The following is a 72,089-nucleotide window of genomic DNA, read 5'->3' as shown; positions in this document are numbered from 1 at the left end:
TCAGGCCCAAAAGCTCTAATATTTGTACTGTGGGCCACGTTTAAATGTGCTTGTCTCATTTACTTAGTGCCAGCTGTCATGATGTAGGACTGAAAAGATGGCATAGCTGTGCAAGGTATACATGTATTTCCTAGGTGCATATTCTGTAGTATTGCTCACAGCAAATTAGGAGAATGTAATGCCATTCTATTTAGATAACTTTTCTTGCCAGGGGCAGGGGGGGTGGTCCCAGGCCATACACTTTAAATAGGCTGTAAACTTAATTTAGAAAACACATGAAAATATATAGAGCTAACAAGGCATCCATAGAGCAAGAGCGTTCTTCCTTTCTAGGTTTGGAATGATCTTTGCAAAACCTCATGTGTTTCCCAGCGGACTTGTACATCCTTTGCATAACATGCAAAACAATTGCATTTCAAGGGAAGTGCTCTGTTATGGCCTTGTTACTACGCAGATCTTATTGTTTCTTCCACCATATGTAGAGATGCCTTTACAATTCAGTAGATCTTAAAAGATCATTCAGAGGAATAACATCAAAGCATGCCTTGCATAGCAGTGGAGACCCTTGTCTTTGAGACGTACTTAGCATCTCCTAAGAAGTGACAGCTCCGCACTCCACAAGAACACACAGAATCGCTTATCTGACCTCCTGGAAACAACATGTCCCGCCACCAGGCTCACTTTACTTTCCTCAATAAATATAGGAGGGCCCTGCCTGCCAAGCCACGGTGATGAACCCTGGGCAGCACCTGAATCACAGAATCACAGAATCACAAGGTTGGAAAAGACCCCCAGGATCATCGAGTCCAAACACTCCCATCAATCACTAAACCATGCCCCTCAGCACCTCATCTACCCATCCTTTAAACACTCAACCCCCTCCCTAGGCAGCCTGTTCCAGTGCCCAATGACCCTTTCTGTGAAAAAATTTTTCCTGATGTCAAGCCTGAACTTCCCCTGACGGAGCTTCCCAGCAAGGCACAGCAGACACCTACACGTTCACTACACAACGGAATGATACTGCGTTTATCAAGGTATAGTTCCTGTAATGTATTCCTAAAATCTGTCAAGAAATCCATGCATTTTGATGAAGCATACATATAAAACGAATTAATGCATGGGGGATCATAACAGCATATCCAGTCATATCTAGTCTCACCTGTATAATTTTAAGTGAAAAGTTGTGTTTATTTAAAAGTGATGCAAATTTTCATGAAACTTCTTTATGCCTTTAATGAAATTTGTAATTTCAACATGGACTAAATTTCACAGCAACATTTGTAACATTATATTTGTTTTAGTTGTGACATTATTAGCTACAATCTATTAAATCACAGAATCACAGAATAACCAGGTTGGAAGAGACCCACCGGATCATCGAGTCCAACTGTTCCCATCAAACACTAAACCATATCCCTCAGCACCTCATCCACCCGTGCCTTAAACACCTGCAGGGAAGGTGACTCAACCACCTCCCTGGGCAGCCTGTTCCAGTGCCCAATGACCCTTTCTGTAAAGAATATTTTCCTAACGTCTAGCCTGAACCTCCCCTGGCGGAGCTTGAGGCCATTCCCTCTTGTCCTGTCCCCTGTCACTTGGAAGAAGAGGCCAGCACCCTCCTCTCTACAACCTCCTTTCAGGTAGTTGTAGAGAGCAATGAGGTCTCCCCTCAGCCTCCTCTTCTCCAGGCTAAACACCCCCAACTCTCTCAGCCGCTCCTCATAAGGCCTGTTCTCCAGCCCCTTCACCAGCTTTGTTGCTCTTCTCTGGACTCTTTCCAGAGCCTCAACATCCTTCTTGTGGTGAGGGGCCCAGAACTGAACACAGGATTCAAGGAGCGGTCTGACCAGTGCTGAGTACAGAGGGAGAAGAACCTCCCTGGACCTGCTGGTCACGCCGTTTCTGATACAAGCCAAATTGCAATCACAAGTTAAATTTAACTTGATAAAATGGAGCCTACCATATATAAAAACAACTTTTACAACTGAATGTATTGTCAGATTTCACAGTTACCACGAACAGCTACTCCTATAAACTGGAAGGCAGAAATGCAATCCAAACCAAGTAAGGGAAAATAAAACCCAAGTAGTGCCTGTTCTCAGAGTAGCAACACAAAGCACCTAAAAATACTCCTCCATATGAGCATATTTTCTCAGTTTGGAAAAAAACCACCTCCCTCTTTCCTCATAGAACATGGAGAGGTCTCTGCACTTCTAGCTTACTCTACAGCTTTTCACCAGCTGCTGTAGCCTTAGGGAAGTAGTTTTGTTGTATTATCACAAGAAAACACTGTATTTTGTTGAAGCCTTTCCCTCGGGCACTATTCAGCTGCTGGGGCAAGAGCTGTAGCCAAGCTGATGCCTCAGACCAGACTGCAGGGAAAGCTACTTGTGGAGGGCAGGGCTATGCCAGGCTTTTCTGCTGCCAAGGCAGAGCTGTAGGGGTGGGTGATGGTTCTTGGTGTGGCTAACGATGAGGTGGGGCTGGCCAGTTCAGGATGCTGGACCATGACTGTAGATGGGTGATAGTTCTTGTTGCAGCTGACTACGAGACTACTGCTGGATCGTGGCCGTGGATTCCCACTGTAGCAAGGGGAGGTTCCAGAAGGTTCTGTGCCTCCTGGAGTGAGGGGCTGTGGGGGCACAGCCACTGCCCTGGCAGTGCTGCAAGGTCAGGGCCACCTGGCTGCCTTCTGTAAGAAAGGGATCAGGCTGCCTTGGGTGTGCCCTGGGGAGCCCTGCAGTGGCAAGGGCATGCCAGCCAGCCTGTGGGCAGCTCTGCCCCAGATCACTGCCCCTGTGGCTAGGGAAAGCTTCTGGCCAGGGTGGCCTCACAGTGCTTCTCTTCACCTGCTGTCTGCACCCAGAACCAGCGGGGAAAACCTGCCTTTTGCCTGTCCTGGTCCTTCCTATGCTGGAAGTGTCATCCCTGCAGTGGGTGCATGCTTTGTGCACAGATGCAGCTACAGTGAGGATGCTCAACCTGGAATCTGCCTTCAGGTCAGTTATTTTCCCAAATAACCACATGGGTTACAACCAGAAGAGCAGAATAGCACGTGTTCAGTACCCCACCAGCACCGGTAAGCAAGAAAAGTGGTGTGTGTATATAGGGTAACTGGAAAGGAGGGACAGGAGAGCCGTGTTTTCTTCAACGGGGGAATTCTGTTTTTTCCAAGTGTGAAGGCAGAAGCAGGGTTCTGTGGCAGAGCCTGGGGGCTTCACGCGGCGGTGCCTGGAGCAAAGTGCCCAGGCGTCGGGGCTCAGTGGGCTGAGCAGGTGCCTGACACCCGATCAGTCACAGGGGTTCAGCAAGGCAGACAGCGACAGAAGTGGTGAGCTGTTCCAGTGTAGTTAAAAGAAACCCCTGTAGAGCCTGTATTCTCTGATTGCAAGATATATCATCTTATACCTGCATCTGCTTTTGCTTTTTAAAAGAATGTACTGAGTGGTTATATGTCTACATAGAAACTAGACACAGCCTGACAACTGATATTTTCATGATGATACAAGGCTGTCAAACCTGTTAAAATAAATCTATAATCTGATCCCCTTAATAAGTTATGTTAAAAGTACACGATGCAAACATTGTAGTTGTTTTCCCTGTTTATAGCAATCTTACAGCTGTTCCTTTGCTGGGATTAATTTGCCTCAAAGGGGTTTCAACACTATCCTCCCCAGTGCATTATGAGAGCCTGTAATGTCATGTAATAAGGGCTATATTATTTTTGTTGAAATCTCTGGGAGTGATGTAAGAGGAAAAAGGAAACCAGCTAACTCCCAACCATATGACCAAAGGTTAAATTAGTCTTGGCCTTCTCCCAGCTGGACCTGAAGCTTTTCGGTCAAACATTTGTTCTGCCCTGTTAAAAAAAAAATTGATGTCTTTTCTTGTCTTTTCTTCCTCCCATGTTTATTCATTTGTTTGTTTTTCTTTACCAATGTCACATGTTTTCTTTAGTGTTATGCCCTAATTTGTTGTGGAACCCATCACCAGGACAACAGATGTCACCTGCTGGAAGGTCTGACCTTTGATTCATAGTACCTATAGATGCCATGGAATGTCATGGGCATTAAGACTAAATTTTAAGTAGGTCCTATTACACTGTGCAAGAAAACTTGCTATTGTGTATGGTAGTTGCAAAATTTCAGTCCAATTCAGTACAGGTTACTCCAAGCATGACCCTTTGGAACATTGCAGAAGCTGTTTATCTGCTTGAAGGACGCTAGACAATCTTGCATCAGCGATATTTTGTAGGTGGTATGAAAGTCTCCCTGCAGACTATTCCTGACCATGTACAGTCTGAGAACCTTCCGGTAGTACAGAATAACTAGCATCTGTTGTGTGTGTATTCTCATGACTATTTCTTTGTGCAGTGATGTACTCTGGTTTGGACTTTTTTTTTCACATTTGTGTATAAACATTTCAGACAAAAGATAATAAGGATTTTGAGGTTCTTTAGGCTGTTAGGTTAGAATCTTGATTTAATTGCAAAAGGCTGATATTAAAGTGTTTTATTCTATGTTATGAGCAAGTAATGTCTGAAAAGATCAGAAAGATCATTGGTCTTGCTTTTAGAAGTCAGGTTGCTTATCACCATTCTTTGGTGTGGAGAACAGTCTGGGCCGCCACAAGAAAAGATTTCTAAGCAGGGTCAGCTGGACTGAGACAGTCTTGACAAGAAAAAATTATCTGATGCAATGAACTATGAAACAGATTCAGAATGGGAATGAAGCAGGGGAAAGAAGAGGAACAGAGGTGCATTTGAATATTAAGTCTTGATGACAGTTCAGAAGTGTTCAACACTTTGTGAAGTTTCAAACTATTTCTTAATGCATCTGACTTGTATGCCTTCTTTTAAATGCTTTTCACTTATGCCAAGTTATTTACTTGAAATACAGATCGATTTTTATTTGTGTGACCTATTATTGAAATCCTCCCTATTTTGAAAAACCACTAGAAGTCCACATCCCATCAGGGACCAACTCAGAGATACATATTTTGAGTACTTAAAGAAGAGAATCATAATAAAAAAATGCTATTTATTTACATCAGAATAACAAATGTAGATATTAGGTGGCCAAACAATGATAATCATGTGATGAAACCAAATTAATAGCTAAAAAGTTGTTATAGTACTAATCATGTCACATCCTTTGTTATACTAATGAATATATTTGAGCATATGCAATGTTTTAAAAAGCAAAAGTTATAGAATTTATAATTATTTAGATGATTATGTTTTTCCTCTAGTTAAACCAATTTCTGAATGATAGGTTTGAATGGGAATCACCAGTGATTCTTATAGAAACAGTAAAAAAATGATTGAGGTCCATGCATTTGGAAATCATACATGACTTATACACTTATATGCTAATAAAGTCACAAGAATTACTAGTAATCATGTACCTTCCAGATCATTTAAGAGAATTTTTCAGTCTTCGCAAGTGAACCTGCAATTTATTTGTGTTCTGTATTGTTGTTTGCTAGTTCATGTCCTCTGTATATGAGCAAAGATAATTCAGAGGTTAATTTTCTTTTCCCTTAGCTCTATTGGGTGGACTGCGGCCACCCCATGGGAAGTGAGGATTCAAAAGTGACCTTGCAAATTGTTCTTCTTGGGAAGAAACAAGTTGAGAGTCTGGCTGGGGGATGCTCTCCACCCTTGGGATGAACATAGCTTGCATTGCATCACTTGTTTGCACTGGCTGGAGTGTGTTGTTGTAGTTGTGAAGGCAGCTGAATTGTCTGTAGTACTTGGTACCTTCTAGGAGGGTCTTGCATTTTGACTGTGCTTTAAAAAGAAAATACCAGGAGCTAGGAGCAAGCAGCTAGTGTGATTCTACACAGTTTGTGCTCACTGGACCTCTGTCAGAAATCTCATGTAGTGTTCCATCCCCAGACTCAACTTTTCAAAGGTTTTTTAGTCAGGCAACTGCAAATAAGAGTTAAGCATAGCCATCCACAAACTGATGCCTGGTTGCTTCCATGAGTTGAAGCCTCGCAGATACCTAAATCCCTGTGTACTCTAGGTTTTCAGAGCTGCTGAATACTCTCAGTGCCCAATTAACCCAGCAGGGATGAACAGTGCTTAGGTCCTCTGCAAGCTCACCTCCTGCTGTGGGAAGCAAAGGCAGGGTTGGGGAAAGAAAGGGAGTGTGTGTGTGTGTGTGTGTGTGTGTGTGTGTGTGTGTGTGTGTGTAAAAAGTAACTAATTAACTTACAGGCATATCCAAGCATGGAGCTTGCCGCTTGGCTGTGGAGAAACAGGAAACAACACACCAAAACTGCAGTAAAATGATACAATTGCTCGTTTGTCTACAATCAAGACCTGGTGAAAGTTGATGGTATTATTTATTAGCTGAGAGATCATGCACTGAGTCTAAATATGTAGAAATGAATGGCTGGTGTGGTTGGTTGAAACAAGAAAAATCAGACCCCCCTACCTAAAGACTTAAAAGATCATTAGTTCCAATGCATTCCAAGGGCTTTCGCCAGCTCAGTTTGTCGGAAGTGAAAAGTATTTAAATTCTACTCCCACAGATCTTTAGATAAACAGAATTCCTCCGTAAAAGTCTCATCAGGGCTCCGGGTATATGTTTGCATGTATTAAATTTTCCTTTACAGTAGTATAATTACAGTGTTTATATGCAAGAAACATGGCTCGGGAAGAAGCCAGTACTGAGCAGGACACTGCTAGGAGTCCAGAAATCTATGCTTGGTCCTAGACTTTGTGGCTGATTTTCCTCTGCAATCTTAAGAAGAGTTGCTGCATTTGTTTCTCTCAATCAGCTCCTTGTCAGTAAAATGGTAATAGTTTTTTTCTTTTTTTTTTTCCTGGCTTTTCCTTTTACTTCTAAAACTTTTGAGACCTAGACCAAGTCTGTGATGTCTGTAGAGGACAGTGGGGCTGTGGTTTTGATCGACTGCACACAAATAATCATGTGATCAATTAACACCTTTTTCTTTGTGCCATGAAGGGGGGTCGACAAAGATGATGTAAAAGAAAGCAAATATTGTTGTCCCTGCAGGCCAGCACAGCTGAAATAACTTGATTTTATTAGAAGAGTTTCAAAATTGATGCTTACCTTGTAACTGTAACTCCCTCAGTTCCTGTAACATTGGTTTGCAGGCTGTCCAAAGCCTATTTGTGTTGTAAATATATTCCATAGGAACCGCCTCTATCTGCAGTCTCATGACGAGAGGTCAAGTTTCTTTCCAGGTCTGAACTTCTTGAACATCCCTGAAGTAAATAAGCAACTACAGCAAATTCATGGGTTTGGGTTCTGTATGGACTCCGGAAATTCTGAATATTGTGTGGCATTTATGTAGCTTGATTTCTTATAGGCAGAAGAACCTTTCCATTGAGATTTCTGAAGTAATGTCACTCAAAGGACAATTGCAGTAGGTTGTAGAAGAGGAGCCGTGCAGGAGATGCAATCAAGTGCATGACTGAGAGTGAGGGGAAGAGACAGTGAAAGCCCATTTAAGCCACCCACTCCACTGCCCCGTCCCTTCATCCCCATTTATCAATTTTTCTCTCTGCTCAGCATCATCGGGAGTTGCTCAGATAGTAATTTGCCTGTGATTGCAACAGGAGATGGTTTGTGACTCAAACTAAAGTAAGCAAACGTGTCTTCCAGAGCTTTAGTAACATCCAAATGAGGGAAAGACTCGACTATGCGTAGAAGCCTAGCAAGTCTTTGCGGCTGTTTATTTTTGTATTTTAAAGGTTGGAAAACATGTCTGAACAATGAGTTCTGAACATATAGTACCTTTCCTGCTGCTTAATTTCCTGATAGAAATGGGTAGAAACTGGAGAGAGGCAGGTTTAGATTAGACATAAGGAGGAATTGCTTCATGATGAGAGTGATGAGGCCCTGGCACAGGTTGCCCAGGGAAGCTGTGGCTGCCCCATCCCTGGAGGTGTTCAAGGCCAGGTTGGATGGGGCCTTGGGCAGCCTGATCTAGTGGAAGGTTGGAACTGGATGTTCTTTAAGGTCCCTTCCAACCCAAACTATTCTATGATTCTATGCTATGATTCTATGATTCGGTGCTTTGCTTCTGCCAGAACATTTAGAGAGACATAATTTACTCCAAGAGGAGCAGGAATTAAGAAGGGAGAAAGAAGTCTGTTAGAAGGAAAAGTTGATTGTCCTGAGACTTCGTATAAGAAGAGAAACTGGAAGAAACCCATCATTTTGGTTTCTTTTGTCAGGCAGAATCTGCTGGTGGCTCAACTCACCACACTGCTCTGTGCGATGTGGGTCTTGTTGCTGAACACAGCATTCACAATTAATGGATAAAAACTACCTTTGTTCTTCTGAGCTTTTTGTACAAAACAGCTGAGAACAGCATTTGCAGGGACTTTGGTTTGGTGACTGCATTACTGCCCCAAAAAGGGAAACAGTAATGCAGAGAAAAGCATGGGTTTTTCATACTTAATTTTTCAAAATTTTAGAAGTGTCATGAAATCTCTTGGCCAGCCCATAATCCTAAAGCTTAAAGAAACTTCCAGCAAAATTTCCTCATCCAGGCAGATTCTGTAGTCTGTAGTATGAATTTTGCCTGAAAAATAATGAGGCCCCAAATGTTTGAAAGTGCACACTAGAAGGCTGGCTGGTAATTAGTCTTCCCAGAGAGGACATTGTAAAAACAAATCATTGAGCCATTTGTTGCTGTTCTACCTAAGAACACAGTTAGTTAAAAGAGCCTCTTTGCCAAATCCCTGAGAAAAAGTTAAGGATGTTCTAAGTATTTTTAAAATAGAAATCAACCAGCAACCCCATCTTTTAGCAGAGCTTTGCACCTGGCCTTTTTTAATACATGTGCAGTTCACTGTAGGGAAGAAAAGAAATTTGGCATTTTCATAAGAAAGAGCCGCAAGGTGGCTTGAAACACTGAGAAACACCACCTGCGGTGATTTTGTCACTGTATTTTTCGTATCTATTATAATGGAATATGAAACTGAAAACCTTTGTCGCAGAGCCTTGGCTGTAAAGTTGCCACAGATACAGGAGTTGAGAGCATCTTCCTGGGTCTTTTTGAAAGCCATCAGGCAGCTTTGCTGGAGCAACCTGAAATGGTGGCATTAGGGAGGTCCACCTATAGGAATCCAATAGGAATTGTGGAGAGGGTCAAATGTTCTGCATTCCCTAAGGAAAAGTCTGTTGTACTGGTGGCATTTCCTGGGCATTTCTTTCCATAAATGTATGGCAAATTGTGTATTTCCTTGGGAGGCAAACGCTGCAGGTGAAGACTGCTGGGAAGGCAGGGCTGGAGCAAAGGCACAACAGGAATAGCTCTGGGTTTTGCTGCAGTTTCAGTTATGGGAGTAGCTGGTTCTGTGTATATTGATGTGATCAGAGGTCTGGCCAACTCATCGGTCCCCAGGATCTCTCTAGCAATGGCTTCCTGTGGCTTAAGGTGTGCAATATGCATTGTAGAGAAACATGGGATAGATTCTCAGGACAGAGTCTGTTGTTCCTGTTTAGTTTCATGCCAGAAGGGGCAGAGTGCTCTCACCAACCTTACCAGACTTGCCTCCTCCCCTGCGTCCCACGTGGGATCCATTGAGATAAGGCAATCCTGGGGCAATACAACATTGTAATGTAGGAGCTTTCCTTGTACTACTCAGGAGCTCCAAGCTATTCAGGAACCGCAGGCTGGTACTTCTACAAATGCACATTTTTTTTGGAAACAACATGTGTTTCTCCTTAATTTCACAGCCAGGTTGTATTTAAAAGAGATTATGTACATGATGCTGGACGAATAAGGCTGAAGAGCATTTGGTGAATTTTCTGGACTTTTTGGATGCTTTGTTGGAATCAAGGTCATCTGCTCAACCACTGCAGCTGTACAACCTGGGGATGGGGCATCTCACTAGCCAGCTCTGAGTGAGGGCCACACTCATGGTGAGTGAACAACCTGGGAGTTCTGACTCATGGCAGGACTATCAGATGCAAGGGGGAAGCTTTAGGCATCGTCCTTAAGCTGCACTTTCTTGGTGGTAGTGAGGATTACCTTTCCATTCAGTATCCTTCTCAGAAACCTGAATGTTTGTGAAGTTTGAAATTGAAAACTAAAGGGAGGACTCTCTTGCCAGGCATTGACTGTGCTTTGAGGTTGTATGTCAAGTGCCAAAGACCGTAGGAGAGGTTTTGGACCAACAGAGAGCAGGAAGCAGCAGAAACTTCACACGAAGTCCCAGGAGAGTCTGAGAAAATCAGTGGACCAGCCATGAGCTGGAGCCTTTTTGCCAGGGTAAGCAGTGCAAACACGTTTTCTTTTTGTTCAGCAGCAGGAGTGAGCTGCACACAAATGTCTCGTTAATTAAGCTGCTGTAGGAAATGGGAACTCAGCCAGATGTATGAAGAGCAGGGAAAAACCCCAAAATGAAACGAGTTAATATCAGCACAAGCTACACCAACCTCATCATGAGGAACCATAAGGGAGAAGGAGATGGCTAAGCAAGGTCATGAAGAATGATCACATGGTGCATGAGTTCATATACACAAATGCATGAATACTTCAGCAAAAGCTAGTGGTAGATTGTTGAGAGGCCAATGCAGCTAAGTTCCTGCTTTGTTACATAGATAAATTGCCAAAGGAAACATTATCCAAACAGTTGTACTTCAAAGGCAAAATGACAAGCTTTGGGGAACTTGCGGTACTTTCAATCTGGCCAATAACAAAGTGTAAAGTGTAAAATATACATGTTTAGGAAGTAGGACACATGCCGTTCAAGACAGGCCTTTCCCATGCTCTTAGACCAGTGCAGCTTCATTTGATGTGCAAATGCATGATGTGTGATCTGTCCTGGCAGCATGTTGCCTGCCAGCAGCACAAACATTTCACAAGCACCCTTTTGGGTTACTTCAGCCTGCTGCGTGCACAGCCTCTTTGGCAACCTCTGCAGCTGGAGCTTTTCTTACAGGCCATTGCTGTTGTGGCTGCACAGTCCAGGCTTATTAGAAGGTCTCATCGAGAGATTCCAGGCAGATAAATTCACCTGAGAACCATCCTGGAACTGCAGGATTTGATGTGAGATAGATTTGGTGTTAGATAGTAGTATTAAATAACGGGAAAGGATTGGTTTCAGTAATGCACTGAGGAACTTATCACTCATAGACTTCACAGATGCTTCAGGCAAGCTGTCCTGGTGTGTGTCCCACCTGAAATTGGGTGAAGCAACGTTCCATGGCACTGTGGGCACAACCAAAAATGTATGTGCTGTGCGCAGTGCAGGGCAGGTTCTGTTGTTCAATGAAGCACATCCTATAAACCCATGAAAAGTAACAGTGCATATGCTCACCATGGATAAGCAGTGGATCATGGATACGGTCCCTCTTTTCAGGAGTGGCTTGAGTGGATTTAAATTTGCTGATATCAGAAAAAAGTTGTGGTCATTACAGTGCAACTGAGCTCTAGAAGGCCTGTGCTAGGGGTATGAGGTTGGCTTTTTTAGCTCAGGATTTAAACTCAGCTGGCTAGACTGTTTTAGAATTAACCATACTTACAATCCTGGGGGATGGAGATGTGCTTTTTCTTCCCCTCTGCCAGCAAGCTAAGGGGATTGGGGACCTTATACAACAACTCTGGTGTACTGAGAGGCAAGTCACCTTTGTGCCTCTACTCACTGTCTTTGGGACAGATTCTCAGTCGTGCGTGTGTGTGCAGCCTCTCGATAGAGAAAACCAAGCACTTGGCACTGAGCGCCATCCTGGTGTAGCAACTGTGGCTGCACAGACAGCTTAACCTGCTCTTCACCACTACAATGACTGAACTTGCGCCACAGCCAGCTGTAATAATCTGTTGCTCATGTTAACCTTGAATTCCAGTGTGTCAGTTCTGGTCCTCTGAGAAAAATTAGGCAAGTGCTTGTTGAAACCAGCATCCCAGCATTGTGCTGTGGGGAAGAGGAAAGTGGGACCCCAAGCCCTAGTAGTAGCATATTCTAGCCACACTTTAGTCACGTGAAATGGCACCACTATTCTCACAAATTAGCCTAATCTGTCTTTACAAATGGCCCAACTTCATGCTGAAGTCTCCAGCTTTGTTTCAGAAGATCCTGAGCTTTCTGGCAGAGCCACGCCCAGTTCCCTGATATCTGTGCACTCAGAGGACACAGACGATACAGTGAAGATAGAAAATGAATCAACTATGTGTTTAATGAGGACAAGGAAGAAAGATGCTCTTTATGCAGCTGTAGTCTAACGTGCTGACAAAAGTCTGTTTGAATGGATTGAGAATGCTGATGCCATCTCGTAGCCACAGAGGCTTTTCCTGCTTCCTGATTGATGTTGTATGAAGTTGTTACGAGAAAAATGCCTTCCTATGTTCATGGAGTTGGCATGCAGTAAACAGAGATGTATGGATACGAATGTAAGGTGGTTGTAAATGTAGCCCTGCAGCGTTTTCAGAGTGATTATGTGGAGAGACAGAAGTAAACAGCATGGTGTATTGCTTGCCTGCGACTTCCTCTCTAGCTAAGTTGGTGCCCTGGATTTGGAGTTATTATGGGTTCTCTTTTCCCAGAGCAGAACCGAGGAATAAGAGGGCACCGTAACACAGTGCCTCTGCGTATGCAAGGCAAGCTTTTTCCTCCTGGCCTCTGTGGGGGCGAAGAGAAAGTGCGATCTTTGTAACAGGGCAAGTAGTATCAATATCCACCACTTTGTCTGAAAGCCACAGAACCGAAATTTTTTTTGCCTTTCTTCACATCCTTTTCATAGAAGAAATGCACAATTATTTCCAAACTCTCCCTTTACTACACGTATATACACATTTATGGATAGATTTACTTTCACTGGCTGGGGCTCCAGAGAGTGCGTATTTACTATGGACTGAACTTTGCTTATGTCATTAGATCACAACTCTCCTTGTTTTCAGTAGGTTCCAGAACAGCCTGCCTTAATTTTTTTTGCTTTCAGAAAAGCACTCCATTGCTGTGCCTCTGTGACTGCTTGGAGTGGTGAGACAGGCTGCAAACAGGAGAGAGAGATGAAGAGTGCGGAAAGTGCTGACTGTCCACTCGCAGTGCCATGACAGAGTGTCCATGCCACCAGGTAAATGGAAATGAAGCTCTGTGTGATGTATTCCTAATACTTTCAGGAACAGTACTCTTTTCTGAGAATGCAATTTCACTCCTGTTATTAAGTTTTATTCTCTTTTATGCCATCTGTTTTAGTCAAGTTACTTTATCTATTGTGACTGCCTGCAGTGTTGATTAAACCACCAGTATTATTCTGTGACACTGAGGTATAACCATTGCTTGCTGCCATGCAATGGAGTAACTTGGCCTTATTAACTGACCAGTTACTTGATCTACATAGGCACCATTTGAAAAGAGGTGTGCTGTTCCTGACAATGAAAGTAACCCAGGAATAAAGGGATTGCTTGAGGGAGAGCTGTACAGTCCCTGGCCACGTGAATTCTACTGGCTGTCCAATAACATTCAGTCTGTCCTTTCCCCCTGTTTTAGCATTTTGAAATTAAAGGTAAGTGGAGTATCACTCCATAAAAGATCAGTGTTAATGTAATCATCTCTGTGAATCATCTACTAGAGAAAGAAAAGGCATCGTGATTGTTTTAAACATTATCCAAGACTCAAGCTGTGATGCAGCAGTTTGCAAGGGTGCCCCACTGGTTCTGATGATTTCAGACCTTCCCCAATAGCTAAACTTTATGACCACGAGGGTGAGGATGAACTTTGGCTATGACCTAGATCTGCAATTCACAAGTGTTTTTCATACAGCTGCAATAATATTCCAGAAAATGTAATTGGCCTTTTACTTCATTCACTTTTGCAAATGAAAATAAAGCTACTGTGAGAGCAGATCTTTTGCTAAGAAAATATTTTTTTTAATATTTTTGTAGCTCTGTCAACAATAAAGGAGACTCACAGTCTAAAGTCTTTCTCTAAACCTTTTTAATGGAAAAAACTTCATAGAAAATATCCTTTTGCTTTTTTAATAACATATAACTATATACATGATTAAGAATTGTAATGAAAAGCTGCAGGGACTGGAAAAATGTTCTGTCGGGTCCATGCAGATGATACATTTAAAAAAAAGGATTTCACAAATCCATGTACATCAAATGGAGCTGCAGTGACAGGGTTGAAAGAAATGGCAACCCTATATTATTTACCTGAATGTACTGGGAATAAAGCACAGACATACAAAATACACGAAAAGAATACAAAAGAGTACATTGTGTAAATGCTGTTAGCACAGGAAGTTCCTTTTTTTAAAAGGAGAAAAGCAGCAAAATCTCCTTTTTCACATTTACCTTGAAATTTAAAAGATAACTAATCTTTTTATTTGCTGTATTTTGTTTTTCTTCACTCTGAGATACACTACAGTCAAATAATATGGCATTTGCATTTAACAACTCAGAAATATTTTGATTCATGCCTGTGTCTGTGAACGCACTGTCATTTCTGAATAACATTGTGTATACCTGTTGCTTTAAAACCACATACAGTTTGACATGACTTAGAAATACAAAATATTGAGGGCCACCACACTACAAAGTGCTGGATACTCTTGTCTTGATCCAACCACACTGGACACACACTAGTTCAGATCTGAGAGGTATTCCTCAGAGAGTAACGGAAGTTAAGAACATGAAGAAATCAGGTCTGGAGCTCTCAACAGTTCATAGTATAGACTCTGCAGCTAGAAAAACTGTTACACCTGAGGTCACATTCTGTCCTTAGACCCCAGATAATGTAGCTACACAGTGTCAATGATTTACTGTACTTTTAAAATAAATTTTCTTAATTCTAAGTTAAAACATAAAATGAACCCTCTTTAAAAATATCTGGGGAATCAATGAGCTTTGCAGCTGGAAAGAAGAAAGAGATGGTGTTAAGTTTGTGTGTTACAAGTTGGAAGAGGTTCTGTTGGCAGCAGGTAATAATGTGACACGTTTTAAACACCTCACTTCTAAAGGAGTTCTAAAAGAACCCCAGTTCTAAAAGAACTCATCCATATTTTTGTCCTGGGCCAAAAAAAGAGAACAGACATAACTGAAAAGTCAGTACCAGTAAGCTCACCTTAGGCTCACAAGCATGGTGAGGATGGCAAGCCAGCATTTAGTGAGAAAATAAAGTCCAGCTTACTTCTTGTCAGGTGGACTTTTACTGGATCCTCCCTGCTGTAACGAGTATTTAGTAATTCCCAGTGTAATCACAGGCAGTTTAACAGCAGACAAATAAATGGAGTCTGTGTGTGCATACACTTTTTTAAAAAAAGCAAAAAGGTGAAAACAACAACAGTAACGACAACACCAAAACTAGACAAGCTGTGAAAGCTGAAATATTCTGTGAAGCCTTGGGATCTGTTCCCATTCCTAACACCCTCTCACCATGTCTGGCCATGCTCTTTCGGCAGTCAGGTAAAACCTTTCAAGTTCCTGTAAGTGAGGGAGGATTTTTGCTTATAGCAAGACATCAAGTAATGATGAAAATAAGCCTTGAAAACCAAATCATTGTGGGTCATGAAAACCAAATCTCACTGATAATTATTTGGATTTCATTGTCCATGTAATGGTTTCATTCCCTCCCCAGTTTGACCTCTTTATGTGAGCATGCTAATTGGAAAGTTGCCAGTATGTCAGTTTTGGGCTCCTTACCCTTCAGTGTCTTTTCTTTCCTAAAAACATCAATGATACTTGTTTATGTGGTTCCCTGCAAGCATTTTGGGTAAAATCTGGCTTGTAAAGCCCTGACTGAAACTATAAACTAGTCCACGGCAGGTCTGTTTGAGAAGGCAACCTGAAAGCAGTAAGACTTATTTTGTTTATTTAAAGAAGAGCATGCATGCATTTGCATTTAACAGTTTTATAGCTAGAACCATTATTAAATGATGCCCAACAGCAGTTTTGTCTCTTGTTATGATTTGTTTTATAAAGATGTAATGATTCTCAGGAGAGTTTTATGAAACCATGCAGAGTTGATTTGCATTCCATACGCAGTTATGTGCCCACTATATATGTTGCAACTTAATTTCTTAAATATATATTGTGTAACACTTTTTATTCCTGAGTGCTGGTCTCCATAAGGAATAGAGAGGGTGGCATCATGTGCTCTTCTGCACAATGTGGTCCTTCATCATTTTAGGAGTTCTTCTGCGGGATCTTTATTGTCACAGTTTTAACTTCCGAATATTCTCTCAATCCACATTCACCCCTAAAAAACAAGTTGCAGCATCAGCTTACAGAAGGCATTAATCTCTTATCAAGCATAAACACACAAAGTGATTCCTTGCTAAAGTGTAACCTAAAATTCTCAGTGAAGGTTTCTGTTGTACTGAGATTTCGTGCAGGTCTTTCCTTTCGTGTCATCTTTCAAAAAACCTGAAGACGAAGTTTCATTTTAGGTCAAAAGAACAATGCTCCAGCACTTGATAAGAATGGTATAAAACACAGAAATACTCCCCGTCCATCAATGGAACTGTTGGGAGTGAATTGCGGTCATCTGTCCTTTCCAGACCTTGAAAATGTTCAAACAAGGTGACCTACATCACTGTCCAGTGAAATTACTGCTTATATTTGCACTCAAGAGAGAAAGCCCAAACTAAGTATTATGGAAAATGAACAGCTCTAGATAAAGATAATTGAATCCAAACCCACTAATCTTTTTTTTCCTTGACAAAATATCCAGCAGCAGAAGTCTGCATTTGCAGGTTCTCTGAAAGAGTGCTCAGCTTGCTCAGACTTCCACTAGACTTACAGAGAGGACCTCTTTTTTTGTCCTGGCACATCATCTGGTTTAACGTTCTCTGTAGTGCTCGAAGCTAGCCACTTGCTGGGTCCCAGTCATCTGACACATGGCTCTGAGGGGTACATGTTCTGCTTGACATAAATTATACTTAAAAAAATGGATGTTTCTAAATGCTATGTAAATTTTGTTGTAGTCTCTGGCCTGGTTCGTCTCTTAAACAACTCTGCCGAGGTTTAGAGTGGGTATTGCGTGGCTTCTTGTGAGTAACAGAATCATAGAATAGTTTGGGTTGGAAGGGACCTTAAAGAACATCCAGTTCCACGCCTCCTGCAGTGGGCAGGGACACCTCCCCCTGGATCAGGCTGCCCAAGCCCCATCCAACCTGGCCTTGAACACCTCCAGGGATGGGGCAGCCACAAGTTCCCTGGGCAACCTGTGCCAGGGCCTCACCACTCTTATCGTGAAGAAATTCTTCCTTATGCCTGTCTTCTCTGAAGTATAGCTATTTCCAATTTGCTCTGCATGTTTTGCGTAATGATGAAGTGTGTTCTAGTCACATCATTAGTTAAGTTCTAATGTGTCTGCTGGCTGCTGTGTGTGTAAAGAAAACAATGTCTGCACCTCAAAACAGATACAGCTCGAGTCTGGGGGTATAGTATCTCCTCTATATAAACTCATACAGGGATTCTTTTGCAGAAGCTCTTGCAGACATTTGTTTCTTGGTTAAATTTTTATCCCTGCCCCTAAAATACACACAATACTTCTTTACTTATATGAAAATCTAAAAAGTGCTGACGTGTATGTCATGCCGGCATGTTTACTATTCGACACTACCTTTCCTTTGGATTTCCTTGTGCAGAATTTAATGCCAACGGCACCATAAAGAATATTTCAGGGGAATTCCTCAGAACCTCCTTCTAACAATTGTTGCTTTCAGAATGGCATGAGGTGCAACTGTTCAAAGCAATTTAACCCCTCTACATGACCTTGGTGTTGCATAACCTACTTTGTATTTACCTCTACACCATAAACTTTACACAAAATATACCATCAGTGGAGGAACTTCCGTAACCTTCCTTAGAAAGTTAATTAGCTTGGGCAGAAATATCAGTATTTGCCAGCCCATTTCGCTCCATCTGCAGTTTTGAAAACTTTCTGATGTGCCTGTTGGCTTGGTAAACCTTACATGTGATGCAGCAGTTGATACTTAAGTCAGACTCATGATTCAGTAAGTGTTTTAAGATTTAACAGAGTCTAAGGACATGCAAGGAAATACATTAGTACAGTTTTTTTGACATGTGACGGCTTCCCATTGATTTGGGCGAGCCCACCCCCTAGTTTTCACTAGGAAGTGGTAAATTTGGCTCCAAAGAATGACCAAAACCTTTAGCTATTCTTCAGACTCGGCTGAGCCACAGAACCATTCCCTTATGGCTCAATGGAAGCTGTCACTGGGAGACGCGTGAAGCCCAAGAACTACTGCTAGCAAGCCTCTCTGTGTGAAAGTTTCTGCTTTGGGCTGTGGTTTGGCTCCAGACACCTGTGGGACACATTTTTAGAAGTCAACAGTTAACCTAGCCAACAGAGTATCCAGTGCCTTTATGTATATTCTAACTGCCAGGTGATGTCTTAGCTTGGTCTGGCAAACAAAATTACATATATTTATTTGTCTATTTCTTCAGCTGAAGGCTTCAGGGCCTTATACGTTTGTTTTCTGGCTGAAAGTGTGAAAGAGGATGTATGTGCTGAATTCTAAGGCAAGTATTTTTGAAAAGTTAAAAAGTTGCTATTGCTGAACAGGAAAATGGGTTATTCCAGACATTCAGAGAAGAGTCAGCACGTGTTCAGTTAAGGGCTCGCTTGTCCCCACAGCCAACTACAGGGATGTAGGAAGTAGTCATGTTCTATGACCACTTTGGCTCTTCTTGGATTGCAGTTTGGTATCACAGTGAGAAAAAGGGTTGTGTCTGTGAAAAGGGAGGTGCTCAAGGGTCAAGTTTGCATGATATCATATATATGTGATATATAACAAACTATCCCTTGGTTGTGTAGCTGTGAGGGAAGGGGAACAAATTGCTCTGCAAAAAAATAAGTATTACATACTCTCTTCCCTCCCTCAGACCAAGAGAAAAAAGACAGGTAAAAGAATAATAACTCCAAGCCATTCTCCTGCTCTCATTTCTTTTCAGAAGTGCAACCATACACTGCTGCATCTCAGAGCTACCCAGACAATAATAATTCCTATGACAATAAACGACAGTTCTGAAGCAGAGCATCACCCCAGTCCCTTGAAGACATTTGGACAGAGACCAGAATTTTGTGGGGTTCTATCTAGTATTACAATGGCCACGTGTGGCTATCTGGGATGAGTCACCTGATTTTTGGTTACAGGAGCTAAATTTTACACCACTCAGGTAGTGGTAAGAAGCTTTAAAGAAGTGTAAATGTGAAAAAATCCCTCTCTTAGATTCCTTTAAGAATACAAGAATACTTTAAGTAGCCTTAATGTAAACAGGAATCAGTTGTATTGTGTACATGAGTTCTGGTTCTCTACTGGTATGCTTTGTGGGAGTGTAAAATGAGTACAGCAGATCTTAGCTTTCTGTATTCCTTTTTTTTTCCCATGTGTGATAAAAATCTGTGAATTTAAATGCAGGAACAAAACAAGTCCAAGACAGTACAGTGCAGCACAGACAGCACAGTGGCACAATTACGATCTGCCTGTAACACAGCATTGGCTTAGCAATGACACACGTGTATGGGAGCTTTCTCTTCATTTTTCTTTTTGTTATTGTTCCTTAATTGCCTGACTTAACTTTATTTATGCTGTAAAATGTATCCCTTAAAAACAGTGATCTAAGAAAGCGTGGTATTTTAATAAAAAGTATGCAGATATTAATGCAGGGGCGGAGGTGAATTAGAAGGTGATATTTGATCAAAGAGGTTCTGAAAGGAGTAGAATAATTACTCATGAGCAGGTTTTTAGGCATCTTTGTGAAACAGAGATTATTTCCCTTCCAAACATGTATTGTTTATGATGAATATTTTCAAAGCTGCAGATGCAAATCAAGTGTACAACTACTGTCGAAGATTCCGTGGGAGCTGGGATGCTGCCTGATTTTCCCCTCCTTTCAAAAACTCTGTGGTATCAATATGTGCATATTTTGCTTGCACAGTTAACCTCCCTGAAGTCAATGGGGTCACTCTTGGGTGTCAAGTTACTCCTGTGTTCTGTTGAGCTTAGTAGTTTTAGAATATTTTCACAATGATAAGGGTTAGATGAGCTGACATATTTATGCCAGTGTGAGATCACCTCATAACTCATGAATGTGGAGAATAGTATGAATGTGTTATTCAGATACTCCCTAATGAGGTAAAATATTTCAGACTGCGTAGACTTATTTTATAGGTCAAGTTGTGTACTTCAACGTATTTAAAGTTTTAAAGAGTTTGACCTTACTTTAGTTTTACTGCTGAGTTCGCCATTAGCCATAAGCTATTTTGAAAGCTTAGGTGAGACGTATCTGGTATACATGCCTCCTGCACAGAAATTAATTGAATCTTTTGTATGTGTAACCAGTCTGGGGCTGATGCAATTGCTAAAATTCCTTGTGGTTGTAATGAGAATTAAAAACTGTTAAGACTTTAAATTAGGTACATAGGACAGTGGAGGTCCATTTCTAAATATTTGGCACTTAGTTCTAAATGGGATAAGAAAAGACAGAAAGCTTTGTAATGGAAGGTAATTTTTTGAAAGGGATGTAAACACATTTGTCTATCCTTCTCTGGGGCTGATTTCATTTAACATTGTTTATAAATCTGGAAGACATAGATAACTTTTTAATAAAATTCAGATGTACCTATATTAATAAATGTAGGAAACGGTAAAGAAAGGAAAAAATAGCAAGAGAGACAAAATATACAGCAGTACCAAGAACAGAATCTTTTTGCAAAAGTGCTGGTTACTGTGACTAAGAAAAACACTCAGAAAACGTAGGTTACAAGTTCAGAAAATAACTTGCAAAATGTTCTATTCCTTTCAGCATAAGAATGGGGTTCCAGTAACTGGGAAAACAAAGAAACCCTAAAAAACAAAAAGGAAAAGAAAATAGTCTTACCATGCAAATGAATTGCATTTAGAACTCACAATGATTGTCAGTCATCTTATATTATGCCCTGATCCTCAGATGGGAATATTTCCTGATCTTAATTTGCATTGAAGGATTCACTAATGTTTATTAAGTTGTAGAGCTGAAAAGAGTTTCGAAGACAGTAGTGTAATACTTACATCTCTCTCCCATTGCCAGACATTTTGAATCCTCCAAAAGGACTTTGGGCATTTAAGGCATTGTAGCAATTTATCCTGCAACAGGAAGAGGCATTAAGTCCAACTGATCTGTCAGAGAGACAGCTCAGGGAGAAGTTGAAACTTATGGAGCTAAGGACACTGCATAACTCTTAGTAATAACAAACTTGTCTCATGTTGAAAAGATATGAGGAATTTATACCACAAACCCAATATTCTGTTCCTCGGTCATAAGGAGAAAGGGATTTGGCTTGTGAGAACTGGAGGAGGGTACCAAACATTTGGACACAGCTTCAGTAATGAATCTGCTGACAAACCTCTGTTCCAATTAAACTTAAAATTGCCCTTTTTCTCCCTAATTTATCATGGATATTTACCCAGGCTTGACATACTAAATTGTAAGCTATTAAACTCTACAGGTGGCATTACCTATTCCTTTAGCACTAGAAAGAAGAGATTTCCTCTCAGTTCCTTATTGCTGCAGAAAGTACATGACTGTTTGTGCCTTTAGGAGAAACCTCACAGGGTTCCTCAGCTCTACAGAATGGATCATTTCTTCTCTACTGTGTTTGTTTGCAGAACTGCCGGTCAGCAGCATGGCTGCCATGCTCATGGGAAGCAAGGTGCTTTCCAGTTTTGTGATATCATTCCCCTGCAGTGAGCACAGTCACACCACCTCCCTACAGCTGGTCCATGTCTTGGTTAGTGATTCACCACTAGGATAGTCTAGATAAATATTTTTCAGACAAAGGGTGCAAAACTGAGGTGCCGTAATGATTCTGAGTCAAACTCTTTATCTCCAAGAGCAGGGGTGTGATAACTTCTGCCTTACCAGACTGTCCCAGCCTGCATTGCTGAAGAGACTGTCAGGGCCTTGTTTATATCATTTGTAAAGACAGCAGCTACCAGCCCAAAATCAGAGTTGTTGGCTCTCTCTATAACTTCATCCATGGTTTTAAATCTCAGTATTTCTTGAACAGGTCCGAAAATCTGCAACAAAGATTTATCATTAATTAATAAACCAGCCCACTCAGAGGCGTTTTATTCCTGTTTTAGTCTGCTTTTTTAATTGTCTTCTCTCTCCTGTCATATCTTTTCAAATTCCTACAGCAAGATTTAATAGTGATAATATCTGCCTGTAAAATTACATGAATTTCCCAAAGCACTTGCCACAGTGGAACTCATCCATTCTTCCCCTATCCCTTCATTGAGGTCTGAGACTTTACAGCCACTGACGAAAACTGAGCTTCTTTACCCAACTGTTGTCATAAAAGCTGTGTGCCTAAGATGTTCTGAAAAGATTTTACTCTTTTTTTTTTTTAAAATATAGTGATAATTTTCACTCTAAAGCTTTTGTTTTGGGAAGTAAACAAAGGGGAAAGAAAATAATATTTAGGGCATTTTAAAATGATGTTGCCCGTATGTGTGAATACCTCCTCCTTGGCAATCCGCATGTCATCTGTTACATTGGAGAACACCGTAGGTTCAATGAAGAAGCCCTTTCTTCCTAGCCCTTTACCCCCACATTCAAGTTTTGCTCCTTCGGTAATGCCACTTTGAATCAGTTCCAGGATCTTATTGTATTGTTTTTTATCAATCTGAAAGAGAGAAGAAGCCATTTGATTTGCAGACCACATGCCTGATGATCAAGTCAAAACATTTTTTAGGCAAGTCATGTCCCAGTGAGTAGGCTCATGTTTTAATACACTACTCTGAGCTGGAGATGCCAAAGATCTACAAATAGCTGTTGACTGTAACCTAGAGCTCAGTCGCCTTAAGGATGTGTCTCCTTATGTATGAGGCTCAACCCACATTCTTGCTAAGCAATCTATGTGGTTTATAAGCACAAACAAACCAGATCACTATTTTATGTCCCAGGTTGAGTTCCTGGAAGTGGTATAAGCCCAGCTCATTATTAGTGGCAGGGATGTTTTCTAAAGACATATTTCTAGTTCTGCCCATCTTTTGCTTTGAATTCCTGTCTCGCTAGTGATCTACAAGCACACTTATAGTTGTAGACAATTCTTGGACGTATATGCCCACGGAGACTTTTGAAAGCTTCTTGCAATTTATTGCTGTATCTTCGGGGATGAAGATCAGAATCTTGCTGTTAAAGCTGGGATGCAAACTTATTATTACTTAAGATGGGGGTTTTTGCTTAACAAGAAACACCTCTGAGCTGCGCAGATTATCTGCTCCTCTAGTATTTCAATCTTTAAAACATTTATCATGTCAGCTACCCTGGACTGTGAGTGAGTATGCACTGACTCTCCTCTGTTCTAGAAGAGTCTAAAAGCTTCCAGGCACCTTCTAGGCTGTAGAGCTGAAGCACTACCAATTTACCTGTGGACCTTGTTCCGTAGTTGGGTCAAAAGGACTTCCCACAACTCTCCTCTTCGCGCGTTCTACGCTTCTTCTAACAAACTCTTCATAGATTGATTCTTCCACATAAATTCGTGAGCCAGCAGTGCAGCATTGACCTTGATTGAAGAAGACCCCTTGGTGAGCTTGTTCCACAGCGTAGTCCACTAGAAAACCAAGACAGCATATGTTGGTCTGAAACATAATAGACACATCTCCTATTGCTCCAGTGTCACGTGTATTACACAGTGCCACGTTCCCAAACAACGTGTTATATCATGACACAAGCCACAGAACATGGTTTAATACCCTACTGCAAAAAATTAAATCAAGACAGTGTTTTAGCAGTCTGTATGAGTAGGATGGTCAAGAACAACTTCACCGATGTCTCCTATGCCAGCAACATGTAATTTATCAACTAAAACTCTTAAGAGACCCTAGGAAGCAGATTATGCTCCACATTATAGCAGTAGAGGAGAGTGTGATCCCAAGTTTGCACTCGGTTTAATACTGCATAGGAGAGAATTACAGCCAAACAAGTACTTGAGAGAGTTTGACTTTGATAATGGCAAGACCTTTCCTTTCCCAAAAGCCTGATTATTTTTTTGCAAGACAGAAACATCCACTTGGCCTATAGAGGGAACTAGGTAAGGCTTTAAATATATAGGTCAATTATAAAACAATCAACCCTTGATTTCTACTCTACCTTCCTTGGAGGCACAGACAACACGCCCACTATCCAAGCAGGAGAGAGGGTCAAGTCATATTTAGGCATTCAGAGCTAAATTCTCCCATTTGGTGTAATAGATGACTAGACAAGAATATCGAATTAATCCTTAAAGAGTGATGCCCTACAGCACTGTAATAGCTCTGTTATCAGCTGTAGCATTTCAGAATGTGTCCTAAGGTGTAATCATTTATGGAATAAACAAAGCAACAGAGCTTTACTTTCAGCATATGCTAGACAACTCCATCTTACAGCAGTGTCTTATTCTGCCCTCAGTGAGGTCTTGAAAAAAAATATAGAAGGTGTTCCCTGGACCACATTCAAATTTTCCCAGGCAGTTCCAGGGAGATTGAAAACACTAGTGGACAGAACTGATTAACTGATGTTTCTTCCCCTATTGCTAACACAGTTTTTCACCATGAAGGGCTCTAACCATTCCTCTGTTTTTTTTTGGTGCACTAAACTTTCAACAGCTTTGTCACGCTTTCTGCTAGCTTTAGGCACACAGTGTTCCTCAAACAGAACAAATATCTCCTTTGGAGCAATGAGCAAATTATCCGCTGTTCTTAAAAAATCAGACCTCTGATATCTGGATCTCAGGTCAGGTGTTGGTGGCTGTAATTATGGGGAGACCAGAGAGCTTTAGTATGAAATACTGTGGAAGCTTTCCCTAGTCTTTCAGACACTGGTAAGTTTTGAAAACAAATACAGCACTGTAACCAACCCTTGTAATTCATGCTATTCTATTCACTTTCCTCTTTTAAATTAAAAAAACAAATCCATATGTCTATTTATTTGGTTTACAACGTTCTCAGAAAATGCATTAAGTGCAGTGTGCTTGCACACAGCCTGAAACAATAGCTCAAAACAAGGTGTGAACCGTCCCATTCATCTTAATGGGGTGTTAACGTCAAACCCTTCTGCAGACAATTCAGATAGCAACATTTTTTAACTATACCATTGCTGATCATTTAAGCAAAAACTTGAGGTTTGTGTTTTTATCCTGTCCTAAACAGCTGTCCTGTACCTTCTCAGGTGCCAAAAATCTCAGCTGCACAACACCATGCAGCTGCCAAGATCTTCAGCTCCCTGCTGGCAGTGGCAATGAGGAGATATCAATACACAATTCTTCAATTCTGAAAATTTAAAAAATAGGATAACCTCCAGTTATAGCTACTATCAAAACAGATTAACAAAGCAATACTGCACTGATTAGATTGGCAAATCAAATGTAAATTGGAACTCTCCCTTTTTATAATTGCTGTGAAGCAAAAAAAAAACCAAAAACAAAAATCACAGAATTTCCAGAGTTAAAGCACCAAACCACCTTGCTGCAGAGTTTAGGATCACAAATACATGTGGGACTATGACTGGGAATAGCAACATTTCTGTATGCTGTGGTATAACTTCTTTTCTGTTCTCTTGTTGTGTGCTAATCTGTGGGTCCAAGTGTTGCCTTTTTATAAAAAAAATTGCACCTTAGTCTGCTTCTGTAAGATTAAAAAGTTCAATTCAATACAGTTATATCGGCCTGTTTCATTTTGTATGAAAGATATGCCTTAAAAAAAAAAGATGCCACACAAACATGTTTTTAAGAGAAATATGGAAGTGCTGACTTACAATCAGCGTCTGCAAAAATAATGTTTGGGCTTTTCCCACCCAGCTCCAGTGTAACTCTCTTCAAATTGCTCCTTCCAGCTGCTTCTTGGATCAGCTTCCCAACCTGAAAGGAAATGGAGACACATTTTACAGGGCATGTAGTCATACAGCTCACTTTAACAGCCAATGTTGGCTGTCACTGGAACAGAGCTTTGAATAATCCAGCAGGTTCTTCAATCCAAGCAGATTCTCATCAGCAGTGGAAGCTTTCCAGGTTTCTTTCTAGAAACTGAGAGGGGACAAGGCAGAGCACAAAGTGTTTGTACCCTTCACCCATTTGTATCTGTGCTAAAACAGCTTGGGCTTTATTTTAAGGAGCTTTAGGAGGGCTAAATTAAAAATCTGAAATTGTTGTAACTTTAAGTACTTCCAACCAAACTGTTGGAACGTTCATATGGTTTTAGCTACTTTTATTAGGAAGTTTCATTATATAATTTTTAGAGGGGGGGATGAATAGAACCGGTATCTGAGTATGTATTAAGATTATTACTGTTCATTAGTAATAACTGCTATTGTACTTCTTTATATAGTCCAGGTGTTAGTTACCCCCAATAATCACTGCATTTAGCTTCCTACTCACAGCTACTAAACTTCTAGCTAGCCTGTTTGTAGGAAGGCATCTGTTCTTCTCCTCAAAATACAGTTTTCAGTGCCCAAAGGATTAAGTAGTTTGACCATGAAAACACTTTCCAGAATATGTCAAACGCTGATGAAATCATCAGCCTTTTCTGCAGGATTAACAGCACACAGCAGAACACCAAGTAGGGCAAGAAGGTATAAAAGCACCATCCCAGACCTGACTCTCAGCTGCATCACAGACAATCTTCATAGCAGTTGAGAAGGTCAAAAGCACCTCCAAAATGTGTTTGTAGATTGTGAGGTCAGCTGGAGCAGCCACAAATTGTAGAGCTCACCGAAGAACATGGTCTGATAGCTACATATTTGACGTGTTTTGCATCAGTACAGTTGAAGAGGCAGCTGTACTCCCTGGAAATTCTCCCCTCCCCGGAAATTCTCCCCTCCCTGGATCAATGAATCCAAAAATCCGATTTTATACTATTGCAGTGAAAGTATGCCCATCTTGCAGCTAAGGTAGTCATCACAGGTAGATTTAGGTCCATGTATTTACTATTCGGAAGTCTGAGAAACTTGGTAAGAGCTTTCTTTTAACTGAGACATGTTTTAGGGTCACATAGAATGAACTGAGATGGGAGTGAATCCACAGCTGGACTTTTTTCTCTATGTACTCTATTTCTCTGTACTCTGACATCTCTAGCTGTTTTCTGTTTATAAGGTCATGTGAGTGAGATTCCTTGCAGTAAGGGGTTAATGGATGAGAAGCTGAAGCTCTTAGAGAACTGAAGGCAGTCTGCTGGAGAAAGTTAAGTCAGCACTGGAGCAATCAGAAAGCAAATGAAACAGAAACCAGGGCCCCCACAGAAAAAAAACAAAGCTAAAACCCCACAGGATAATGAAGGAATTGTCAACCACTTCGTGTACCTTTGTGATTAACTGTTTACCTGGTGATATCACAGGCAAGTGTAGCTGAAGTTATTTATTTTTTTTAAAAAAATAAATTAAAATTAGCTTCTTTTCTTTACTCTTCTATTGATGGAATGGAGTGTTGACGTTATCATGAAATTCCTTGCATATCCCCTTAATTGGAGCTGATTTTATTGCTGTGTTTGACTGACAGCCAGAAGTGAACATGAAAAAGAAGGACCTTTCCTGCCCTCCACCCCATCACACACATAGAGCACGTCATCTGGAAATTCCAGTCTCCCAGACTGTGCTGAAAATGTACACTGAAAATGCGTGAGAGTGCTGTGTTTATAGCCAGTGCTGGCCAATGCCATTCACACCCTCACTACCTTGAACCTCCCTCTCTCAAAGAACAACCACCACTTATTTCCCGTCAAAAAATCATGAAGAGCAGAACAAACTGAGGAAGCTAGGGCAATTTGTCCAGCTCACCATCTCCCCACCTTCCATTCTACCACTTTTGTCTGGGTAAGTAAAGGATTTTGGAAGGATTCTACACAAACAAGCAGTCGGCAAGTATCCAAGTCCCAATATTATGTATATGGCAAATACTAAAGTCCAAAGGTTTTGGAGGCAATGGTGTTAATTTGGAAAAGTATGGCCCAGAGTACTGTGAATGCAGGGAGGTGGCAGTCAAGTTTCAAGTGTAAACATAACAGACAGCTTCCCTATGTCCTTCCCATCAGAAACCAGTGTAGACATCAGGATGGTAGGGCTCCTGCTGCTCAGCATTTTTGTTCACTGTGCTCCTGTTGTGCCCTGTGCACTTACAAGTTGAGAAAAGTATTGGGGAAGGAACCAGTGCTGTGATTATATGGTGACAAAGGCAGCCTTTTGTGACCGACCCTCTCTTTATGGAGCAAGACAGCATGAAAGGGATAAGTGATAGTGTTGCAATCTGTATGGTCTTTCAGTACATGCTTCCCATGGTGTCTCTCAGCTCTATCCATGAGCTCCCAGTAGGCAGTACAGCCCTGCGAGGGAACATTGGAAGAGGACTCCTCCACAGATAATGGAGCTGTGTGATTATTCAGCAGGAATGTTGGCAGAGAAAGTCCTGACTCCCCACCTTTGTTTTGAAAAGGCTTCAAGATTGATATCAGGAGTATCCCAGGATAGCTTGTGAAGTACCACAACCTTGTAAGCTGCCTGGAGGGTGAGGCAGATGTAATTTGGCCCATCTCAGAAAACAATCTGTTACTCAGAACAACAACAACAACAAAGATTAAAGAAGCACTTCTGTGGCACTCCTGTGCAAAAAAAAGCTATATAAAGAATAGTCCTGGAAGGGTCTTTTTCTGAACTGTGAACTGTATGACATTAGGAATTAAGAGTGTATCATGATAGAAAACATTCGATTGTTGCTGATTTCTGCCTTCTACAACTGGACGTTTAATATCTCTTTCAAGAGGAGGCTTATGCAGTCCCATTTTGAATACTTTGTGCAGAAAAAGTCTGTAGCTTTTCATGCTCTTTTAATCGCCTGTTCTCAGACAGAAATCAGTGTTTCTAAATGGTACAGGAGGGTTTGCCTGTTGCTGTTAAAGCACCGGAAGTCTCACGAGTCAAAAGCAAACCTCCAAGGTTTGTGGTACTTCCTCTACTGCTCAATCAGGACGTCTGGCTTCTCCTATGCTCTGAAGCTTCCTTTGAGCACAGATACACATTAAGTCATTCGAGAACACCTGCCTGTAGGGGAAAAGCAGTCTGCCTCAACAGCAGGCAATTTTCTTGCGTACTGCCACAGATGAGACTGTGAAGGTAAGAGAGCATGGGAAGGTCTGGTGATTTCATGAACAGTGCCAAAACTGACAAGGGAGACGTGCTTCTTCAGTTACTCAGGCACTAAAGTAACTGGGCTGCCCATCTGTTATGTCTTTCTTGGGATATCGAGAGACTATCTGAAGAACAGGAAATATTTTAAGTTACAAGAGATTGAATAAGTTTGGAAGAGGCGGTATCATCAGATAGAAAATGTCTATGTTTTCTGGAATTGCAGTTTTCTCTCTCCAGCTCTTGAGGCTGTGGATGTCAGTATTTTGGCAAAACCTTCAAACCCATGCTGCTGCTTACTTTGTCTGATATTTTTTTAAGTGCCAGGTTGTATGCAAAATCTTCTGAGAAAGATTTTAGGACCAGGTGTGTCTCCAGGAAAGACAAGTGAACTTCCAAGTACTGACAAGAAGAAGAGGAGCTTTATTTGACTGTGCAATGCCCTGTGGTGAGTAGCAGCACTCAAAAAAGCATAATCAATAATGCAGCCCAAGTAAAAAGGTAATCCCAAACAGAAATTGCTGGAGAATCCTAAGCTGTAAATGGTTTGTTTGTCCTTGGGTTAAAACCTGGCCCTATGGAAGTCTGTGGCTAAGCTCATCTTAATTTTGACAAGTCTGATACACCACTCTATTTGTTTCAGGTTTAAGAAGGCGAATCCTTTTGACACGTCTCTTTAATAGGCAACAACAACAACAGTTGTCCAAGGACAGCTCCCTAAATTGTATCAACAACACCAAGGAAGGAAAAGGGAAACAACTACTTTTCATTCAGGAGGCACAAGCTGTCCAAGATGCAATCAAAAAGATTCAGCGGAAGCAGGAATGAAGGATAATGTAGCCTCCCTAAGTCCTCCTTATATTGAACAAGGCAGGTGTGTAGCATGGTAAGCTAACAGGCTCCTCAGAATAGGTCAAATCACCTTTTGGATTCTTGTTGCTAAAGCAGAAAATGCCAGGATGTTATTCTTCATGCTATCATCCAAAACCAGCAAGAGACTGTGTGATCCAGTAGAGCTGACAAAAGTCTACATCATGCATTCTGACATTCATCTCACTTTGGAAATGAAAGGAGAATCCTGCTGAGTAAATTAGAATCAGTGGTAATACAGCTGTTAGCTACAAACATTTGTTTGGCATGAATCAATCTCAACTTTCCTGTAGTTTGCTTTGATGGTTTCTCTGGTATCTTGTTGACTAATGATGAGATCATGGTTTGTTAATCTAAGTGCATAAAGAAAACATTCTGCCAAGCAAAATGCAGACTCTTTTGCTGAGGTTTATTGCAGTTGTTTATAGACCTTTTGTTTACACAGGCATCCAAACCAATTTGTTGGATATTTATTTGGGTTACTCTACAGAAGTGCATGAACACAGACCTGAATCCTATCCTTAATCTGTCTGCGTTTTAATGGGCCATAGTTGGAACAAAGTGGAAGCCAGCCACTTCAGATACATTTCTTGTTGGCCAGGTCTTCAAATGTTTTGTGTGCTATCTGTAATTCTCATCTTGAGCGTGTTTAACAACTGGAGAGAGTTGTAAATTGATTTGGAGGTAACACATTTGATTTGCACAGAAGTTATTAGAACTCATTAAACTTTTGCAACAAGCAAAATACAATTTTTAATCCAGCCAGTGCTTTAAATAAATACACGTTTTTAAATGTATAACTTCGTGCTCTCCATAAGTCTCTAATCTTAGGCCCAGAACATATTGTACCCAACTACCCCCTGTGCACCAGGAAATCATGGGTGCACAGTTTCCATTCAAGTGGAGCACATGCGTATGGACATGGCCAGACTGTGTGCAGCAGTCAAAATGGATGTATTTGCAAAGCTTCTAATTGACTTCACAGATCTGAATGGAAAAAAAGGCAAATAAAAAGTAAGGCAGCTTCTGATGGCTGCTTTTCTCTGCTATTTGAAGGCCTATTACCTTTGCTGCTAAGCAAAAGTTCTCTCAGAAGGAAAGAAGGTAATCTGAAGAACCTCTCTGTACCTCATCAGCACTTGTCTTGGAAATAACTAATGTCTAGTGTTCATTTAACTGGGGAAGAGACTTGTATAACCTCTCCTGAACTTTGGAGCTCTGCAGCCCAACAGCACATGGCAACCTGAGCTTGGGTTGGTTCTTAAACTCAGAAAATATAAATGAATGAATTTTATTTTAATCAAATTGTTGCTAGCATTTTTTTAAAAGGAACTCAAATAGACAGGAATACATGGAACAGTGAAGAAGCTGAGGCAGAGGGGTTGGAATCAGTAACACAGCATTCTGCTTCAGAAACTGTCAGCCTCTGGCCTGGACAGGCGCACACTCTCCTGGATGGAAAACTGGTTGGATGGCCAGGCCCAGAGAGTGGTGGGAAATGGCATTAAATCCAGCTGGAGGCCAGTGACAAGTGGGGTTCCCCAGGGCTCAGTGCTGGGTCCAGCCCTGTTCAATGTCTTTATCAATGACCTGGATGAAGGCATTGAGGGCACCCTTAGCAAGTTTGCAGATGACACTAAGCTGGGTGGAAGTGTCAATCGGATGGAGGGTATGGAGGCTCTGCAAAGGGATCTGAACAGGCTGGACCGCTGGGCTGAAACCAATGGCATGAGGTTTAACAAAGCCAAATGCCGGGTCCTGCACTTGGGGCACAACAACCCTATGCAGTGCTACAGACTAGGAGAAGTCTGGCTGGAAAGCTGCGTGGAGGAGAGGGACCTGGGGGTGTTGGTTGACAGTGACTGACCATGAGCCAGCAGTGGCCCAGGTGGCCAAGAAGGCCAATGGCATCTGGGCCTGTATCAGAAATGGCATGACCAGCAGATCCAGGGAGGTTATTCTCCCTCTGTACTCGGCACTGGTGAGACCGCTCCTCGAATCCTGTGTTCGGTTCTGGGTCCCTCACCACAAGAAGGATGTTGAGGCTCTGGAGTGAGTCCAGAGAAGAGCAACAAAGCTGGTGAAGGGGCTGGAGAACAGGCCTTATGAGGAACGGCTGAGCGATCTGGGGTTGTTTAGCCTGGAGAAGAGGAGGCTGAGGGGAGACCTCATTGCTCCCTATAACTACCTGAAAGGAGGCTGTGGAGAGGAGGGAGCTGGCCTCTTCTCCCAAGTGACAGGGGACAGGACAAGAGGGAATGGCCTCAAACTCTGCCAGGGGAGGTTTAGGCCAGACATTAGGAAAAAATTTTTCACAGAAAGGGTCATTGGGCACTGGAACAGGCTATCCAGGGAGGTGGTTGAGTCACCTTCCCTGCAGGTGTTTAAGGCATGGGTGGACGAGGTGCTGAGGGACATGGTTTAGTGTTTGATAGGAATGGTTGGACTCGATGATCCGGTGGGTCTCTTCCAACCTGGTTATTCTATGATTCTATGAATACAGAGAAAGAGCTCTGTATGATTTTTCACATATTATTTGGGAGCAGAGTGTGTGAAAAGTAAATAGTATTACTTAAAAGAATTTTTCAAAGCACTAGAGACTCTAAGAAACAGAAAAGAGTGCAAACTGGATCAGAAGTCAGTATTATAAATCAGAAGTCATTTCCGTGATATTATTGTGTAGGTATGGGCTTGAGGCCTCCGAATACTTAGAAGTTTCAAGAGGTACTGGACAAATGCATGGATGACAAGGCCATGGGTTGCTATTAAATACAATCGTCCACATGCACCTTTGGGCTCAGGAAGTCTTTAAATTGTTGATTACCACAATCTGCAAGGCTACAGCAAGGAAAGGATCACTCTACACATTCTCTCTTCTTCTCTAAGCATCTGTTACAGGTCATGTTGCAAGATAAGGTGCTAGGGTGGATGGATCTTTGGTGTGGCTATGTCAGGCTTTATTGAGTTAAGGTCATGAACTTGGCCTTTTGGCTTATATTTCTATGGATTGGGCTCTACCAATATTCATAAAATATTAGCATTAAGTTTATTGTAGGAAGAGCAGCCTATTTTCTGCCTTTAAAAAAACTTCACAGGAAATTGATAATAATAGGCTGGTTTTTTAGTGATTTTTACAGGCAAATGGGGAGTTTCCATTTGCCATAAATGTGTACTGCAAAGTTAAAGAATTTATATTTTTTTCCCCAAAAGAACCTCGTGGTGAAAATTTGAGACAAACCTGTGCTTCAGACATCTAAACTTGAAGGTCTTTGCTTTTGTGCTAATAGGTTTTATCATTAACTTGCTCGGGTTGGAAGTATTAACTGCTTTAACTGATACCTGGCTGCAGTGGGGGAATGGAAGTTAATATCGTGACATTTATAAACACACACACACACATAAATATATATGTGGCTATCAGAAATCCACATCGCTAGAGCGCACAGTTGGCATCCCTCAGACAAGACCAGAGAGGCAAAATATTTCCATTATTATTTCATTAGATATCAAAATCTGTTTGGAGAAGTCAAAGTACAGCTGGTATCATAGCACTGTGTTTAAAATGTTACAATGTTGACTCGCTGTTACAAAAATTCAGTGTTACAGGAAATCAGAAACAATATGGAATAGTTTACACTAACTCAGCATTAAAACGTTCCATCTGTTCTTGCTTTAGGTTCTTAGTGAATTGCTTTTTCATCTCTGTAATGCTTTTCACTTCCTATTAGTAAGGCTTTTAAAGGTAGGTACTGAGTTAGTATAAAACCCACAGCTTTTGAGTTTAAATGCCTATTAAACTGAAGCTGTCTGAAACTGCAGTAAAAATTTATTTTGGCTACAAAAGACAACTTTGAAACCTAACCCATCTGTATTTTTCCTCCTCCAAACAGTGCAACATCCTGTATAACAGAATATTTATCTTAAACAGTGACCGCATATCTTTATGAAAACAATTGTTTCAACTTAATTTATGGGGGGTAATCAGCTCATATTAAAATTTTCAGTATTCCAGGATGAGAATTTGAATTGGTTACAGGAGATGTAATTACTAGAGTAATCCCACAGAATAATCTGGGGTTTAGAATATAGCCTGTGTATATTATATTCTAAAATTGCCATTAAAAAAACATACATTTAGCTATTTCAAAACAACCATGCTAGTATGCAAATTAGGCACACATCTGCAGCTATATTTTACAGGTAATTTATGCTTGTGTACGGTGACTTCCAAACTCGACTGCAGGATAATTCCACCAGAATAATTTATTTGAAAGAATTGAGCTGATCCCTGCACGCCCTGAGCCTGCCAGGGAGGTAGCTACACATATCTACTGGGACTGCTTGGTCAGTGAATATATCAACTCAAATCAAGAACAAATTGACTCACTGTGAACAGCAGTATCCCTGGGACGCATAAAGCCTCCCAGTGCCATGAGCAGGACTCAAGCGTATCAAAGAGAGATGGGATCCCTGGGGTTTAGCTCCCTCCATACAATAGCTTGTCAGATTTTGAATTGAAAAGGTCTGGGTTTAGCACTCTCTAAATATAACCAGCCCTGAAACTCCTGCTGAGATTCCTTTCTGCCTGCCTTCAGACACTGAGATAAGGCCCCTTCTCTCGTGACTTTAGTCTGGAGTACCTCTATCATCCCCACCCCAACCCTGATAACAGCTGGCTTTGCACATATTTGCAAGCAAGATGCAATTTAAGTTTTGAGGGATTTGTTACTCTTTCTGTAGATTACAGCCTTCGTCTTCAGACTGAACCTCCTGTGTAACATCTGCATCATAGATTCATAGTAAGTCATTTTAGCGTCCAGGAGACAACTAACTCCCTTCATCTTCTGGACAGCTTCTTTCTGTCATTTTTGGAACAGTCCTTGGACAATCTCCTTTTCTCCTTGCACTTCTTCCTTTTCAGACCTCATCCTGAATATTCTTGAATGTGGCATCAAAGTTGAAGTACATTTTCCTCAGTTTACCCCCTTCCTCTCCCCTTCTCCCCAAGCACGCCAAGATGCACAAATTATGGATGCTAAAGCAGCATTCATGTGTGCTGTGATATACATGGGATGTTCTGCCTACTTGCATGTGATTCACATCCTCCTAAGCCCACAGGAAATCCCAGCAATATTTTTCCAGGCAGATCTCCTGTGCTGAGGTGCTGAGCACAGCAGGAGTCAGAGCAAAGGAGCCATTTTTGCTTTGGAAGTACTGCGGTACGTAAATTTAAGCTAGGAAGGACAGAGCACTGTTCTTTAGATGTAGCTCTTTTACTCAGTGGTAGTGAGCAATGCAGCACAAGGACTTAATACCATCTCCCTATTTACTCAGATTTTACAGTAACATGTCAGTAAATACTCTTACCTCAGTGGATCCAGTAAAAGCAATTTTATCAATGCCAACGTGAGATGCTATAGCTGCACCAACAATTGGACCAAATCCTGGCAAAATATTGACAACACCTGGTGGAAAGCCAGCCTGTCAAAATAGGAATGAATGAAGGGAAGCATGATTTATGAAAACTGACAGAGCACGTTAAACCAGGCATGTGCTGGTAGTTCCTTCCACACAAGGAGAGACAGAGACATGATTCCTGTCGATTATTCTTACCTCCTTGATGAGGGCTCCCATATAGAGAGCGCTAAGTGGCGTTTGTTCTGCTGGTTTAATAACTACTGTATTGCCACAGCACAGAGCTGGAGCAATCTTCCATGCAAACATCAGCAGGGGGAAGTTCCACTGTAGGAAAAAATAAAAGTTGATAGATGGAAAAACATTGCAGTGATGTTTTGTTTTCAAGATGTCAAGCTGCTACCTCACTTATTTCTCAGGCTGATCCTCAACATAAATCTTTCCCAGCACAAAGCAAGGATTTTATTTTAATTACTGCCATTAAGAAAGCGACAACAGCGACCTTTTAGTTCTTTCTCTCCTGATCAAAGCAATACAGCCCCCACCCAGTCTTCATAAAAGAATCTTCTGTTATCTGTTAATTTTTTAGTCATAACTTTTCATTTGATTTTGCAACCAGCACTTTAATTCCACCATGACAAGTTCTTGCTTTTGATACATTTGGAAAGACATGTTTGTTCACTCTGAAGCATTTTTGATGTAAATATCCTATCCCTGAATATTTCTTAAGACATAAAATTTATACTCAAAAGTATATAATCCTTAATTGACAGGATTACAATGAAACTCCCATAAATCTTCATGCTTGGTCAAAGCATTTAATTTTCTTCAAAATTACTTACTGAGCACTTCATATGGAAGTTACTAAAAGAACAGTAAAAAAAACAAGTTGAGAAACGCTTTTTGCTAAAATAACATTTTGTATCATCATTAATTTCAACTTCATTTAACTGCAGCGGAAGAGGTAGGGAATTACATTAGTTTGATGTACAAACAAGTTGTGGATAAAGGTAAGAATAACAAGCCTTTCCATGTGAAGGCCTGATCCTAACAGGTTCAGTGGACAGTCCCACTAATTTCAGTGGAAATACCAGCATAATAAAAATCACTGCATTTGCACAATCACTCTTCTGAATGCTTATAATAATCTTCTTTGGAAAGAAAATAAAAAATATCAGTCACAAATAGTCAGCCACTGGCCAGAACATGTTACTGCCTGATGCATATCAGCTGCCAGTCTCATGGACATCTCTCTAGCCCCTGGCTAGCTTGAAAAAATACACAACTGTCTTTCCTTCAGTGAACACCCAGTTTTTTACTCCTTCAGTTGTTTATAAACTCTGGAGACAAAGTGATGTTTTAATTCCATCTCCAGTATATAAAACTGGGAGGGGAGCTGTAGGGCCAACAGTGTGCTGACAGCCTGCACTTCTAATGGTATCTCAAGGAGAGCTCTGAAGAGTTTTTAGGGTAGTATATAGCCCTGTTTATGCTACAAAGCTGCCAAAGACCACGTGTTTTGATGGAAGCTAGGATGTGAAAGAGGATGAGGAGTTTAGTGTTAAGCCTGTTGTTTAATTTTATTTTTCTAATAACATATTTGCTCGTGTAATGGGCAAGTGCACGCAGCAGCCCAGGGGCTGTGCTCTGTGACTGGTAACTGTGGGGGAAATACTTAACAGATTAACAGCAGTGTTAGAATAGATGTGTATGACAGCCTTGTTAAAGTTTTGGAGGGCAAACCTAGGGGAAGAATGAACAGGCTGGGTACCCTGAATGAAGAGTTTTACAGACCTAAACCAAATAAATCCTGCTTTTGGCATGATCTTCAGCCCTTGGCCAAGTTTCTTCAAGAGATCTGTCAGTTAAGGTCAATGAGACAAGCCTAGGAGATGTCGAGCAACTTTGACTTAGATGGTGGGGTTGTCATTTTGCAAATGCTTATCCACATGTGTGGCTGAAGAGTGGGGACAGAGCCATGGAATCATTAATTCCTAAGGACCACTTGTGAGTCAAGTTTGGAGAGCGTGTAGGCGTTTGCAGGATGGTGTAGCCCTAGACTCTCCGAGTTGTTTGCATGTTTCTCTGAGTTTCTATGGATTGCCAAACACAATAGCCACCTCTAAACAAAGACATGAAATAACAACAAATATAAATAGGGAAAAAGGGCTAAACATTGTTAAAGTAAAGTTTAGTGGCTTTGTGGTTAACATAAACAAAATAAAAACCCCAACATCAATAAAAGTTTCAGGGAATGTCCTGATTAGTTCCCCAGTGCTTTGTCAAGGAAAAAAACCTTCCACACAATATTTTAATAGCTATATGTGAGCCTCCCACTGAAATTTCTGCCAAAGACGGTTTACTGGTTCTCCTAAAAAAGTCAGCTTTTTGGTGTAATTCCCAGGCTGTGTTCAGCAGGAGTGTATTAAGGATGTATATTGGGGTGTAGGGGGAGTATTAGACTTGATGAAATGCTGTGTTTCTCTCTCATAACAAATAAAACAAACATTGCATATCTTTTATTAGCTACACAATGCTAATTGTAATGATATGTCTCCTGGAGTTTCCTTTTCTCCTCCAGCCTTGTAAAAGAAATAGCAGGAAAGAATGGAATTAAAATGCATCACATTCTCCCAGGAACTGAGGAGCCTGTTAAATCACAGTAAAAACTAACTAAATAAAAAGACTACCACAGCAAAGCATCAATTTTCCATAAGTTGTGTGAACATCCATAACCACTGACAGCATATTAACACTGTGCTTTGCTTTGCTTGTTTTAATCATAAGAATTATATGACTTGAGAACTTAACTCCTAATAACAGAGCCTAAACCCTATTAGCATGTTCAAATAAGCATTTGCAGGGAGGCTGTTAAAGATATGTCAACAATATGAGCTCAGCTTTTTTCGTAATGGAAAACACACATAGCTGAGGACCACGTTTTATGTGTCTTTAAAGAGAGCTGGTTCAAATGAAAATAAATAGAAAGCGCTAGTAGAGATACTCACAGGGATGATCTGTCCACACACTCCGATGGGTTCATGTCTTGTAAACGTAAAATAATCTCCATCTGAAACAGATGAGCATGGTTACTCTCAAGGGCAGTTTGACTTGGCAGAACAAAACAAAAAAGAGGTGGAAAAAAGCTCTAAGGATCAGTCTTTGATGGCAGTAAAAAAAATAAAGAAGTCATGGAAATGTTTTTTCATGAGCCAGCATGGGAAACCTAGGTTCAGGAGCAACCTAATTGTTCATTCTGTAGGACAAAGGAAGTGGGCATGCCATCAGAAAGTAACCTGCTTTGTTCCTTGGCAAAGAGGACAAATGTACCACAAAAAAGGGCAGCAGCAAGGAAGCCAGTTAGTGGCCTCCACTGATTGCAGGGTGAGAGGAGTGAAGGAAGAGTCACAAAGGCAATTTCCTGAAAGGCATGACTGGAGCACAGCAATCTGAAGGTATGATATACCTTCATATATATACATATAATATATACAAGCAGATGTGGGATAATGCAGTAACATACATCTCACTCATCTTCCATTGAAGACACAGGCAGTTTAAAGTAATGGAATGATACGCCACACTCTGTGGATGTGGAATGAAGAAGGGAAGCCCGTGACTGATGTGTAATTGAGCATAATTTACTGCAAAAGACAAAGCTAAAGAGAATACAGGGGTCATCGTATAGCCATGCTCTGATAGCTGATGTGGAGGAAGGCCAGTATCGGAAATAGCCTCAAGCTAAATGGGCAGTTAATTTAGGCTGACAGGGAGAAGTTGGATGCAGCTAGAAAACAAGGAACAGAGAATAAGGAAAGTTTTCACAAACATTTTGGACAAGGCAGAGGTGACTAAATAAATGAAGGGACCATGTCAACGGTATCTTGGAAATTATGGGCTTTTCTCTCTGAACTTTGACAGAAATAAGAATACAGACTAAGAAAGATTCTAACAACAAGGATGTAGGAAAAGAAGATTTTATGTTCACAAACAGCAAGTGTGGATGGTATGAGGCTAAAGGGAATTAATTAACTCTCTGGTCTGGTAATTATTTTTAAGGTCCTGATGAATAAATATGGCAAACAACCTCCTGAAGTGAGAGGCATCATTAATTAAAGTGAATGCTACACTAGATCTGCAGCCCTTAACTAAACCACTGTTGAGGTTAGGTCAGCTTGAGTTGGGTCATGAAATAAATAGATCTGTGAATTGGGGACAGACCTGTGGGCTGTGGGAACCTTTCACATGGCTCAACCTGCTCAGAACAGTGAGTCCCTGTGCTAGCTCATTTTGCACAACTGGTGTAAGTGACTGTTGTGAGGCAGAGGGAGTTCATGCTCTTTCACAAAGCTGCATGGTTGTTCCTGCTACAGCACTTGCCTGTGGTCTGGGAGTATGTGCTGAGGCTATACATGCTGTTCTACCATGTAGGTTTCTTCCCAGTTGATAAAGAGCAGGAAAATTACCTGCTCTGTGTGGGGTTAAGGTGTTTCGTCCAACCATCAGCTTTGTGTGCTTGGCCTGCACCCATGCAAAGTAGATTTACAGCACATTTGTACCTAAATTGAGTCTTGTAGCTGTACAAACTAGTCCAGGCTCAAACCATCTCTGAATTTAGATCAAATGTTTTTCAGTGAGGCTACAGCTCATCTAGAAAAAACTGAATATCTTTACTTAGTAAAGTAAGTTCAACTAAGGGTGGGATAATGACAAGAATGTTACATAGACTCAATCACAGGAGAAGATTTACTAGTATAAGAAATGGTCAGTTGGAGGAAGGGAATAAGAGGACAAGAGGTTACAGTGCTTTTGCTCCCATTGTCAGTGTCCGACACAGGGGTATATGCTGTCCTTCACACAGTGGGAGAGCATGTGGGCAGCCGTGGCTTCTACCCTGTTCAGTTGGAACTGCAGACAGCCTTGTTAACATTGGGAAAAGACCTAATTTCACAATGGAGAGTACACCTTGCTGCAGTGTCCTGTACCATATATACATCTGCTAACAATAAATGGGTTAATCCATAAAGCTTCTTGGGTTTAAGATTTCAACTTGAATTTGATTAGCAATAACTTATTTTTAGTTCTGCTTATTTCTGTACATCTACTTTACAGGATTTGTGCAGTAGAAACCGCAGCTAGAGTAGCTCATACGAAATAATTATCAGAAAGTTAACAACAGTCTGCAACCAAGACAAGGGACAGAACAGAGGAAGTAAAGGAAGGAGAGCGAGAGATGAGAAAGATTGATATCAGGGAATGGAGGAAGAAAATAGCTGATGAGCTGGTTTGCTCTGCATTGACAAAATGTCACTGCAACATCTTGATCTCTAGATACTTAACAACTTCCCAGTGGAGATGAGAATATTTATTTCACAAGTAGCGATGATCAGCTTGATTTTCTAGGCTATCTTTCACAGATACTAGCAGACAGGTTCATAGGAAGAATCATCACACCAGACAGAAGTAAAGTAGAAGTCAAAATACAGAGAAGTATATACAGGCTATACGGTGTAAGTGCGTAAGAGGCACATAGAGGAGTCAGCTAAAAATACCAGCTTGTACTTGGTAGTACTGTGAGAGGTGGGTGCTCGGCCAGAAGGATGGTGACAACATAACAGTAACACAGTTATGTTAGCACTGTCTGACTTTAGATTGTCACTGCATAATCATTGCCACATGTCTGCGTGCTTCATAACATAGTTATAGATAACCTGAAACTACTTGCCAAGTCAGAGAAATGGTGGTTAATTCTACCGAATGTAGGCAGAGCGATTCCTCCAATGCAGAGGTGCTTGCCCTGCTTTCTTCCAGTAGACTCTAGATAGCTGCCCTTTTTGACACCCACTTCCAAAGTTCATCATTCACAGACTTACTGTTAAGATAGGACTTTTGAGGTTGCTTTCTAAGAATATCTTTGTGACCATACGTGACCTGAAGTTATTCAGAAGCTTCAGAAGCCCCTGGATAGGCCAAAGCTGCACCTAAGAGCTACCTCATCCATAATGTAAAATAAGCTGTTGCCATGGCAAAACAACTCCAGATTGATGAAGTCAATAACTTCTCTTCTGAACAGTGAGCAAAGAAAGCTCCTCCGTGCTCAGAAATTAAATAGGAAACTTTTGAAATGTTTTAGAATTTTAGTATCAGTTTATACAAGCCATGCTAACAACACTTATTCTAAGATGCCGTTGCTAGCTGTAAGCCAGGCGAACCTTGCCTGAGAGGGATCTGACAGTCCGATCCCACATCCAATCCAAAAACTTGTCTTAAAAATTTTTTTTAATATTCTTAGCTGATGTAAACTGCCATTCTTCAGTCCTCACTGATATTAATAGAGCCAGATCAATTTGCAGCTGCTTAGCACCCGGTCTAAAGATTTTTATATTTTAATCAGAAAGAAAGCCCCATTTATCCAGGGATCTCGCTTTGGGACAGCAACACCTTCCACAGATGTGTTTGCTCAGATTTCCATCAGGAGATGCATAACAATTTTATTTGCATAATAATCATAATATAGTCACATCTCATGTAGCAGGCCACAGCAAACAAGGGGGTGAAGGGAGGCAAGATGGTTCTTTAAGCTGTATCATACATTGATTCAAAGATACATTTTTTACTTGCATTTAGTTCATTATTTTAACTGTTTCTAGTCTAGCTTCATTCTGTTTTAATTTAAATCAAGGCTTCACACATGGGAGCAAGCAAAGGGCATGTTTTAGCAGCTCTAGGACCAAAAGGAATGTGACTGTAAAATGCACTGTTCTCCATCTACTTGCCTATCACTTGCCTATTTTTATTTTAAGGAAGAGAAAACCTCAACAGAAACAGATGAAAGATTTCAGATTTATTAGCACACTGAACGGAAAGAGAAAGAGATTTAATAAGGTTTTTATTTTGGTTTTGTTATCTTGTTTGGTTTCCTTTGATGAGCTGGTGGTAAGTGAATGTAAAGAAGACCATTATTTAACACTGCCCTTTCTCTAACACAGTTTTATGAGAATGACAAATTTATGGTGTGAAACTAGAGGAATACAGAGGAGTGTTTAACCCAGAAGAACTAAGTATACTCCGAAAATCTGTGAATGGACTTAAATTCTACACTACTGCTAACTGTGTTTGTTGGCAATGAAGTTTGCATTTACAAAGGTTTGCTGAAAATGTGCCTGCCTCTCCCCCAGCATAGCCTACCTCACTGTAAAAAATCAGGATTTTCATTAGATACACTACTTGAGGGCAAGAATAAGCAGAGAATATTTATTCTCCTTAACTTGGTGATACCTATTGGTGACTGAATTCCATGTACCTGTGGGGCTAACAAGTGAGAAGAAGGTCTTCACTGACCATGGAGGAAGGGATTAGGGAACAGGAAATTTGCTGATTATATGAATTTATGGTGTGCTCTCCACTTTTGCATGTTTTAGTGTGAAGGGCAAGCAGCAAAACCAGGTTTTATGACTCTCAGCTTAAATGACTGTGGAAACCTTAAAGAGTCCTTACAGGTGAGCCTACACCCAAAACATTAATATTGTGGTTTCTTCGTGAAAATGTATTAGTGATGATAAACAACAGTCAGTACACATTGCAGTTTTAATAAGCTGAAACACCATGATGAGTAACACTGCAGTAAGAGTTACTTGATGTTCTTTCCTCCTGAAAGTTTTGGGGCCGCATTTGCAACTGATCTGCTTACCTAGCTGTGATAGTTTTGTGCTTTGTTGTACAGAGGCAAGCTGCTGTACTGCAGATGTGTTACATAATGTGATTTTATGGAAACAGGTGGGCAACAGCAAAATTCGTTTACTTGTGAGTGTGTCTTCCTTATCCCCTTCAGTAAAGTGTAATAAACATATATGTGCAACAAACAGTGTACATCATGAAGCCAAAAAGAATCCATAGAATAAATGCTCGTTTTCTTTAATGTTTTGGCAAAGTTTTATTTTATGCAGGTAAAAGATGAGTACATTTATCTTAATGACTGTACCTGCATAAAATCATTCTTTGATTGTGTGTCATTTTGCATAATTATAGCAGTTAGTACATCTAGTCCAGACTGCAAATGAATATATTTGCAGCAGAAAATGCAGCCTGTGTTTATTAAACAGCTGCAAGGGAGGGACAGGAGGCAGAGACTTGTTAAATAAAAATAATGGTAAGGATTTTTTTCTGTTCTTTTGTTCTCTTTCTGTTCTCTTTAGCAAAAAATAATAGCAGAATAACTGATTTCCTAGCATTCATAAAGATACACCTCACACATTCAATATAAAACTCATCCCACTGCATAATTTGAAGAAGCATGCTTAACAAAGTGTATCTGCTATGTGTGTACAGTTCTCTGTAGTAATTCTCTATAGTAACATTACAGACTCTCTCAAAGTACAAATGAATTTGGATCCAGTGCTAGTCCCAAGTAAAATGGTTTGTGTAGGCAGCAAGAAGACATATATGAAGAAGATATATAGGTAAGCATATTGTTTCTTAAACAGGTAGTTAGCATAATTTTCATGTGTTCCAAGGTATTTGTCAGGAATATGCAACACCCATTTTTATAAGTGTAGCAATATCTAAATGAAGGTGTGAGCTATTTCCTTCTCAGATCCATGTGAATGAAACAAAACATTCCTTGAGATGTGCATGTGGGGCAGAACAATAGCAGGTCATCTAGTCCAGCCCTTGCTGACTTTTAAACATCTGCTTTGCAACATATTACACACTATAAGACCCAGACAAGGTTTTCTTCTACCTCTTACAAAGCTGTAATCTATTAAGCCATTTGGCCATGAGAAGGTATAGGTGCGTACCTGTGCTTTAGTCCCCCTTACCTACTGGAATGGTCATTCCATGGATTTTGTCTGCCCAGCCAGCATAATACCTCAGGGTTTTTATGACTCCCTGAAGATCAACATAGAAAGCTTGCAAGAAAGGTTTGCCACTGTTCAGTGATTCCATAGTCTAGAGGACAAGAAAAGTTAAGAGACATAAGCACAGTGCCATTTACAGACTGTTGTACTTAACTATTCACTACCAGAACACTTCTTCAATCATGACAGATTTTAACAATGACTGACCAGTTATGCCTTGGCAGAGCCTTAACTGACAAGGTTCAGAATAACTATCTGATCCCCTTTGTTACTTCTTTTTGCAAATGTGAATAAAATGCATTTTCCTTAAAAAAAAAAAAAATAATCTGGTTCCTTCTGGAGAATTCTGCAGTGGCTGTGATTTTAAGAGTGTGTGCATGCGTGTGTGCATTTATGTGTCTGTCTGTCCTTCTGTCTTGTGGGTCTGCATGTGTATCCACATGCATGTACATGTGGCTGTGTGTATTTTGGACAAATAGCCACTGTGTTTGGCCGAGATCTATAAACTCTAAAGTGCTTTAATGACGAGCCAAGATAAAAATGCCTGTCAAACTAGGTTCTGTTATGTTAATGATAACAGCTGAGAAGGGGCTCCTTGTAACCCCATATTAACGATCTGAATCCATAAAGAGAAGAATAGACATATCCCTCTTTATATAATTGATGTGAATATAAAAATTTCTCTATATGGCTGCCAAGACGCCTGCTGAGGTCTGAGATATCTATACTGTACAGCCAGTTTATTTATTGCCATCAAATAAGCAAACTCTCCTCTAGGGAAGCTCATAAATTAACAAGCTAATGTCCTTATTTTTAAGTTAATATCCCAATTTTTAAAAGTATCTTATAAGCTATCCTCTTAGGGGTTCCTAAGATCATTTAGCAAAAAGAATCCAATAAAATATCCTAAGATATTGAGCAGCTTAACTCATTCTCAATAGTTGTCTAATAGAAATCATTAAGAATGGGCAAAGTACGGCCATGTGTAACACACCAGCCATCAAATGAGTTTCTATAGAGAAGAATAGAGGCCTAATTCTGTACTGACTTATATCCCCAAGAGCAATTAATGGCACTGCCTGCAGTGCAATTCAGTAAAGAACTTGGCTCTAGAAATACAAATCAAATGACAGGCAGAGTAAACTTGATTTGCTGTGCACTTCCTTCTCCCCACGGCGATTTTACAGTATACACTGGTGGTAAGATGATTTAAGTGTTGACAAAGCTGGAATTAAGATGTTCACCAGCTTAGTTCAAAGCACTTGACATGCGGAAAACAACATTAACAATGCCACCATTTAGATGGCTTCATGCGTGAGTGAAATAGTGCGATACCCAGAATTCATGTTACCAGTTGAGTGTCAGTAAGCATTTCACCTGCCATTTCATTAATATCTGCACAAATCACTTCACTCAGTCTTCTATTTTTTATTTTAGAAGAGTTACAAGCGCACATAAGAGGCATACACCTGTGTGCACACCCATTCATTTGTCTGATGTCCAATTAGCATCTCATTTGTGTCAATTGGAAGACTTGTTGATTTTTATGAGCTTTGAATCAGGTCTTAAGTAGACAGTTAGCCATCCTAGCCATCAACCAGAGGGTAGTTTTCAAAAATAATTCATTTTAACACATTTATGAACTAATTTGCTCTCAGAATGTTAAACGGACAGGTAATTTGACTTGATTTTTATGCACCACTTACTGCAAGAATTGCCCTGTCCCTTTCAACCAAGTCTGCTAGCTTATCCAAAAGATGGCCTCTTTCTGATGCATCCATTCTCCTCCAAACTGAACCCAGGGAAAAAGCAAGGCGAGCTGCCCTCACCGCTTTGTCTGTATCAACCTGTCAAGAAGGAATTAAAAAACAAAGGCACTGAGGTAAATAACATCACCAGGCTTATGAAGCTTGTTATACAACCTCAGTCATATGATGGGGTTTGGAAATGTGATAAACAAAAGAACTATCCAACAGTGCTATTTTAGACCTGTTGCTTTGATCTATTTATGCATTTCTACCCATTCACAGGATGCGTTACCTTGTCAGCTTCCTGGATCTCGCAGATCTGCTCTCCTGTTGCTGGATTATATACTGGGAATATTCTCCCACTTTCAGAATTTTGCCACTCATTATTGATGAAAATCTAGAAGAACAAGAAAAGTCATCAGTCCTCCTGCATGAACAGTAATTTAGGTAACAACAAACCCCTTGGAAAGGCTGCAGATTCTAATACAAAAGAGTTAACATTTATTTATGCCTGTGAAAAATCACAGTTTGCAAGAGTTCAGGCTAAGGGTCAGCCCCTGATGTCTTTCAGTGTTCTGTGGCAGTATTACTATAGAAGCATCATCAAACTCTAAATAACTTGGTTGATGTTCAAAAACTGTAACGAATAAACTAAAAAAAAAATACCTGCATCAGTGAAAAAGCCTTGAAACTGCTGGAGACAAGACAGGATTTAGAGTAATCATTCAAGTCAGTAAGTAAACATTTGCCCACTAATACAACCCAGTGAAGGCTGAATAATCTCAAACATCACAGTTCTTCAATACACAGTCAGTTGATTATGGCTACAGTGATGGCTTTGCAACACAGAATTAACTTGCTTATCTGCTTGGAACAATGGAAATTCTTAAATTCTCTCAGTGTTGACATCATTTTAGCTGTCACGGGCAACACAAATTTGAATTTTAATGGTGTTGACAACAGCTGTCTTAAGAGAGGTGATGACAAGTGAGTTTATTTAAAGGCATACATGCCAGTTGTTTTCTACTGAATGGCTTTCAAGAAGAGGTTGCAATTATTTATAAACAAATATTAAATAGGTCTCTCTAGGAAACAACTGAGTGAAAGGTTTTCCAGGTATTCAGTCTCTTCCTGTCCTTGAAATCTTCCTGAAAATGGAAGTGTTTGAAAAGTCCAGGCACCATACAGGTTCTTTGGAGCTCTGGTATCAATGTTCTTTCATTGGATTCCATGAAATACAACTTTAAATGTGTAAGGAAAGATTCTAGCCTCATTTAAATCAATAGGCATTTTACCACTGACTTCACTGGAGGCAGTTCACCCCTAGACAGAATGAATGTTCATCACCTTTTTTTTCACATGAGGGGTTAAGCTGTGTTTATAGAGACAGGGACCTTTCTCTCTAGATAAAGCAAAGCCAAGCCCCATAATCATTCAGATCCTATGACTGTGGATGAGTAGAAAGCCACGGGAACCTTTGAAAGATTCAGGAGTCTCAGTTCCAATCTGAGATACTCATATGGCAGAAAGCGGGCTATCTTTTTAGATCATGTCTACAGAACAAGAATGGATGATACATTAAGTATTGGTCCAGTTTTCTCACAGAATCACCACAGACTCTGGGACAAAACCCTGTCCCACTGATCAGGCAGACTAAACATCACAAAGGACTTGTTCAGAGCACTACTTTGCCACCCCTTTAATCTTGCACTTTCTGCTGTCTTACTACTGCGCAATAAAGAAGCTGTTATCTTCATACTGGTACATGGCTCAGGTCAGCCAGATGAGCTCAGGAAGATGATGGAAGACAGTTCATATGTAAGGACTTTGCTTAACTGGTGTCATGGTGTTGGTTCCTTTTTTCGTTTGTTTGTTTTCTTTTTTTTTGCCAAGTTTGATATGGCAAAACCAGCACAAAAAAAAAAAGCCGCCATGATTTTCAGGTGAAAATGAGTAGAGTGTAATACTGGTCCTTTCTAGTCAAAGAACGGTATGATATAATTATAGATCCACTGCCAATTTTTTAGGCTTGGAAGAATATGGTGAGGACAGCTGCACCAGCCTGCCGGCTAGTTTAAAACTTACTCTAACCTAAGTGTTTGCAGCTTGCCTGATGGCAGAGGAAAAAAAGAAAAGCATCAGCATCAAAATGCCTGGTGTTTAAAGCCAGAGGATCACCAAAGCTTTAACATACCTGCAAGGAAGAAAGAAAACAAGTAGAGAAGTAGTCACAAATTGATGACAAGAAACTGAGCTGGGGAAAAAAAATCAATACTGTTTTAGCAAAAAAAGTAGCCAAGAGAAAATACAGTCAGAAAGCTCAAGATGGAACAGTTACAACATGAAAGAGCATAATGGGTCAGTAAAAGAAAAAAACGTGGTGAGATCACTAGTGTGCCTGTGGGTTTTAAAGAAAGTAAAGAAAATGCACACTTACATTTGCACATGAAAGCAAAGATGCATCTGTAGAGTTTTCTGTTACCAGATGTGAGCTTGCTCAACCTATTGTTCAAGCTAAATGGAAGGCATGTAGCTGTGTTCTCCACAGTGCTTATTAGCCCAGGCTCAGTGCCACGCTTACTGCAGTGATATAGCTTCTGGTTCAGAGCTGACTTGTGCCCAGCCAACTTAGGACATGGGCAGAAGGAACCCGTGGCTGCCTGGAAAAGACCCTGATGATATAATAACTGTGCAGAGAAACCACCAACTATGTGTGCTCTTGCTTTTATGGATGCACTTCCATTCTGTTTCCTTATCTGGCCTAAGCAACTTTGCTTTGTGCTTTTTCATCTGTTTCAGTGCCTGCCCTTTCTTTACTTCCCCTCATTTTTTTTTCTTGGGCTTCAGACATAGCTGAACCCAGGAACTGCCGCACCATCACCCATCCCTCACGGTCTTTGCACATTGTATTTATTTTGAACCTGTTCAAGGCCTTGGACTGTAAGCTCCTCAGACTGTGGGTGGCGTTTTCCTGATCAGCGATTACACTGCTTTGCAAGCTGACGTATTGGCCTCATTAGGACATTCTGGAACTAACCCAGCCAAAATAAGACAATAAAAGAATCACCAGCATGATCCCTAGTGACTAACACCGTAAGTTTAAATCCTCTGGTGTATCATTGTTACTTTTTAGACTGTAAAAGAAACTATGAGATCTGTAACCTGTGTGGAAGAATGATTTTACTGCCATCCTTTCCACTGAGTTCAATGGAGTTAACTCCGTGCCCAAAGTGCGTGGGGGGGGGGGGTGCTGAGGAGGGAATGGAGGGGAGAAAAGCTTGTGGCTTCAGGAACAGATGGCCAAAGGAGATGTAAGGATGTTTGTTTAAGGTTACAGTATGTACATAAACACAGAGGTTCCTTGTGTGATCTGTCTTGAAAGAATAAAACAGTTAGGTTCAGTACGCGAACCTGAGAAGTGGAGGCAACCACAATTCAGTATTCTTCCGTTATAGAAGTGGTCTGTTCTGTTTTAAAAAGATTACAAAATGCTAACTACATTCTGCTGGGATGAACAGCTATCATCAGGTTTGTTAGTACACAGGACACATTTGTTCTTAAAACACATTTCACCCTAGGAATAAGAAATAGCGCCTTGAAATTACAGAAGAATGTTGCAGTTCAAATTGACCGGAACTATAAGGTGTACTGTTTTACCGAATGCTCCGTTTATGCCACAGATTTAGAGAAAGAACGGTAATAGCAAGTATTTCAGATAGGACATGGGAAGGATCTATTTGGCATAAAGTTAGAGTTGAAGGCAAGAGAAATTGCTACTGTTAATGGTTAATGTTAGTTTCTTCCTGTTCCACTTTCTATAAACAAGGTATTGCCTATACAAGCTCATTACTGTAAACTGAGCACATCTAAATTGGCAGTAAAATCAGAGTATTTACTCTAGTGCACAAATAAAGTACCTAGTCCCATGTTTTGGAACAGTTTCAAGACTTGAAATGCAGCAGCTGGCAGCTTTACAAGCAAAAACTTACACTTAAATAATTCACTTTTGAAAGTTTTAGGTGTTCTGTGTCAGGTAGTACCATTCAGCAGATATTCCTACCACCAAGACGCAGATTCTTTTGCAATAAATTTGCATTCACAGGGGCTTTTATAGCTCTTCCAGCACTACTGACTCCAATGGGTGTTGATTAAATGTATATATCCTGTACATTTAATCTGACTTTCATTATGGCCACTTCGTAAAAATGCCATGAAATGGACAAGTGATGACACATTGCAAGAACAAGGAATCCCTGCAAAGCCTCAAATTGGTTTTTTTTCTGCCTTATTTATAGGGACCAAAGTAAAGGCTAACTCTAAATCAGGGAGACTATTTGACAGCAAATGTTCCTATCTATGGATTATATATAACCCATCGTAAACACCAGATGAAAAAGGGGTAACCCTAGAAAAAAAAAAGAAGGGTTTGCTTCCATGTAAATCATGCTACAAATTGGACAACACCCAGTGAGTTCATTGTTCAACTCAATTGTGAAGGCTATTCACATTTACTATTCCCCTGGAATCAATGTTAATTAAAGCTGACTGGAGCTATAAATCAGCCTTTGGTTTTTACAACTTAATTCAGCATTAAGCATATATATGTAAATAAAAGGTAACTGATTAACCACTTGAGTTTTCCAGGAGTTACTGAGGTAATTTGTTTTTGTTTGAGTCCTAGCGTTACCTTTTGTGATTTGCAGTGAGGAAAAGAAAAAGTGTATAGTATGTCATGTATTTGCTATGTGGTATTGTAAGTAATCAAATAATCTGGGCTGTTGGGTGCTATCAACAAAACTGTGCCAAAATGGAAAGGGAAGAGAGGAACACTTGAAAAGTTTTGGAACATGTGAACATTTAATTTGCACCCAGTGGGGGAAGAGAAAAGGCAACCCCTCCTGTTTTACTTCGGTGTCCCTGTCAGTACAGTAATTTGTCCCAGAGCAAACACAACTGGTAAAACAGGCAATGCCTGACGAAAGGGAGGAATCTGGCACTGATGCACAGTGATCCAAGGAGGAAATGAAATAGTGTATTCTCCAGCAGTGCCACCTAAGGCAGCATGCAGAACAGGGCAGCAGCTGAGGTGTGTGTGGGATGGCAAAGCTTCAATCAGGCCTTACAGTGTAACAGGCATGGTTGGAAGCTCCTGTTTGCTCCTGTGAATGTGCACTTGGAGAGTCATCATTCTCATGAGATTGCATCATAAAGGTCTCTTGATAATATCGGTTCCTTTCCAAGTGAAAGATGGAAAGGGCATAGCATTTTCCTAAAAGAACAAACACATCCCTCCTGGTACTCACAATAATTTCTCTCTTCCTCACATGCACACGTGTTCTCACAGACTTTCTGAGAGAACTTTGCAAGCTAATGGTTGCTAAGTTTGAATTCTGCCTGTGACTAAGTGCATACAGCTATTGTTGACAAAGTTCCGTAGGACTAATCAAGGTACCTGACCCATCCTACAGGGGACATAACTGGTCAGAGCCTTTGAGATGCTATAGCATACCAAAAGGTATTAAAAGGAACTGTAAAATTCAAAGTTATCATGTAAGAATTCAAGTTACTTTGAGACTCTGCTGACATCTGGTTGGAAGGAAATTATATATTGCATTTTGCATAAGACCTGAATTTCAAAAGCGTTATGCATTAAGTTCAACAGCATTTTTGGATGCTGATCAGTGTTGAAATCAAGCCAAGAGTAAATGTTTTCCACATAAAGGAAAGCAAATTAAGCTTTGCAAATAAACTACAATATCTTGTTTAAGTAGCCATCTGTCCCAGCTGTCTTACTAATAATTAGCAACTTAATGTTCATCTCAAACCATGCAGGTAATTGGAGTGATAAGTATTCAAAGAGAAAGGGATGTGTACAAAAGGAGCCCGAACAACCTAATCTGCAATGCAGTAGTAGGAAAATTTAGAGTAGAGAGAAAATGGATAGTATTGGGTGTTTTTATCCCTATTTACCACTGAGGAAACACAACTGTCTTTGCAGGTCTGTGTTTAAATATAAGTAATCAAAATGTGGCACAGAAATGATATCTCCATTGCAGCTCTTAGTTGAAATAGGTTTGGTGTTGTGGCACTGCAGATTCCGTCTGACGTTCACCCAGGCGCTAGCCCTGGATTTGGAAAATGGAACTGATTTTTAAATTCACTGGAGACTCATGCACACTCACTGCCTCTCTGTTTGTATTGTCTTCTCTGAAAACATACAGGGAAAAAGGCAATTTGGGCTCCTTTAATTCATAAGGGTAATCAACACAGGTGGCAACAATGTAGCTTTTCATTTCCTTTCTTGAAAATGTTCTCAAATGATGTGTGAGTGAAACGATGACCTACCTTCTAAATTCGATATTGCTTAGTGATGATGTCATCAAACATTTTCTTCAGGCGCCCCAGCTGTGTAAGTAAGAACTTCAGACAGTGGCCTAGCATTCAGCTCTTTGGAGGTGGAATTATTTTCCCATGGATTCAATAAACAATGTTTTTGTGCTGTTGCAGCTCCAGAAATGTTTTTTTGGTACAGGAAGAGGATTTTAACATCAAAATAATAATGGCTTCCCACAGGAGGTAGGGTTCTGGATGAATGGAGGAAGGAATGGGAAATTCCTAGCACAATTGATTTAATAGCTGGTTATAGTTTCATTCCATCAAAGATCTTTTTTTCATATGTGACTTTCTCCTTAGAGATCCTTCAACATTAAATCTGCAAGGATGGGGGAGGAGGCATCAGATGCCACAGTACTTTATAAAAGAATCACAGCTGTTTGGCCCTCAGCATCTTCTCATGGCTGGAGGCATTAAGAAATACATACTGGCAATTTTTTTTAGGTGGGGGGGACACACAACAATTTGAGAGGCATGCAAAAAATCCAGCAGCAGCATTTCCCTTGGTAAATGCTGCATAACATCACAGATACCGGGCACCTGTGCCTCAGTCTGGTCAGGAAATTTCATATCCTTTCCCATCTCAGCAACTTCATTTCCTCTCATTTGGAAACATTTCAAGAGTCCTAATGATTAGTACGATTGTAAGGGAATGAAGTAGAAGAGATTGCCAGTCAGAGGTGCAGGTTGTTTATTTTCTCAAGCTTTGTTTTCCTTCACTTTTATGGCTGCCTTGATACAACAAATCTCTCACACTTTAGCCAGAGCGTGTTGTGGGGCACTCCTGGGAGTGACTGGAAACCAACAGCTGGCTACAGAATCAGTAAAAATCTAGTTTGTAAGTAGGTACCAGGAAAAGAAAAGCCAAGCCCAGCAGACCGATTGCTGGCTGGCCAGCAACTGATTGGCAGTGCTGTTTTATATTTTAAAGGGGATTGTTCAGGTGAACAGCAAGAGTCACTGCTCCTTGCTGGCAGTTCACAAATCATGAGTAATGGGCTACAGACTTGAGGCCAACCTCCTCAAACATTCTCAGTGCAGAATCTTGCTTCTTGAGGCAACCCACGAATGAGCCTTTCGTTGGGCAGTGCCCATGTCTGCATCGCTTTCAAATACACATAAATCAAGGCAGGCTGAGTATCTTGGGCAGTCAAACAGAAATGGTTTTCACGTCATTTGTTATAGTTACCACAAAGCTGTATTAGTCCTGCAGAAGTTACACAGGTTTTGGCTCTTGTAATAAGATGCTTTTCAACTGTGGAGGAATTGCAGTTATTTCAAGAGGAGTAACAGTGAACTGTACATGAGTAACACTGAACTTTGTACTAAATCTAATTCTGGCAAGCAAGCTTCTCTGGTTTTCAGCCACAGGAGGTCCAATACCATCCACAATAAAATAAAAGGGAATATCCACTGGTTTCAGTGGAAGCTGAATCGGGCCACAGTTGATGAAAAGGAAGGAAGAGCAACAACCTCCAGAGGGATGTTTGGACTGGGAGACAAAGCTGTTTCACTGGAAACCTGACACCTGCTCTAGAGCCTGTGAGGTCTGCAAGGCCCAGACAAAACCAGATCACGTAATTTGTATTTTTCTCCTTTGCTTGCTGCATTGTCCTGGCTCCTTCCCTCCCCACGACCCCCCAAAAGAACAAAAACCCTAAACCAACAAAACACCAAGATTTGAAAAGGAGAAAGAGCTCTCTTCTAACACGGTATGTGTTTGGGGGCATTGAGGTTTTTTAAAACTCTTTTAAACCTCAGAACCAGAAGGATGATGTAATGGCTTTTAGACATCGGCAACCGTAAATAGGGGTTTCCTTCGTAAACCCAGTCTTGAAACTTCACTCAAAAAATCTAGAGGCCAATCTTCAGAGGGTTCCAACAAGGTTGGAGAATTTTAAACATTTACAAACATGCTACAGCAAGAGGATAAAAGAGTGGAATTGAAAAGAAAATGCACAAGAAGCGAATGAGGCTGCTCTGGTTTCACTGTCAGCACAGCAGTACGCCAAAAATCTAGTAGAATTATGTTTATGTAACCTGAGTCCTGTGCCAAAGGTACACGTCTGAATGAGAAGACGAGAGCATTCAGCTTCTCTGGATGTAACTTCCAAGTAACAAGGCCTGAGCCAAGCCTACTGAAATCAGAAATGGTCCTTGACATCAGTGGACTTGTGATCAGAAGACAAGTATGTGAAATAGGTGACTACATCAAGGTCTCAGTGAGATTTCAGTACACGTAAATGAAATCAGACTTCAGTGTGGAAGACATAAGCTGGAGGAGGATTCATATGAGCTAGCACCTAAGCAGAAACTCAGTATCTTTCCAGTCTCCGTGGGATGGGAGGAGAGGGAGCAGCACTCCCTCAGGGCAATACCCACTGCCTCAGGGATGCTCAGCGCAGTTGTCCCCCACCCTGTCCCAAGGGCCTGTCTCTCCACTGGCCCACTCACCTAGAGATCTTGTTAAGGTGCTTAAAGGTAGATACGGTGAGGCCCCTGCTGAGCCAGCTCACAGTTAGTAAATGGTACACTGGGGAACCGGTGTGACTGGGAAGAGAAACTGGGGGATCCAGGGTCTCTGAGCAGCAAATGGAGAAAGGGCTTGAAGCCTCCTGTCAGTCTGCTGTGAAAGTGGAACGTAACATGATTTTTTCTCCCTTATGTCCCAAATCCCTCACACCAAATGTTTGACCTGCCTGTCTTCCTGTCTTAATTAGTCTTCTGTCTTTCTGGGAGCTGGGTCTGTTCTTTTGCAAATGGCAGCACATCAGACAGGGGAAACCTGTCATGTTTATTTTCTAAGCTGTAGGGGGCACCCATTTGAAAAAACTCACAGCTTATCTAAACGTTTTTGTTTGTATGATTTTGAATTAGGAAGTGTGAATAATTAGTTAAGAAGATTAAATAAGTCTTCACAACATGCAGTAGCATGCTTACTTCCACCCCCCCCACCCACCCCCCCGGCATTTCCTGCACAAAATCCAGGCTGCCAAACTGTGATGATACCCTTTCTTTATTTAGTTTCTCCTTGTGCCACATGCTGATATAGCATCCGTTATTTCAACTCGGGCTCATTAAAGGAATTATTTTGTGCCTGGTTGTTCAAGAAAATTAATCTAAAGAAACTTCAGATTGTATTGTCTGTTGAAACTATAGCCACCACAAACATTTTACTCCTTTTGGCTGCCTTATTAAACCTGTGGGAAGAAACTTTACTTACGGTGCATAAAGGCTTCCTCAAAGTAATTTCTACTTTTGTTTTCCAGTTAATGGAGCCTTCATCTGCTGTTAGTAGCACAGTACAGGAGCAATAATGCCTTCCAATATCTCAAGTAGTAGTTCATGTGTTCCTAAGAAACTAAGCTCCTAAGAGTTACTTGTCCTTTCGCTTGTAGGGCTCTTTAATTGTTAGACAAGAACATTTACTGTCTTGCTTAGCACTGTATCAGAAAACGTTGTTTCTGAAGCCAGGATGACTGAAAAATTAAGTATGCTTTACATTTCCAGTAATAAAAGAGAAAATACATCACTGAAGGATTTGGGCAAGAATGGCAGTGTTTTTTATGGTCTATGATCTTTCATGTCACTTACTGCAACTTAAAAATGAAATAATGAAAGATTTCTAAAAACCCAGTAAATCAGGACTGGAGAGGAAGGAGGTTTTGTTTACAGACTCAATTATTGGGCTGTCACTGGGCTTTAATGAAGCTGTGGCTATTAAGAACTTGATCCTGGAAGCCCTTCCACGAGCACTCATTTGAAATGGTGGGAATGAGGAGGGGTTTGTACAAACAAGAATAGTATTACTCTGTGCAGTTTTCCTGTGTTTTGCACTGTTTGTGCATTGCAAGTCTTGTATTCTCATTATGTGACATAAAACAGCATGGTCTATTTATTTGTACATGAGAAACCTGTTGTGTCATTTAAAATAATCTAGCAGAGTGTCACTTGTAGGTATCAGCCATTTAAAATGTTTACCGCCAGAGAACAAGTTCTTACTTAGAAATTACCTATGCTATGTAAATAAATACCTACTGGGATTTCAGACGCTACAGGCAACACAGAAAAATACAATGGGCAAATTTACTTCGACTGAAAAAGCTCGTCTGAGAAAATTACCTTGTAACTACACATGAGAAATTGCTGGAATGTCAGCTTCATTTGCAGTGGCCCCTTATGGCCTGATCACCCCTCCCTGGCACGATAAATCACTGGCAAGAGCCTTACCTTAACACGTTTGATCTGAGCTCAGCAAGACTTGGTTTTGATGTGAAGAACTCCAGATCTGTTAGGTCAGAGACAAATAGCAGAGCCACTGACCTGCAAAGTGCTAACTCTATATGAAACCCAACTGAGCAGCCACAAGCTCCTGGAAAGTTTGCCTCCACTTCTACTTTGCATCCTGAATATTTTCAAACATTACTGTTAGCATGTTTTGCTAAACAGTGCCAGGGACGTTTCCTTTGATGTTGTTCTTCATATACAGAATCCACAAAAAGTCAAGCAAACAAATAAATGTGCTTTTTAAGAAGTAGTACCTTGGATAAAATCTTAGCATTATCTGCACTTAACGGTGATGTGAAATAAAATTCAGCATTTATAAGTTTATTTCATTTACATCAATGACTTGCACTGGCCCTTTTCTATCCAAACCATGCTTACTAATATCATAAATAATGGTGTTCACCAGTATGCTCATTAAAGGGACTGAAAGTGCCTGTATCTACATGTCTGTACACGCAGAAATTCAAACTACTCTTAGAAAAAAATAAAAATTCAAGTCGTGACATTTGTGTTCAGCCTGAAGTCACATAAAGACCAGCTTTGTGGCCTTGGTTTGAAACTATTCCTTATTGTCTTGGTGAAACAGACATTTATCTCTATAGTAAGCAGGGGTGTTAGTCTACCAGAAAATAGGATGTTCTTAATGGGCTTTGGGGGAGAATAGCTTCGCATCATCAGCATTAAGTTAAATCACATTAAGTACCCACTTACAACGTAGGGATTACCATTCATGACATCTTTGGTGAAAGCCTTTAAAACAAATTGTTGTGTTTGTTAGAAGAAGCTGTGAGATAATAGTTCCCAGAAGTCTGATTTATAAACCCTTTTTGCTCTTCAAGAAGATGCGAAGGAACCAAACACCTCTCATTCAAGGCTGCAATGAGATCTCTGAGGCTGGAGCGTCTTTTCAATGAAGTCTTGGGAAATAATGCTTTATTTACTTCAGAATACTCTTCTGGAGAAAAGAAACCTCTAGCTAGATTCCCTTTCCTCAGAGTTCACTTCTGATTTCTCCTCCATTTCTTTATGTTGATGAGCCACTGACCTTACATACATGAACTGGAACAGGTCATTCTTCTTTTTATTATTCATAGGGCTGATTGGGGAGCACGGGACTTAAGCTGTCAAAGTACCCTGCTGTGCTTGGATACCTGACAAATTTACACCCCAAAGTACACTGTGGTGCTAAGACTAAAATTGGATGTGAAGCATTCCTGCAAGAGCTGATTACAGTCCCAAGCAAATAAAATGCTTCAGGGTATAGCAAAATATTGCCAATATTTAATAGACCTTAACATTTAATATAGCTATGCCATATAGAGATGTAGGCCTGCATGAAAAATGAGCTCTTCTATTTACCTTTAAATAGAAGCAGACTAATAACTTTGAGTGTGTAAATTAAAAACACGACCTGCACCTTTTCCCAAACATGCAGCATTAAAAAAATGTACTTAGGCAAACCAAAACCTAACTATACAGAGATTTCCTTAAATGAGCAAAATAGGTTATAAGTCTTGTCAATTAAAAGCCTTCCTTAAAAACAAATGTTCATAAATGCAGTCCTGAGATTTTTTCCCCCCATTTCCTTTAAAATTCATGCTTCTCTTCCTCTTTTCAAACCAAACACCCTTCTTCTCTGCTGGAACCCCTTGTAACGATACCAAAATGTGGGCAAACCTCATTAGTTTCCCTGCTGTTTACAAGACAGGATTTGTACTCAGTGAGTGAACACACTGACACATGATCACTAAATGGCTAAAACCACCATCAAGACTTTAATCTGAGAAATTTTTCACCTAGACATTGCAAATACTACTGGCATGTAAAGGTATGAAAAACAGAATTAACTACAGCAAACGTGTCACACAATGCTGAGCTTCCTGCAAGGAGCATACCAATAACGAGCTGCTGGAGAAGGTTAATTTCATGCAACCTTTGGCAGTTCTCTGGTATAAGGTATGTCACCAATTCAATCCATTAAGTAATAACTAAATTCTCGTGGGACCTAGCTGAAGTCAAATGTTGTTATTCCAGGTTCACTGCTTTTAGTCTCCCTGAAGACCATTTAGGCAAACAGCTGGAAGAGCTGACTACAAAGGTTCCCAGGCACAGGGAACCACTCTAGGAAAGCAGGTAAAGGCTTCTAACCAGGAAATAAGTTATCAAGGATTTGTCCTGTTGCTCCCTCAAGGTGAGAAATTAACTCAGACAGAGAGCAAAGCATGAACACATTTGTGTTTCTGATAGAATCCAAACATTAAAACAATTGTCTTGTCTGATAGGAGAAAAAGCTATGCTGCACTGGGTTCCTGGTTGTCATCTAATTAGCAGGGTCTTCCTTCTCTATCCATGTTGGAGTGCCTTACTCAGACAAAACCTTGGAAAGTGAATAGAAACAATACCAGAAATAACAACCTGGACTTCCACTACCATCACTGTATTGCACCAATGGAAATACTACTCCTCCTAACAGAAAAGTACTGAGGGGAGCAACACCACAAGCTCCAGCTTCATTTGAACTCATTATGCAGATCTTCCAGTGAGGAGGGCACTGCCTCCCAGACAGTGCTAAAGGGAACAACAATAGAGACAACTCCTGATAAAGTGACAGAGAACTAGGACAAAGAGCACAAAGAAAGGGCCTCTTCAGCTATACTGTGTATACATGTATAGGTGAGTGCCCAGAAAGATGTGCAATTAATACCATATAGAATCATAAACGTGCATCCACATGTAAAAGTTGGCTCTGAGAATCATCTGTATTTTCACTTCCCAGAATGGCATGTACAGGAAAAGAGGTTTTATTTTCTAGTAAACTGTCTGGTTTAGCAAGAGATCCTGCCTCTGAGACTGACCTACTATCTGAGTCATGGTTACACTCCCACAAATTTGAACTCCCCCATCTGTGAAGCATCCTTGTCACCAGGTTTTACACTGTGACTGAATCAATTAATGCTTCCTAAAAGTCTTGATAGAAGGAACAGAATACTAACACTTGCAGTTGGGTGATGTTAGCTAAAAATGTCTTTAGTAATGTAACAAATGTATTTTAAATTCACTGTCAAAGGGCTGGACCACCAAGACTAGGTCATCACCAGCACACCTAACCTAGTGTTTGTCTCATATCACAATTTCAGATGGACAACTGAAAAAGCAGAGCTTGATTCTTGCCTCTCAGGAAAACATCATCCCATAGACATCACAAAAGTCAGAAGAAGCCATTAAGTAGCTATTTTAAAGAAAGCATGATAAGGACAAAAAGAAGAAGACTGAGGGAAAAGGGAGTGAAGGCTTAGCTAGACGTCCTAAAAAATTAGTGTTGTTTCTCAGGATCCCTGTAGTCCATTCCAGTACAGGCCTGCTGCAACCAGACTTCACAACTGATGAAACTGGAGAGAATAAAGTGAACCCCTTGATCTGGAAAGGCAGATGGCAATTTCTGGGTAGTTTCTAATTACTCAAGAATAAACTTAAACTGTTTTTCTTACTGCTGAAAAAAACCCACATAAGAAAATATAAAATGTTATAGTATACTGGTAAGTTCTGAAAATATCCAGTGGAATCACAACAGTGTTTTTATGCTTGGATGCAAAGAACATTTTCAATAAACTCCAAATATGTTTCAAATAACAAAATGAAGTTCCTTAATAAAACAACAACAACTATGAATCCAACTAGCAGTTATATAAATGCCTTCTCAAATCAATTTGACAGTGGAAAGAAGTAGTAAAGCCATTTTAAAACCAATTTCTATTTTAAGGACTCTTTACACTGGCAGAGTGGTAAATGAGAGTGAAGAGCTTTAGTATTTGAGCTGAAAAGACTGCAGGGTTTTTCAACTAACTAGATCACAACTTTTATCTGGGTCATCTTATAGTCAGGAAAGAAGAGTGCAAGTGCCTATAAACCAGCATAAGAAATCTAAGTGTGAAAGTGAGTGATCTGGACTGTATCACTGAGAGGAGAAGGAATAGCATTTTTGAGCACAGGGGGATGGGAATTATTGGAGGCATACCACAATTCCTAGGTATAAGCTACGTAGGATGGATAAGTCAGGCTGCAGGGAGGGAGGAGTAGCTCTGTGTGCAAGGAATTGCATGGTTCTTTCTTGAAAGAGAAACCCAACACGTAACATTGAACCATGGATACAGAGGCAGCATAGATCATGAGGAATAACAGCAGGAGTGAAGTACTGACTTCTGGATAAGAGCAACTGAAGTGACACCGAAGGGGTACTGAAGTGGAAAAAGAACACGAAGGCAGTAAGACTGCTGCAAAAGTAATGCACGTTAGTTCAGTGATAGCTGCATTGAGATAGTGTCTGGAGAACAGAGTTTTCTGTATCATAATCTAAACAACATTTGACATAGTCCTGTCAAAGATTAAAAATTGTGTCTGAACCCCTGAGAAATGGCTACCACATAAATAATTTTAGCTTCATTGCAGGAGAGAAACACATGAAGAAGGCCTACTCTCTGGGATGCTAAACTTCAAGAAGCGATTTTTTTTTTTTTTTACAAGAGGAAGTAAGTTAGAAAATCCCTGCCTAAAGCTAGGAAATTAAAATCCATAGAATCAGCATGGAAGCTTAAGAATGTGAAAGAGTCAAAGATGATTTGCATTCCCAAGGCTAAAAATGGGAAGCACAAGCAAGAAAATAAATGGGGTAGCTAAGCAGGAAGATACAAGCAGTAATGTAAGCCAAAAAAAAAAAGAAACAAATTTCTAATTTTTAAAGGCTGCAAAACACAAAATGAAAAATTAAACATTTTTATTAAATATTCTGAAGACAAATACCCAGAAGATATCACAAACAAAGCAGCAAAGAGAAGCCTAAATTTAATAAATAAGCAAATATAGGCTGTGGGAGAGTCAGTGGATTCCAAAACCAACCTGGCTATAAAAGTATTAAAAGTAGACTAAAGATATTTCCAGAAGTGGCCACTTATTTTGAGAGTTCTTATTTGCCTGTACCAAAGTAGATTCTATTCCTGGCCATGATGTACTAGAGGGCTAAGAGAAGAAAAGCAGAGCCACTAGTTTGAACACTAGAAGACAACAGGTAAAATACTTATTCTGGGGACTGATCTTTACTAGAACACCAGCGATATATTGAAGATTATTTAAAGACCATGTCCAAGACGAGAGCGCTTCAGTGTAAATTGTGCTGCAAAGAGTCCTGAAAGAAGTCCCAAATGTTAATGTGTCTCAGTCCTTCCAGCTGCCAAAAGCTGAGGCATCAGGGGTTGCACAGAAGCCACTAAGCATACACCAAGGTAGTGGGGGGAGTGGGTGTGTGTGACAATGATGATGATGATGTATTAAGTGCTGGTTTTCCCAATGAAGCATGAGAACACAATGCCATGGTGCAGACCTGTAAGGACCTTCCAATTGTAGAGGTCATATTTCAGATAAAATGCAGACCTTAGGTTCTGACCAGCTCTAGGCACTAGAGGGCAAATTTAAGGCATGTGGACCTATTCACAAGAGGATAAGAGGAGGGTTTCTTATGACAGCCATATAATGCCTGTATTTACCTGAAATAGTAAACAGCTCTGCTTTGGAAAGAAATCAGTTTCACTTCAGAGCGAAGCCTTTACCTGCATAAATATGTGTACTTGGAATTTCTGTAGGGAAAGGCACTTTGAGAATTTCTGAGTCAAACCAGAGGGATTTTGTGTAATCGTTGCTAGATGACCAGAGGAAAAACCTCCCTGGCATTCTCTTCCCATCCAACTTCAGCAAGGAGGCTGCAGCCTGTTCTCCCATGCAAGACTTCCTATGTCTTTGTGACTTTCCAAATGGATTTTTGTAACTCGCTTATTTTAAATCAGGGGATATTGGAAATCCACATGGAAATTAGAAAAGTATGACCTTTCTGTAACCACAACACGTGCTGCAGGTCTTGCCACCGATGTCCCACCAAGATCCCCTTGGATTCTGAGTTGAATTCAAAGTCTTCATTACCTTTGAATCCCTCACAGATTAAGACCTAGTGGTCAGTGTGGTCCCTGTGTTTTAACCTCCAGCTGAGGTCAGTTGAGATTGAGCTGACCTTAAACGCTTTCATTTGGGTCACAGAATTCAATGCGGATGGTTCCCTGCTCTCAAGTATTTTCCCACTTCAGTCCAACAAAGCTGGAATGTATTATGTTTGAAGTCATAAGGTAAAAATCTAGTTCACTAGGCTCTCTGGGAAAGGAATAGACTTCAAGTGAACAAGAATTAAGTCCTTTTTTTCTTTTGAAAGTTGGAGACTGTTTCAGCAATGCTATTGCAGTGACGTTTTGATGTGGCTTCATGTATCATATATTTAGTAATGAAGTGCTCCTACATTTAAAGTTTTGTTACACTGCATAACTTAAACTTGATGTGTTGCATTCATGTCACAAAGGCAACTTGCTATCCAAACTAACAGAAAATGCTGGTCAGTAGAATTACATTTTTAGACAGATGCTGAAATATGAAAATTATGTTTTGGAGGAAAAATAATTAGGCATATGAAGTCCAAGCAGGAATTCCTCTGTTCATTTGAGTACGCACAAAAGTAATGAATGATGGGACCCTTAGGTGGCAATCATTTTTTAGACTTCATCTTTCTCCATATAATACTTCTGACTGAGTCTTCACGTAGCAATTAATGCACTTATTTGTGCTTGAGTAGGGTTGCCAGCACTTGTTGAAGAATTCCTCACTAGAAGACTGCAAAGAACTACAACCATCTAAGGATTTTTTTTTTTAGAACCTTTACACATCTGTGCCTATATTGCAATTGCATAGCTTCCTTGTAATGATGTCTCTGAATAAATGCATTTTTTGTCTCTCATTCCTTTCAGCTGAACCAAAGCTGATGTTTTGGTTACTTGTTGCAGAGAGTGAATTCCACTCTTTAAAAAACAAACATAAAAAGCTGTGGTTTTTAGAAATGGAGAGAACTAAACAATTTGCAAGAAAATAAATAGCAAAACATTACTGTTTGGTCTTAGGAAAGATAGCTGCAAACCTATAAAAGAAGAAATGTGACTTTATGCAGGATCTGACTAAGAATTTATGATATGGACCACTGAACTCATCTTTTGCCATTTCTCTCTCTAAACCTGCAAGATTCCTTGGAAGATAAGTTAGTCTAATGAGGAGCTGAGATGAATCAGTGGATATAATTTATTTAGACTTTAAAAAGGCTTTTGATGATAAAGTCCTTAACAAGAAGCTATTAAGGAAAGTTAGTAACCATATGGTGAAAGAAAGAGTCCTGCCATAGATTAAAAAGTGGTTAAGAGATAAGATAAAAAGACTGGAAATAAATGGATAATTCTCCCTGGAAAGAGGTTAATAGCAAGGTTCCCCGTCATTACTCTGAATAGCAATTGATATCTTGGTTCACCTGCTTTTGCAGGTCATTAATAGTAAGGTACATATCTTGCAGATAAAAAAAATATTCAGACTAATCAGAGTACTGAGGAAAATATCACCAGGGCGGAAGTTAAAAGGCACTTGGTCAACTCAAGGGTAGATGAAATTTGCCAAAGGTAGTAAGTGCGAAGTATTGAGACAATTCCAATGACTTGCAATGTCTCTGGACAGCTTATTGAAGGCAACTGTTAATGTGCACTGTGAAGAAGAGAAGACAAATGGATACGGTGATTCCACTGCATGGTGCCACCAGGAACAAAGCAGTTCATGACAGTGAATAACCTCAAACCAGCAGAACCTATTAAGGTATGTAGGGAACAATTCTGCATGGACAGGGAGATGGACAAGCTGAACAGAGATCATCAAGAATTTTTGGACTGCTGGGATTTATTTTTTTTTTAATCAGAGAACATGGATACAGCAAGACAAAAATGTAATATGGCAATGTACCAGGAGTTGTGAACTTCTGTGGGAAATCCTTCTGAAGGACAGAAAGGAATGGAGAATTAAAGAGGGATTTGGTTTTTTTTACTGTCAGAATAGAAGTGTGTGTTTAAGACACATTATCCCAACTCAATAGTCCAATACTTAAGGTCAATGCTTAGGCAGCCACAGATCTTGGCTCAAATCCTTGCTCTGTGTTACATCCTGAGTATTCTTGGAGTAAGGACCCGAATCCTACTTTTCCCCTCTATGAGTGTCCCATTGGACTATCACGTTGATATCTCTCACGCCTCATAAATACTTAAAAGTGAATTATCCAACAGGGGAGAATGTGTGACTCTTTCCAATGAGAGCCAAAGGTGGATAGCATCCAAAATTGAGACCTTTCTACCATCAGAACGCAGGGATCCACATTCAGGTTTGTGCTCTTTTTGCTTCAGAGCCAGGAGTATGAATTTTGCCACATTTCAGCTCAAGGAAGCACTCTGATTATTACTGACCTTCTGGTTTTGGTGTGCAAATAAATATATGCATCTCTTGTACTGGAATATCTGATGTCCTAAACATTTTTGCGAAGATGAGAAAAACACTAATTGCAGAACTCTTGTCCTTCAGTGGTTCATCTGACCTTACAGACTGAATAAAGAAAAGAAAAAAATCCCTCTAGCCAGCAATACAGCATTGTACAGTTTGATGCATTAAACCAGTTTGCATTTTCTCGAAAGATTCAGTCTTTCCCTAAAGATTCATCACAGTAATAGGGCACTGCTACAGTATTTATCTTCTCAGTAATATAATAGTTATCTACAGTTGTTGCCAGTTTCAGCCTGATAGTTCCTCTATTTTTAATGCTCTTGAATTAAAATGGTTATAGCAGCTGCATAGGAGTAAGCAAGGGCATGGGGTGGATATGCAGAAAACTACAATTGTTTCTTGATCCCTCATGCAAATCCTGGGTAAATTTGATTTGTGCAGGCAGGTTTGGCAGTAAAGAGAGTCCAATGTCCAGGCTGTTAATTAGAAAGAAGCGCATAAATACTTTGCAATAGCTATGAACACACTAGTAGACAACTCAAGCTGTAGATTTAAACAGCAGTAAATCTAAATACAGTATATCATCTAAAACTTCATAAATGATGATACAGAGGGATGAATCGAGTATCAGCATAAGACATAAATGTATTCCACAAAGGGGAAAAGTAGCTGCTCTATTTGTCCATTTTGCATGCAAACATCTCTAATTTTCTATGCTCTGTCTATTGAAACTGGACAGCGCTCACCGAGTTGACCCCCAAAGGCTAGCCAATTCCCTCTGAATCTGACTTCAAAAGGCAACAAGGTACTGAGCTCTTTCAAGGAAAGACAGGTGGGAAATGACATGTATTCATCACTCACCTGATTTTTGCCAAAGCTGTCATTTTTTGACCTGAAGACAAAAGATTCTGCATAGTACTGTAAATAAAAGATTTCCTGCCTCCTATCTTAATGTCAGCCTAGAATTTTTTCGGCAAAAAACATGCTGGAAATTTTGGTGAGAAGAATTTATAATAGTGTTCTGCAGCATTCATTTCTGGGCAATGCCAAGAAAGCACAATGAGAATGAAAATACAGAAACTTAGTAACAAAACAACACTTCAAACCCAAATGCTTATCATATGATAAACTGAAATCTGTTAGTTCTTGCCTACCCAGAAGGAGTTTGCCTACGCTTTATACAGACTGCTATATGCAGTTTTCTGTTACACTGCTGGGTAGTTGACCAGGTCTGTGTTTAGGAACTGACCTGATTTCAGCCTGTGGTGTAAGAGTAGAGGCAAACCTATAAACCCTTTACACACAGGACAAAAAAATATGGTTATCACTCAATGCACAGGCTATTACTACAGAACTATTCCTGCAGCTCTTCACTGCCACAGCACTTGAATTTCACCTCTTTATAAAATGCTTGCAAAACCACAATTCTTCATCTTTTCCTTATGCTAAATTTCTTCAACTCTCTTTCAGACTTAAATCAGTTGGCAAGCAAGAAACGGAACATCCAGCTGGATTAGTTTTCCCAGCATGGTGCAAACAGAGAACATGTGTTCACTCAGTTATGTGACATAGTGACAGAGCTAGGACAGGACAGAACTCTGGGGTCCTCATTTTATACCAAGCTGTCTTTTAACATCAACGTGATTTACTAAACCCATTATGAAAATACTTTGTAAAGCAGACTGGATTATACCATAACAAAGGACGGATAGCCACATCCTGCAGAAACCCCATTAGCCCCTCAAATGGAGATAGCAGGAGGAAAAACACTGCAAACAGCTCAGTCCATTGGGTTGATTCTGCATAGATGGTCAGGTACTTAGGAGAGGCTTCACTTTCAGGAAGGAGAATGGAGCTTCGTAACACCATGACAGAGGGAGGCATCAATATAAAACTAAGCCGAGAGCTCCCTGATCACTGTCAGAAGCTATCAGGTTCTCAGAGCCATCAGCTCAGGGGTGTGCTTCCTGTATAAAACATGCCAATAACATATCCTTAGTAGATGTCATGCTACAGTTTACTGTGCATATCTGATATTTCTGGAAGAGTTTCTGGCACAAAGTTGACATTTGCAGAACCACGACTTGTTGGCAGGGAGTGGGCTGGGTCCCCTTCCTACCTACATGATCCCTTACATACGGAGCATAGCACTGCCAACATGCTCCCAAGTCTGAGAAGGGCTTGCTGTGCCTCAGAGATGCAGAATAACTTAATGCCATGCAATACTGGAAGATACCATGTTCTGCAGATGGAAACCCTCTCCAAATGTTAATGTTAAGTAGATAATTAAAGAGTCATCAAAACAAAAAGAGAGATCATCTTGCATGTAGCCATTTTAGTACTTGCCAGCCTTAATCCTGTGTGCTTGGATGATGATCTTCATGTCTGGTTCACATCCTATTCAGCAATTCTTAGTACGCACATCTAAGCCATCTTATTTTTCACAGAGATCATGCCAACGTATTAAATTAAAAAGCTAGGAAAAAAATATTTTTCATGGCTGTTTTTTTTTTCCCAAAAAAGCATAGTCTGACTCCTGATATTGAGCATCTTACACAAAAACATGCAGTTTTAATCACTATTATATCATTAATATATTTTCACTGACCAATGAAAAGCTGCATTGCCTGTGTGCTGCATCAGGTGTACAGATTGGAATAACTCAACATACGGTTTTCTGCCCACTTCAGAAAACCCACCAGAGTAATATTTCAAAAGTTCCAATATTTCTGCAGAATAATCAAATACATGAAAATTACACAGGTAGTATTTGTTCTAACAATGTTCTTGGAAGGAGCTTTCATAGGAATTCCAAGGATAAGGCATTGTTTCAAAGATTAATGGAGAGTAAATTTACTTTTTTTCCCAGTACACATCACAAATCTTTAACAAATCTCATTTATAGATTCCTGAAAATTTAACATGTTGTTTAACCTAAAAAACCCTGCCTATTTCCCGAATTTAGAATTCCAGAAATTAAATTTAACTGGCAAAACATATTTTAAAATTAGTTCACTCAGTTTAAATGTTCACAGATACCTCTATTATTCATAAGGAATTAACTCCCAAATGGTTAAGATTTTATGTTCAGAGACAGCTGTAATAAAAAGTTCAAGAATTCTGTGTCCTGGTTGTGTATTTAAAATTCTCAGCTAACAAGCAGGAGAGAGGCTGCTAAGAATGCTTGCAGATGTCTGATTTTACAAGGTTTGGGTTTTCGGTTTTTTTTTTTACCACAGTGCTTTAGCCTAATGTTATTTATTGTTTATGGAATCCAGTTGTCATTTAAGACATGAAGTGACCACTCCCCCAAAAGAAGGAATCGAGTTACAATCCATTATTTGATTTTTGATTGTTTTTCTTTGTAATAGGTGGGAAAGTGGATCCTGGATAAAAGTCCTGCCCAAGAAAAGACTCCAGGCTGAAGGCTCCAATTATCTATAAATAATTCGTATTTCCTGCAGAGAAGAAGAAAAAGGAGGGAAGAGAGAGACAGACAGAAAAACAAAGACAGAGGATATGCCAAGTGAAATATTCGATACCTGTCCTAAACCAAATTTCTCATAAAAGCAACCAGGAGTTCCCTCATATCTCAAAACCAAGCTTAGAAGAAACATGTTGCTGTTGGTTTTGGCTTAATATTGAATTAAAGTAACTTTATTCAACTTGTTCCATTAGTACATAAAATATGTAACATCTTACGTATTTTTGAGGTGATGGCACTATATATTCTCAATTGTTAAAGGTTACTATCCAGTTTACGTTCTCACAGACAGGAACATCCGATTGCTGATGACTCTTTCAAAGATTTTTAGAACCAATTCTCTAGCTTCAGAACAGAGAAACACAAGTACACTTACTATGCAAGTCAACTTTGATGCTACTCTCACATACTATTTCACTGAACACTCCTAAAGCATATTTTACCCTGAATCCAGCAGTAAATGAAATTCATGCCAAATACTATTTGCAAAGTATGATTGCTTCTGAAGTGCAACACCACACATCAAATAGCCACTTTCCTTATTTGTTTAAATGATTTTTGAAGAACCGAATCCATATGCATCTTTTCAATTGCATATTGCAGTTTGTATTAAAGTGTAATGACATCTAAAATAGTTGACTTTCCTCTGAAACATTCTTCTAGAACATGGAATTGCTGTAACAAATTAGAGGACAAATTAGTTTTGGCACACGCTTAAAAAATGAGAACAGAGGAAAAGCTTTTAAAGTGATGATACGGAGGAAAAATTTACACTACATCTGCCAAAATGAGTTTCCTATCAGCTTTAAAGCTCCTGAAGTTGTATTTCCAGTAGATAAAAATGTTATCACCTTTTTTCCAGTGCTGATGTGCTTATTTTCCTATTAAGTTACTTAGTAATTAGAAACAAAGTCTGACACATTGTAATCTGTTTATACAATACATTTGAAGTTTCTCCAACAGAAATGAAAACAGTCCCTGACTAAAGATACCAAAGATGCAAAGGTTCGATATCTATAAACGAATTCAAAAATTCAAACTGCATTTACAAACAAATGACTCTTCTTAAAGTCCTTTTCAACTGACAAAAACAATTTAGACCCATAATAAACCATGGCAAACCAGCAGATTCTTCTATGTTGACCCACTGGGCTTGTTCATAACCCTCTCTTTATGAAAATCAGTCTCAAAGGTTAGGAGGAAAAAACACACCCTCGTGCAGTATTGTGCAAGGATGTATTCAAGTCTCACGGAAGTCAGCAGAGACCTGTTCCAGTGCTGTAACAACCTGGTAGTGTTAAGAGTCCTCTAGGAATTGTAAAAAGAGTCCCTTGGGTACACAGGGTAATTCAAGAAAGAAAACATTTTCATATTCTGATCGAGACATACAGGTATGTAGAGCAACTTCCCCTGAAACACATCAAAAGCAACTGAAGTGTGTTCAAGAACTACTGATTTTGCACTGAAAATAAACCCTTAAAGCTCAGTAGAAAATATTGCACTTAAAGAGAGGTAAAGCGGCAAAGTCAGTCCAAACAGACTTAATTTGCTTCTCTATTATCCTACAGTTTTTCAGATGGTTACAGGGTAAAAATCTGTTTCCTTTATTACAGATTGAAGGCAGTCTTGTAGGAGTTTATCTCTACACTCAAGTTGGTCAGGGCAGTACAAAACTGGGTTTAAGGAAAAAAGGAAACATTTTAAGGAAAAAAAAGGGGGGAAGGAAAGTGGGTTTAAGGGAAAAAAAGGGAAACTGGGTTTAAGGAATGAAGAAAAGAAAGGAAACTGGGTTTAAGGAAAGAAGGAAAAAAAGGAAACTGGGTTTAAGGAAAGAAAAAAAGAAAGGAAACTGGGTTTAAAGAAAGAAAAAAAGAAAGGAAACTGGGTTTAGGGGGAAAACCTTTCAAGGGGAAGGGGGAAAACAATTTTAAGGACAAAAACTCATTTTAAGGGAAAAAGAGACTCGAATTTCCCTTCGGGACCCCAGGAGCCCAAGTTACCTTGGTGTACTTGATCTCGAGGTTGAGAGTAGGCGAGGGCAGCAGCTGCAGAGATGCCATCAGAGCGGCGGGATCTGCCTTCACCTCGCCTGGCATCTCGATTTTACTGGATGTCATCTTCTCAAGGGCTTTTATAGAGCCCGCTCTGACACGGGATTGGGGGGTTTTTATGTGGCCCCCCGCCCCCACCTCCTTTCAAGCCGGCGCTGAGGATGCTGCGGTCTCTGTATATAGGCAGGTGTCAAGCCGGGTCTGCTCTCATTGGACATGGGGCAGGTCCATCCTACCTAGGGGCAGGGCGGGTGGCCCCGAGCCCTCAACGCGCCTTTACGGCGCGTTGAGGGCTCGGGGCCACCCGCCCTGCCCATTCTGCAGCTTGTCCCCCTCGCTCAGCCCCTCAGAGCCCGACATGAAGGGACACACCACCGCCCTCCCCCCACAACCTGCCGCCTCCATCCCCGGCCGCCTGCTGCCCCCTGCCGGCTGGACGGCTCCTCGTCAGGCCTGAAATCCCCTCAGAGAAGCGAGCAGGTGCCGGGCCAATTTCTCCGTCCCAGCTGCGGCTCTTTCCTTTCCTGAAAGTGCTTTGCAAGAGGGAGAAGGCTAAAGGGCTGAATCACAGAATCACTAGGTTGGAAAAAAACCCACAGGATCGTCGAGTCCAACCGTTCCCATCAACTACTAAACCATGACCCCTCAGCACCTAATCCACCTGTCTTTTAAACACCTCCAGGGAAGGTGACTCCACCACCTCCCTGGGCAGCCTGTTCCAGTGCCCAATGACCCTTTCAGTGAAATTTTTTTTCCTAATGTCCAGCCTAAACCTCCCCTGGTGGGAGCTTGAGGCCATTCCCTCTTGTCCTGTCCCCTGTCACGTGGGAGAAGAGGCCAGCACCCTCCTCTCCACAACTTTCTTTTAGGTAGTTGTAGAGAGCAATAAGGTCTCCCCACAGCCTCCTACAGGCTAAGCAACCCCAGCTCTCTCAGCTGCTCCTCGTAAGACATGTTCTCCAGCCCCTTCATCACTCCCATCTCTCTTCTGGATGCACTCCATAACCTTAAGGTCTTTCTTAATAGTGAGGGGCTCAAAAACTGAACACAGTATTTGAGATGTGACCTCACCAGTGCTGAGTACAAGGGGAGAATCACTTCCCTAGTCCTACTGGCCAAGTCCTATCAGGCAAATCCTGCAGCCCAACTGTGGGTTTCTGCTTTCTTGAAAGTTTTTTGCAAGAGGAAGAGGCCTAAAGGGCAGAATCATAGAACGAACCATAGAATGGTTTGAGTTGGAAGGGACCTTAAAGATCATCTAACTCCAACCCCCCTGCGATGGGCAGGAGCACCTCTCACTAGATCAGGCAGAATAATTTGTTCAAGCCAAAACCACCTGTTCCCAAGTTATTATTGTGGGGAGCCCTCTGAGTGGGAGGCCACACTGTACAAGAGTACATTCCCAGTGGTGGGAAAACCCATTCCCAAACAGAGCCAGATGCCACCACTGACCAGGCTAATGGACATCAGAAATTTATCGTCAAAGCTCCCCCACCAT

The 72,089-nt window shown here is 40.5% G+C and overlaps 1 protein-coding gene across 1 annotated transcript; it reads right to left on the bottom strand.

The window, feature by feature from the left end:
- Positions 1–13,910: 13,910 nt before the first annotated feature.
- Positions 13,911–70,837, bottom strand: ALDH1A2 (aldehyde dehydrogenase 1 family member A2). Its single transcript, XM_069866906.1, has 13 exons — positions 70,541–70,837; positions 46,278–46,382; positions 45,944–46,084; positions 44,199–44,328; positions 38,388–38,449; positions 35,578–35,706; positions 35,332–35,445; positions 25,741–25,843; positions 23,376–23,560; positions 22,466–22,630; positions 21,865–22,022; positions 21,015–21,089; positions 13,911–16,192 (listed from the first exon to the last, which is right to left on the bottom strand). The coding sequence occupies exons 1-13, from the start codon at positions 70,655–70,657 to the stop codon at positions 16,120–16,122; spliced, it is 1,557 nt and encodes a 518-aa protein (XP_069723007.1). The 5' UTR covers positions 70,658–70,837; the 3' UTR covers positions 13,911–16,119.
- Between the last annotated feature and the right edge of the window lie 1,252 nt (positions 70,838–72,089).

The sequence above is a fragment of the Phaenicophaeus curvirostris genome, chromosome 12, assembly GCF_032191515.1.
Source record: "Phaenicophaeus curvirostris isolate KB17595 chromosome 12, BPBGC_Pcur_1.0, whole genome shotgun sequence".
NCBI classification, from domain to species: domain Eukaryota; kingdom Metazoa; phylum Chordata; class Aves; order Cuculiformes; family Cuculidae; genus Phaenicophaeus; species Phaenicophaeus curvirostris.
The sequence above is the reverse complement of the archived record's forward strand: the minus strand, read 5'-3'. Positions and strand labels throughout refer to the sequence as shown.

Bases quoted from the DNA above. Each gene is read 5' to 3' on its own strand.
- ALDH1A2 (XM_069866906.1), bottom strand. From the start codon at position 70,657: ATGACATCCAGTAAAATCGAGATGCCAGGCGAGGTGAAGGCAGATCCC. The intron at 46,383-70,540 runs GTAACTTGGGCT...TTGTTCTTCTAG, and splicing joins TCGAGATCAAGTACACCAAG to ATTTTCATCAATAATGAGTG. The intron at 22,023-22,465 runs GTATTCACACAT...TCTTTGTTGCAG, and splicing joins TGCGGATTGCCAAGGAGGAG to ATTTTCGGACCTGTTCAAGA.